The 60948-nt window shown below is 53.8% G+C and overlaps 1 protein-coding gene across 2 annotated transcripts; it reads right to left on the reverse strand.

Annotated features, from left to right (window-relative positions):
* Positions 1-6217: 6217 nt before the first annotated feature.
* GNB1L (G protein subunit beta 1 like) lies at positions 6218-57419 on the reverse strand. Of its 2 annotated transcripts, none has more exons than XM_059677008.1 (8): positions 56718-57419; positions 56373-56470; positions 29683-29796; positions 29090-29215; positions 25590-25752; positions 21446-21544; positions 18518-18733; positions 6218-6785 (listed from the first exon to the last, which is right to left on the reverse strand). In XM_059677008.1, exons 1-8 carry the CDS (start codon positions 57399-57401, stop codon positions 6534-6536), a joined length of 1752 nt encoding a protein of 583 aa, XP_059532991.1. In that variant the 5' UTR covers positions 57402-57419; the 3' UTR covers positions 6218-6533. The 2 variants fall into 2 exon arrangements, with proteins under 2 accessions (XP_059532991.1, XP_059532992.1); XM_059677009.1 differs by having other exon boundaries at positions 29683-29815; positions 56718-56731.
* Positions 57420-60948: the final 3529 nt, after the last annotated feature.

Consider the following 60948-nt stretch of genomic DNA (forward strand, 5'->3'; position numbering starts at 1 on the left):
CCTGGACACGCTGGGGTGAGGGCTGTGCGGCTGCTCTCTGGGCTGGGGAGGCAGCGTCTAGGCAGGGCTGAGCTGGCCCCGACACATATGAAAACCAGAGCACAGGCGGAGCTGAGCAGGAGAGGGGGTGCAGGCTGCATGTGGGGCTGCAGGAGGGGAGGCGGCCTGTCTGCACCGGCGCACAGGTGCACGGCAAGCTCCGAGTCAAGGTCTCTTCCGTGCCAGCTTGTCTTTAACACCAGGCTTTCCCATGAAGTTATAGCTAGTTGAGTATCAAGCGTTTCTAAAGAACCCCCTGAAGGAATGTTTTTTCTTTGTGCAAACAGTCCTTTTGTGCAGAGGGTGTTCTGTGGCTTCTTGGCAGAGACACAGGTGGGAAACACCTGATTGAACATCACTCACTCAGGAGTGTAAAGACACGCACCGCACGTCAGCACAAAGCCAGGCTGCCGAGCCAGCGCAGCGAGGGATCCCGGGCTGCTGCACCCCGCAGGCCCTTCCCGGGGCCGTCCTCAGCACCCAGCTCCCCGGGTCACCCACCACCACACACAGGCTGGTCTGCGTGTCTCCAGAGCACACGGCTTTCTGACATGATCCCATCTGTGAAACTCGGGAAGTGCAGGAAAAGGTGGTGAATGCTGAAGGCCTCGAGCTGTGTCCCTGGTCACTGCCTGCTCCGCCGTCAGCCTCCTGCTTGTCTGAGAAGAACCCAACCAGCTGTGGGATGCTGGTGAGTGCTGTGCACCTGCTGGGGAGGATGGCTGTGGGACCCCCTTGCAGGGCAGCCACGAGGCGGAAGAGGCTGGGCAGCAGCTTCCTCTGATGCACTCTCTCACCAGGCTGGCCACTCACCTGCCTGTGCTGGCCAGGACTGCCGGGCCTTCTCATCTCCCTCCACAGCTGCCTGCCTTCCAGAGGAGGTGGGCTGGACAGGTACCCGCTGCAGCCCTGGCATCCTGTGACCAGAAGGGCCCTTGCCCTGACTTCGGGGTAGAACACTGGATCCCATACTGGGCCATGAAAGGTCACTCCTATGGCCATGAAGAGTCTGGGCAGCCTCCAGGAGCCAAGGCCTCAGTCCTACAACACAGGGCCCTGGATTCTGCCAGTGACCAGGAGGGCTAAAGAGGCGCCTACCCCGCCGCCGCCTGACTGCAGCCTGTGAGGCCCTTGCAGAGACCCGGCAGCACTGTGCCCACACTGCAGTAAGGACAGGACAGGACAGCAGGACACGCTGCCCAGAGCTGGAACCGCCGGGAGAGGCATCTATCGCTATCCCCAATTCAAGTTTTCTCTGGTTACGAGCAGCCTCACACAACCTAAAAGGATGTTAATGACGAAAACTGGGAGGCAGGTGAGCAAACTGCATCTCTCAGCTGTGGGGGTTGCACTGGAAAACGTCTCGCTGAGGGTGCAAGGGCACCCAGGGCCATGCGATGAGCGACGCCCGCCCGACGTGTCCCCTCGTGCTTGTCCTGGGAAACTGGGCCTCTGCGCAGCTGTTTTCTTCACTTGGTGCCTTTGGGCAGCCCTCTTCCAGGTCCTGCCAGCTCACAGGACGTGGCTGACCTCGGGGAAAACAGCGTCCATGTCTGTGGCACAGAATCGTCATGGTTAGCCGCTGCGGACGGTGTAAAGTTCAAATGACTCCTGAATGAAACAGGGCTTAAATTTAAGTCCCAAAGAAGGTTGCTCAGTTAACAGCTAACGTAGCCAGAAAAAGCACTTGGGAACCAGGGAGAAAATCATGGGGCTGGTTTTGCAAAGCCCCCGAGATGCCGCAGGCAGACGTGGCTGGGTGTGCTGGGCCCAGCGAGGGTCCTGCTGGAAACGCCTGACACTAAGGCACGTGGGTGCTGCAGGCCAGAGGGGGCTGGATGCCACTGCCCTCCGGCCCTCCGCCCCGCCCCAGCCGCCACTGGGGTCAGGCAGACACCAGCCTCCAGGTGCTGCCAGCCCCCAGGCCTGTGACCAGGAGTGGGCTTCCCACACGGCCTGGGGTGGAGGCCGGAGGGCCCAGAACAGCCTCTGTGAGGGCGTGCCCAGAGGCGCCTCAGGTAACCCCTCCTGGGCAGACACCCTGAAGAGCCTGGGGAGATTGGGCCCCCGATGGCCTCCTCGGACTGTCCACTGCTGCACCTTCCACCCTGATCCATGGGGCCCAGCCGGTGCCTCTCTATGGCTGGCGGGACTCCATGGTATGGGCAGGCCTCAGTCTGCATCTCCACTCATGTGCGCAGTTTCTAGTTTTGAAAGCTGCTATGATCTCACTCATTCATGGATAATAAAGACGATTATAAACTTATGAACAATAATGGATACAGAGGCAGAGCTGCCTCAAACAGATTGTCAAACTGCAGCGGGAAGGCTGGGGAGGGTTGGGGGGCAGAAGGGAGGGGGGTAAGAGATCAACTGAAGGACTTGTATGCATGCATATAAGCATAACCAATGGACATAACACACTGGGGGGTAGGGGAGGCCAGGGGATTGTCAAGGGCGGGGGAAAAAAGGGACACATACGTAATACCCTTTGTAATACTTTAAGCAATAAAAAAAAAGAATAAAAGATATAAAATATGGAACAACAAAAAAAAGAGAAAGCTGCTATGAACATTCATGTAAAGGAAAAAAAGAAGCCATTCCAGACGTAGAGGGCCCAAAGTCAACACTGAAGGGACTGACTGAGAGCCCTGGGGGGGCTCCTCCTGCAGAGCCCCTGCCTGTCCCACGTGAGACGCAGGGACAGCCTGTGCCCACTCCGCAGCGCACCCTGGACGGTCAGGGAAACTGGCCAAAGCCCTTCCACTGGGGCCACACAGCCGCGGGCAGATGGCAGGGCCCCTGCACCCCTGGCCCCGGAGCTCAGCTGGCTCCCGGCGCCAGGTCAGGTTTGAGGAAAGCCTCGGGCCTGGGGACTCGACCAGGATAATCTGAAGCTTTGCAAACGTGAAGCATCCTCCCGCGGCTGGGTGTCTGGAACAGGGTCCGTGCCTCACGGTGTGGGAGCTCCGTGGCGACTTGCTGAAGCCCCAGGTCCTGTTGATGCAGAGGCCGGGCTGCGCAGAGCCGGGGGTCCCATCGGGGGTGCAGAGGAGGAACCCCGAGGACCACCGGAGGGCCCCGCTGCTGCGGACATCCATGTTTCCAGTAAGTTGGTGTCACTGCTGTTCCAGGCAGCTCAGCTGAGTAAACAAACTTCTCAGCCATCCATTAAGCCTCGGAGGCTGGGAACCTGCTCCCTTATCCACCCAGGCCCGGCGCAGGTCCCGCTCTGCACGGCCGAGGCCGCATCAGGCAGGGAGCTCGCGGCGGCCGTCACAGCCTGGCTTGGTCCCCATACCCTGAGCTTGGCCACAAGATGTCCCCGGGACGCTGCTCACCAGCTGCCTGGGATGCTCTGTGCCTCTGCTTATGTCTTCAGCATGAAGGCAAGGGCCAGGTACGGACATGGGGTCTGCGTCACCAACACTCACCCTTCACCACCTCTGGGCGTGGGGTGCTGGCAGTCGACACGCACAGCTCCCCCAGCACGCTGACCTGCAGTCCGTCCCTTGTCCGTGACATACCCCCATGGTACCTCTGTGATCCTGACGAAGCGTCGAGATTCTTGAGGAGCTGGCGGCATGGACTTCCACCGGGGCTGGGCACAGTCCCTCCGCCGGGACCAGTCTCACAGCCTCCTGAGTGCCCAGCTCAGTGCCCGGCGCCTCGGAGACCAAGCTGAGGCGGGACGGCCACAGGGGTGCCCAGCACAGCAGTGGGTTCGAGCAGGGCTGTGGAGGGGCGCAGGATACTGACGAGGTGCCCCTCCCTTGTGGCATCTCCCCAGCTCCCTAGGAGGGACGTTGCCGCTTGCCCCTTGCCTGTGTTCACGGCTTTGCTTCCGCGAGGCCAGGTGGGTTTGGAGCCCCGTCTGACAGTTCTGTGCTATCTGGCAGTCTACCATGGCGGCCAGTGCCTCTGGAAATGGCGTGGAAGCTCTGCTGGAGGTCAGGGAGGTGTACGAGACTCGCGAGCCCGGCCATGGGCAGGACCAGCAGAGGTTCATGCTGAAATGAACCCACAACCTGGCTCCCTGCTGCCTTCGGTCGCGTGGCCGGCGGTGCCTCCAGAGATGAGACAAATGATGGAAGTTCTGAGGTGGCTCACAGACTCCAACTGCTGCCCCAGCGCGTGGCCTCCTGCGGAGCCGTGGCCAGGCTGCGGCTTGGTGAGGTCACCCTCCGTCTCTGACCTGGCAGCTCCCTGGAGGAGCCCCGAGAGCACAGCTCACCCAGCAGCTTCCCTCTCATCTCATGGGGCTCACGTTGCAGCCCAAACAGCTACTCCTCACTGACATTCCTGCTGTGGAAATCCCTCTGGAAGTGTCCCCAACATCCCAGTGGCCTGGCTACAGGACACTCGGGGCCTGTGTGGTCCCTCCCTACAGTGCCAGAGGTCTCCCGCAGCGACTGGCCAACAGGGCCAGCGTGGGAGGCCAGTCCCTGCACTGGGCAATCCATAGCTCAGGACCAGGCTGCCTCCCGGGACGGTGCTCAGCTCCTGGGCGGTGGCCAGAGGCCCTGGGAGAGGCTGGGCAGAGATGGCAGTACCTGCTGTCGGCAGTGCAGGGGGGTCTTTCCTCAAGGGGCCTGGGTCTGTGATCGAGGGGCCCGGCCTCTGTTTTGGTAGCCCAGGTCCGATGTCGTTTCCTAGAAACAACCCTTCTGCTCACATGGACCAAGTCGGACTTTAGCAAGCTGGCCCTCCATTCACTTGCAGGGACCACGATCACCAGTGCGTGCCTGTGCCTCTGCATGTCAGATTGCTGACTGGGGCTGCGCCCCCACCAGGCACCCTGCCTTTAGCGAGGCCCACCCTGCCTTTAGCACCTGAGCGCCACCAATAGCCCTGCCACCCCGGGAACCCCCGCATTTAGAGATCCCTGCTCTGTGGCAGCAGCTCCCACTGTAGTTTCTGACCCGTGGAGAAGGGCATGCAGTTCTTCCAGGGGGCCAGGCCCTCACTGCTGTGGACCCCACGGTCGCAGGACAGGCGCGCCCTCTGGACCCTCCGGCAGTGGGTGAGTTGGCAAGTCGCCTAAACACCCTCCTCTCCCTAAGCCCTCAGATCCCCCCTCTGTGTCCCCCAGGGCGGTCTGGCCTTTCAGTCCTACCTATGTGCCTGCCTGTGGTCCATGTTTCAAATGACCCACAAGACCTCAGGCCTTTCCGATTCCCGGCGCTGCGGCATCGAGCGCAGATCCTGTCAGTGGACCTGTTCAGTGGACTCGCCTGATGCATCTCATCTTCCTGCCACCTGGGCCCACACGTGTGCTCCAGACCTCCGCCTGCAGAGCCGGGAGGACCGCGCAGCTCTCCTGGAGCAGAGCCACCGCACGGGTCACACTTGGCTCCTCACCCTTGGGGCCAGCGGGGCCTGCGTCTGGTTATAAGCAAAGTGGGGGGGGCGCTGAGGATGCTGAGCGTCCCACGAGGCCCCTGCCTATGGGAGGCCATGCTAGGTGCTTCAGGTAAAGGAGGGCTGACCTCCTCAGGGAGGGCCCAGAGGGGGCTCTTCTGGCAAAGAAGCCGGCAGAACAAAGGGGCCTGAGACCGCCGCTTCCCCGGGATCTGCCGTAGCTCCTGCCCCCTTTGAAGGATCCTACTTCTTCCCTATCAGTGATTCGGCTTTAAGAGAAGACCCCCTGACGTGGGGCCCGGTCACATGTGAGGAGGCTCTGGGTGTAACGCCTGATTGGGCTGCTAGCTCCCAGCTGCCCTGGGTGTGCGGTGCAGGCTGTGACGGTGCCTTGGCTGCCGGGGCCTGGCCTGTCACATATGTTCCTGTGCTTCCCGCCCCAAAACCGCCCCGGACATGGCCTGAGCCACCCTTGGTCTCACTCTCTTTGGGCGGCCCTTCCTGCCACTAATCCTGCGTTGGCCTGCCCCAGCTGGGCTCTCTCTGCCCAGTTGCCTTCGCCGCCCCCCTCAGCGCCCTTTCTGCCTGGCCTCCTTAGTCAGTCACTTCCTTCTACTGCCCTGGCCTCGGACTGTGCGTCAGAGCTCCCGGCTGTCCTTGGGGTGAGGCTCCCCGTGGAGTCGGCAGGTCCTGGGGACCACACTCAGTGTCCCCTGCTGGATGGATACAGGCTGCCCAGCCAGCCAGGTGGAGGGTCTTCGCTATGACCCTGAGAGGGGAAGGGGGGTTGCCTTGGAGAATTCGTACCTCGAGCCTGCAGGTTCGCAACTTTCAGTTTACTGTAAAGCACCCGCATGGCCTCTTACCCAGGTGACGCGTGCCCAGGTGTCTGCCCAGTTACCCTGTAAACTGCAGAGTCACGGCTGCACAGATGCCCTATTTCACAGGAGGAAACAAGCCGCGTGCAAAAAGCGAGGACTCCACGGACCAAGCTCTTCTCGAGACTGGAGGAGGAGAAGCGGTGACTTGCTGTCCACAGGGGCCCTGAGCATGGCTTCCACATGCCTGGGTCAGGCCTAAGTGTGGGCGCCACCTCTCTGTCCTCCGTGTGTCCAGAACAGGGAGTGGGCAAGTCACGAGCGTGGGTAGAGCGACCAGATGCTGATGCGATGATCCCTGGACCCCGCGGCCAGCAGGCCGTCTGCGGCGAAGGCCACGCAGTGGACCACAGCGCTGTGGAAGGCCAGCACGGCCAGTGGCTTCATCGTCCGCCAGTGAAACACGCGAACCCGATGGTCCCAGCCCGCAGTGGCCAGGAGCTTTCGGTCAGGCCGGATCTTGACGTCAGAGATCCCAGGATTGGTGAGTTCATGAGTCCTGCGTACCTACAGGATCGAGAGAGGCAGAGAGTCATTAGGGGGCTTCTGAGACCCGTCACAGAGGCTCCCATCGCCAACATACCGCCCACCCCGTCCAGCAGCCGGAACAGGACGGAAATGTGGGCTGCTACACAAATTCACCCCTTCCTCCTGGGAGCAGGCCGGCCGAGGGAAGCGGCCTGACCCCTGTCCTTAGCCAAACCCTGGGGTTATGATGGAGGACTTCGGACCTTCCCTCAGAGAGTCCTGAGGCCCCACAGAGCTGCCCCCTGCACAAGCTCCTGCACGAGGTCTGCTGGGAATTGGGGGCTCTGATCCCCCCCATCAGGCCCTCAGGAAAAAGCTCAGTGGGCGGGATGGTGGGGCCCCTCACACTGCATCCAGCGTCCAGGTGAGCGGCAACATTTCCAGCTCGACGGCAACACGAAGCCGGCATGCCTCCCTCCGGAGAAACCTCACACCCGCCCAGAGCATCCGGAGTACAGCCAACGCAAAGCCCACCTTCAGCAAAACTGAGATGAAGTGAAACCTCAAAAGGCGAGAGGGGTTGAAGGCCGCCAAGAGTGGGAACGAGCAGCACGTGGGCGAGACGAGCGGAGGACAACACTGACCACAGGCCGCAGGGCACGGCTAAGGCCGCGGGAAAGCCTTCGTCCCCAGCCTGGGTCCCAGGAGGAAGCGATGCTGGCACAAAACAAGGAGCTGCACAGGCACATCCATTGGTGTGGAGCAACCATCGGGGCTGGCATCTCTGGCGCTGACACCCCCACACTCCTCAGTGCCAGGCGATGACCCCTCAGTGCCAGGTGTCTCCTGCAACCAGAGCTGCCTGTGGTCACGCAGCTCTCGGTTACACAGGACTGTGCCTTGCTCCGCAGGGCACCTGGCACCTCTGTCCCCCCAACACTAAATGACAGAGGCACTTGGCCGTCATTGTGACAACCCCACTGGCCATCCCCTTCCACTGCTCCTGTGTTCGGCCCGGCTCTGTGTATCACGGGATCACGCTGCCCAGAACTCACCTGGCCACCCCGCACCAGCACCCCGTTCTCCTGATTCACCTCCCAATGGGGCCACAGTGCCCTAGATGAGAATCACTCATTTCTTCAAAGATAACTCAAGGGAAATGAAGGAAAGAAATGGCCACATTCCTTGGAAGCCAATGGCAAATGTCAGCAAGCATTTCGGCCTTAAATTCACAAACAAAACTTCACGAAGCAGTTACCTCTACAAAACAAAAACCCAACGCAGCACAAGAGCGGAGGGACGCACTGGCAGAGCACAGGACGAGGGGGAAGGAAAACGCAGAGACACGAAGGGGAACAGAAACAGCAGACGGAGCCTCGGCGCCTCGTAACACGACAGTGAAGGCGGGAATGGTGCAAAGTGAGCAAAATGAAAGGGGAACAAAGAGGACAGTCAGTGTTGAGATAGGTCTAGTCAAATCATTGGACATAATAGCGAAAAAGCCCCTTTGGTAGTCAGGCCAACGGAGCAAGTCGGTTTATGAGGGTAAGGTTTAGGCTGTCTTCAGAATGTTCCAGGCCACATCTGTGCCAGCAGACGGCAGAGTGATGCCTGCAGAGGCTGTGGAGGAGGCAGGGCCCCAAGAATTTTATATCCAGCCAAACTGCCGCTCAAGTATAAAAACAATAGACAAGCATTTTTGAACATGTAAGAACTCAAAGTTATGGGCTCCCATAAGCTCTTCCTGAAGGACTAGGAGATTAACCCGTCTCCTAAGAGAACTGGAGAACTGCAGCAAATGGCCTGGCAGAGAACCCGGCATCGACTTACCTGTAGGATTAGGTCTAAAACAATATGGGGATTATGGCTATAGAACCGGTTATGTAAGTAACAGGAATATGGGAGGGTAGCAAGAGGGATGGGATGCTGAGTTACCGATTTGCCCATCTTTTGTCATTTGGGGAAAAGATACAATCAATAGTCAACCTCCTATTTGAGAGATTATCGACACTCTGTCAATAATGACAAAACGTTATTTCCTCTGCCCCACCACCCCAGACTTTAGGTACCTTTGTTTCCTAGCATTTTCCCTTGTATTTCTCCACCAAGGATTAAACAACAGATTTATGATTGGAATCCAAAGTTAATCCAAATCTGTGCTACGTATGAGGGAGATGCCTTTGCAGAATGACTGGCAAAGATATACTAGGAGACTGCAGACAAGAGAAAGAGAGGTCCAATCTTACGAAGAAAGGCTGAATTCAGAGCCCAAAGCATTGTGTCAGACTATATACCATACTTAACAATGATAAAGGCTACAAGTCATAATAAAGAGCTATGAATATCCATCAACAAATAAACATCTTATCGTTCGTGAAGCAGGAATAATCGGAAAGTGGCTGTGACGGAGTAACTGGTACCAGGCCAGTCCTCTTGCTGTAAACAACCATCAAACGGGACAAAATATACTACACAACTGTGAACAGGTACCGGACAAGAGGAGGCAAGGGCAGCTGATGAGATAAATCTCCCAAATGCCCCAGCAGCTCTCTGCCCAGGGAATGTCCCAGCCACGGGTCCAGGTGCAGCCCAGCAGCTATGTGAGGTGGAAAGGCAGGGATCAGAGTGTGGGGCAGCGAGAGCAGCTGAAATCTGGGGCATGGCAGCGGCATAGAGGGGGCCGGTGGAGGGACTGAAGGCCGTGTGTGGTCCCATGACTTCTGTGGGAGGCTGCATGCTCAGGGCACCACACCAGGTTCACCAGACAGTGGCTGCTACAGGGTTAAACATTACAGATACAAGAGACCAACAGCGATCTCGGGCCCAGCCGGGACCCGAGTGCAAAGACAGCCTGACAATCTAATACTCACTGAGATGCCACATGGCCTGGCTTCAAGAATGAGGATTACACCTTTGGGCAGGGCCCACTCCAGACTTACTGTGACGAAGCGGGAAACCAGGCCCTACGAGTTGGGAAGTTGGTCCCACCACATTAGAGGAACCTGGGAATGACCCTGGGCTGCCCACAGACCTGCCCTAACAGAGCACAAAACCAAACCCACACAAGTTCAAGGTGAACACCAGTGACTGCACTGCCTGCGAGAACAAAAGTGAACACTCTTCAAAGCAAAAGAATAGAATTCAGAGTCTCTATCCCATATTCTTTACAACGTCCAGCAAACAAACAAAAAATTATTAGACACGCAAAGAAGCAGAAATGTATTATGAGGCATAGTCAAGGGGAGAAAAGCAGTTAATAGGAACTGACCCAGAATGGCACAGATGTTGAACATATCAGACAGATTTTAAAGCAACTATTTAAATATGTTTTTAAAGAAAACATGAAAGGAAATGCACTAAATAATTACCAAGAAAAAAAAAAAACTGCCTTAGTAAGTGAACAGATAGGAACTATTACCAGAGAAATAAAAGTTATATATATATATATAAAAAAACACCAACACAGTATTAAAGGAGAAAATAAAGTTGGAAAACTGATACTACCTGACTCTCACGGCTCGGCAGCACCAGCCTCTGACGGGACTCACATTTCAGATGAGTCTGTCACTGCACCAAGTCTTCCACCTCAAGGGCAGGGTCAGGCCAGAATGAAGAAGTGCCCCCTTACTCATCAGGTTTGTTTAAAGAGAGCCGACAGCCCTAGCTGGTTTGGCTCAGTGGATGGAGCGTCGTCCTGCTGACTGAGGGGTCCCGGGTTCGATTCTGGTCAAGGGCACATGCCCGGGTTGTGGGCTCGATCCCCAAGAGGGGGCGGGGCGTGCAGGAGGCAGCCAATTGATGATTCTTTCTCATCATTGATGTTTCTCTCTCTCCCTCTCCCTTCCTTTCTGAAATCAATAAAAATGTATTTAAGAAATTAAAAATAAATAAATAAATACAAAGAGCCTCTGCTGTCTCCGTTGTGAAAGATGGGGGTTAGGGCTGGGAATGGCACAGGGGTATAAAATGTGCCGGGGTAATAGGGTAGCTTATTTAGAGAGCAAATATTCACCAGGACCCAACCATGTTTTCAAATGATCATAAAATCAGTGCATTTGCAAAGGTTTATAAAAACATCCATAATATATTTTTTTCCCTTAGATTCTAGAGTTACCAGTGTGACAACTAATGCAATAATGATTTGTTTCAAATGTCAGTGTTTAAGCTGCATAAAGCTGATTTCATTCATTTTTCTGGTTGGCTGCATTCTCGTTAATGAAATTAACACACCCATCACATTTGTCCCCAGGGGGCAAGGATCTGATTTATTTTTCTATTAAAATCAGTTGCAGACAACCACATTTGGATGGCCCTAAATGGGGTTCACCCAGGAGCCAAGGGGCTCTCTGGGCTTCCGGGCGCAGTTCATTAGCACCAGGGCTGGGTGAGGCGCCAGCATACAAGAGATTATGACATCTGAAACCTACAATGTTAAAAAATGAAATTTTTGTAATAATATATTTTTATTTCCTGTGATTTTTAAGAAATAACAACTGATTTTTTTAAAAAAAATATTTTTTTTATTGTTTTCAGAGAGGAAGGGGGAGGAGAGAGATAGAAACATAAATGATGAGAGAGAATCATGGCTCGGCCGCCTCCTGCACACCTGCTGCTGGGGATCGAGTCCTCAACCTGGGCATGTGCCCTTGACTAGAGTTGAACCCTGGAACCCTCAGTCCGCAGGCCGACGTTCTATCCACTGAGCCAAACCGGCTAGGGCACAACCGATGTTTTAACACAAAACCAGTAACATTGTAAGGTGGGGTTTACAGAGAGTGTGAAAGGAAAATATACAACAGCACAGCAGAAAGCACGGGAGGGTGGGCACTGCAATCCTGCTCGTGCAGGGCTATGACACATGACAGGCAGGGTGACAACACCAAGCAGACAAGAGCCGCACAGTGAAGGAGCCAGGAGAGGAAATCAAATGGAATACTGAAAAACAAATATTTGATTAATACACAAGAAGGGGGAAAGGAGTAAAAGCGGGTCAAAAAGAGAGGTGGCAAGTGGAAAACATACCAAGATGGTAGACTGACGGCCAGACACATCACTAATTATAATAAGTGCAAACAGACTAAATGCTCCAATTAAAAGACGGAGATTGTCACAAAGGGTCCAAAAGCAAGACTACAAAAGATGCTTTTAAATACAAAGAGATTAAGACAGGTCAAAAGTAAGAGGGTGTTGGTGAAGGCCTCGGGTTGGAGGCGGAGACGGGCCAGAAGACGTCAATGGGGGGAAAGGTGGAACTACGTAATACTTTCAGCAATAAAGATTTTTTTTTAATGTAAGAGATATATCGTGCTAAGAGGAAACAGAAGAAAGCTCATGCCACAGTTCTAGAATCAAACAAAGCCGACTTCAGGACAAAGGATGTTACAAGAGACACGGAGGACATTTCATAAAGTGACCATCCAGCAGCGCAGTAACCATCTGAAATGCTTACAGTCCTAACGACAGAGCTTTAAATTCATGAAGCAAACCTGACAGAACTGAAGGGAGAGACAGGCGCGTGCACAACCTCACCCAGACACGGCGAGACCTCACTCGGGACCTGGTAGAAAACTAGACAAAAAGATGGGTAAGGACCCTGAAGACCTGAACAGCACTACCGAGCACCCCGACCTACGTCGGGCTGACAGAACACTCCGCCCAACAACTGCAGAACACATGCGCTTTCACCAAGATACACCATGTGCTGGGCCAAAACACAAGCCTCAATAAATATCTGCATCCTGACATTGCACAGGGCACCTTCACTGACAGCAGAATTAACCGAGATTAAAGATAGCCACAAATTCAACAAATATTTGGAAATTAAATAATATACTTCTAAGGAACCACTGGATCAAAGCAGAAATCACAAGGGAAAATAGAAAGAATTTTCAACTGAATATAAAAATGAAGACACAATAAATCAAAATGCGTGGGACAGACCCGCAAAGGCTGGTGACTGGACTGGAAGCCGCGTCCTCCGTGGCCCAGAGGAGGGGCAAGGCGAACCCGGAGGAGCGCCTACAACCGTGGGCACCCCCAACGTGCGGCTCGCACTGAGGTCCCCACTGAAGGACTCCTGAGGACAGGCCCCTCCATTACTAGAAAGGAGGGCTTGAGATGCAACAATGTGGGCAACACTCATGGCTCAACATGGTAACGAGGAGATGCGATCTGTGTGAGACAGGACATCTGGAGGAAGGGGGAAGGCGAAAGGATTAAAAAGGTAAAAGCTGTAAAAGGATGTATAATCAGAAGAAACTTGGCCTGAGCCATGTTAACAGTTGGCAAAATTGGCCTTTAGGTAAAAATCCTTTCCAGAGATAACAGGGTGACTAAAGAGAAGGCTCAGCCCGGCCGGCGTGGCTCAGTGGTTGAGGGTCAACCTATGAACCAGGAGGTGACGGTTCGATTCCCGGTCAGGGCACTTGCATGGGTTGAGGGCTCGATCCCCAATATGGGGCATGCAGGAGGCAGCTGATCCATGATTCTCTCTCATCATTGATGTTTCTATCTCTCTCTCCCCACTCCCTCTCTCTGAAATTAATAAAAACATTTAAAAAAAGAAAAGGTTCAATTCCCCATGAAGGTTAGCATTCTGAACTTGTATGTCTGTACGCCAGCTTCGAAATGCAGAAAGAGGACGCAGGAAAGGTTAGCAAGATGGGCAGCATCTGGAGGCTCCACCTGACCCTTCCAGGTCCGCGGGTCACAGGCACAGGGGATGCCGCGCTGACCCAGTGCGCACAGGTACAGCCGTGCATCTCGCAGGGAGAAGCACTTCCCTTCCCAGCACATGTGGAGCACTCGTGAGACTGGACTGGCCTCCGCATTTCAAAGAGCTGATATCATTCAGACCTTCTTCTCCGACCACAATGGAATTAAACTAGAAAATGAAAAATAAAAAATAAGTGGGGGGGAAAAAAAATCAAACATTTGGAAACATAAAAACACTCTAATCAGCTCAGCAGTCAGAGAACAAATAAAAATCAGGTCCGCCCAGAGTGAGTGGTGATGAAGACGGCGACATCGTACAATGTGGGACGCAGACTTCAGCTGCTTTGAGAAAAGGCCGGGAACGAATGCGTCATGCAGCCAGCTCAAGTCAGCCACAGCGCGTGCCCAGAGAGCATGGGAGGGAGGCAGGGGAAGAGCCGAGCAGAAATACTGGAACAGAAAAAGAAAGATCAACAAAGACAAGGCTGATCAGGAATAATAAAGGGACATTCCTGCAAATACAGCAGAAATGTACACGGTCCTTACCAATGCCCAAGAAAAAGTCAATACAGAAATACCTTGAGGATTGTTATGCCTATAGGAAAAGAAAACTAACCCCAAAAGTCAAGACACCTAAGTTAGTCCAAGAAGAAAATCAGACCTTCCCTACAGAGAACACGCCTGCCCCCGGAACAGGCAAGGACTGACCCACAGCCACTCCGAAACAGGCCCCCTGTCGACGTGTCCAGAGATCAGTAGAGGAGGGGATGCCTGCCTCCCGGTTCTGGGCTCCTGACACCCGGATACAATAAGCAGTGTGAGGAGAAAGAAGAGGGGGCACAGCTCCAACCGAGCCCCCCAGAGGACATGCTAAGTAGCGGGTTATTTAGCACTGTGCAATTGTTGCAATGTTACCAGAAATCGAACAACAGAATTCACTAAATCATCAGATTTGAGAAGAAAAGCCATGAGTCTGATGGCCCAATAAGGCTTCATGATCAGATCCCCTCCCCACCAGGAGTGGAGGAGGACCGAACCCGATAATGAAAAGTTGCAACCCACACAGCCAAAGCGGCTCTCCCGTCCCACCAGTGGCTCGGCCAGGACGCCTTCGGTGGTTCCTGCTTCCACTCAGCATGTCCTGCACTCCCGGCTCCACACACAGGCTGCCAAGATGGGCACACACTGGAGCAGGGCCATGGAGGTGGGTGCCACTGCGCAGGTGAGAAGACAATTCCACATGTGCGCCTGCGTGTGGAGACGTATCTGCCCGAGCCCCTCCTGAGTCGCCTGGACAGAGAGCTGGCAGCTGGAACAGGCTCGAGGGGCTGACCGCCACTGTCCCCCACCCTTCTCTCCTGTGAACTTCGCCCCCGAGCCACCAGCATTCTCACACCCCCACGGCAGCATCGCCACCTGGCAGGGGCTGAGGTACCCAGTGCTGCCCAGGGGTCAGCTATGAGACTCCCCACCTGCCACCCTCGCAGCTCCTCCTGGAAGTGCAGCAGCAGCAGCAGCAGCAGCAGCAGCAGCAGCGAGGCCAAGGCTGGCGGCTCACAGCTCTCCGTGGCGTGAGAAGAGGCAATGAAGTTTCATGGGGACCTACACGGGGAGAGGCTGTCCCCGGGCTGCGTGTGTTCTCAGGAAGAGGAGTCCTGTCGGGTGTTCACGGTGAACATGGCCAGAGCCCCCTCCCACCGTGCTCCTGAGACACGTACAACCGGCCGGGTGGTGCCACAGCTCTTTTCTCCAGTTATAAAGTCAGGAGGAACATGCTCCGTCAGGGTCCTGTGGGCGCCCCGAACCTGCCCCAGATGCCCTGCTGCCAACCCTTTGGAGGGAAGCCCCCACAGGGCCGCGGAGAGGGAGGGCAGTGGCCACGCAGCAGGGACACCTGGCCAGCCTCAGGCACAGTGAGGGGGAGCGCGGTTAGTCTGCCTCCCAGTCCTGGCTGGCTGGGGTGGGGGGGCCTCATTATTATTTAAAGGCCTAAAAATATTGCTGGCCGTAAATCAGCCCCTGCTTCAAGGCCGTGGGCCCTGCCCCAAGTGTGGGAAGAAGGAGCAGGTCTGTGCACCACCTGTGTCTGACGACAGAGGCCCGAGCTCCTGGTGGCGCCCTGGAAAGCCACCTTGGGAAGGCAGGTGAGCAGCCTGGCGTCACAGCGCGTCCTCAAGGCTGCAGCATCCTGATGCAGGTGACTGAGGACTCCTGGCCACTACCCCAGCCCTGGCCAAACCTGTCCTGGACCAGGCCCCTCCAGGGAGGATCCCTGGCCACCAGTGGCTCTCGCAGCGCATGACCTCAGGTGCCAGGAATGTGCACGCCGCGCGGCCGCCATCTGGTTCCCATTACCCACGCTCTGCTGCGGGAAACCTCATCTGCGTCTCCGCGCCCAGCGCCCGCCTGGGAGAGATTGATTTGGGCTCATTAGAGACTTCAGCAGCAGGCCGAAAGGTGAGGCACATCTGTGCCCACGTGGCAGGGCCGGGCACAGCGCACCAAGGGCCCTGGGGCAAGGACGCCTGTGGACGACGAGGGCCTGGGGGCCCCCAGATGCTTCCTCCTCAGAGGCCTGCGCTGCCCAGCCCCAAAGTCTCCAGGGCCTCTGGGCCGAACCAACTTTGAAGGTGATGCCCAGCTGTCCTTGGTGAGGTGGCGTGCTCAGCGGGAGGAGCCCTCTCCGGCTGGGCGAGGCCCCGGCCCAGGCACCACCATCACGCCAACGACAGCCATCCTGCAGAGCCTGCTCACCGTCTGCTAGAACTTTCCAATTCATTAATAATGCCCTCTGCTTTAACTTTTCAATTCATCAGTACAGTAAAAGTTCATCTCTGGACTGCAACATGCCCCATAAATTTAAGTCTTAAGTTCCAGCAGCTGTTTCTCGAGGGAGCCAGGAGAGACCAGGCAGATCTGAGCCAGGAGGGACCATTTCCGGGACCCGGGACCCGGGACCCGGGAGCGCTGCAGCCTGGGCAGGGTCCTCAGGGAAGCTGCCTGAGTGGTCAGCTCTGGGAGAAGTCAGGCTGATGAAGTTCAAGGCGCAGTGGGGTGGGAACACTGGACTCCACAGTGAGTGGGTCTCTACAGGCTTGAGGAGCCGGAGGGGAGGGTGTGAGGGAGAACCGTGCTGCCCATGGAGGTGGGGAGGGCTCAGTCCTCAGCAAGGCTGACTCAACTGCTGAGGACCCAGAGCGTGGAGATGGAGCACCGGAGTGGTCCCGCTTCCTTCCGAAGATGGCCGCCATTGTTATGACCTTCACTCCCACCCCCGGCAGGTCCACAAGGGCCCTTCTCCAGGATGAAGGCACTCGAAGCTCAGCCCCCACTGCCTGGCCTGGCCCCACTGGCAGGCCTGTCTGACCCCCTTCCTTCAGGGCCTTGTGGCTCCCTGGGATGACAGAAGGATGGAGGCATGGTTGGACATTGGGAAGGGTGATGCCAAGGAAGTGTGAACATGTGCCCTGTCCCCAAACATGACATGTGACCCCTCCTTCTCCTGTCTTGCTGGGCTCCGACCGCTGCTCCGCATGACTCACAGGGCTCGAGACAGACCCTCAGACCCCACCTGCAGAGTCACGGGGCGGCCTCACACCTGGGCAGTTGGCATGGTCCTACCTCTGCCGCCACCCACCACCTGCTCTGGCTCTAACCTTGGCTCTCCAGCAGGACTATTCTTTCTGGGATGCCAGTGGCCCCTTCAGCTGTGGCATGGGAGGGCACCTCCCAGTCTCTCTACCTGACCTCAGTGTCTATCCTCAGACTTTCGCATCACTGCTCTCTTGGACACCCCCTCCTGTCCTGGCTGTCCTCGCTCTGTCCTCTTGGGGTGGCCGGGTGACAATGTCACACCCCCAGGTTACAGCCAGGGCGTGGTGATGCCTGCTGGGTGTCACAGTGTGCTCTGATTTTCACCTGGGGCCCATCCCTCCCCCACCCACCCATGTGTCTGAGGGGCCCAAGGGCGCCTCTTCCCCTCGCTGTGGGGTCTGGTTTGGGCAACTATAAGGCAGGCTTGGTAGGCTGCTGGGCAAGGCTCCCCACCTGGAGAGGGGCTCCAAGAGACACCTCTACTCTGCCCTCCCATCTCTGGTGGGAAGCTGGACCACAGCCTTGCCGAGACAGCCCAGGACCTGCCCTGCAGCAACCAGTGATGAAAGCCAGTGAGGTCAGGAGCTGGGCTGCTGCTGCTACTGGCACCACCTGGAGTCCTGCTCCCCCGAGACCTGGGTTCAGACTCCCTGGCTAATGGGGGCTCCTCGCCCACCCCCAGAAGCCAGTGTGCACCTAGGTGACCCTCTGGGGGCCAGGAGGTATAGGACACACCCAGCAGCATTTCCTCCCCCATGGCCTGTAGCTCCTGGGACCTGCACCAGAGTGAGGCCTGGGTAAGAGGACTCCCACCCCCAAACTCCATCCCTCCCATCCCAAACAGGGCTGAGAAGTACGCTAGGCCAACCCATGCGAGCACCAGGCACAGACCAGACAGGGCCCCCAGGTGCTCCGCCAGGCCGGCTGGATGGAAAAGTCCACTGGGACGTTGTGAGGGTCACTGGGACATTAGGGGGAGGCTTTCAGCAACGCCCCAGTCCACCCTGAGGCCTCACATTCCCTCCCCGCTGCCCGTGAGGAACGGCCTCCCTGGGGCCGGCTTGCAGACCGCCACCCGGGCGTGACTCCGTGGATTTCTCCACATTGGGCTATTTTTGTTTTTTGATTAATCAGTTCCTTACTGACCAAATTCCTCTGAGTTTTTGCAAATGGGCTGGCGTACTTACTCCTGGACTCTACATGCCTTTTCTCTAGATGGACAAGACGTGACTGCTATTAACCCAGGGTCTGAGAGAAACCCAAACCATGTGAACGGTTCACAAACGCCCACGCCCCCTTCTTCCTGCGCTGGCCCCACAGACAGGCCCGCCTGCACCCCGCCTCGGAGTGATTAATTAGCCAGCGATCTGCAACAACTCCTCTTCATGCCTAAATATTGTTTCAGCCTATCAGACTGTTAGTGCAGAGCAGGATAAATGACACCTCGGGTCTGGCGCACTGACCTGCAGGGCCTGCTGCTCATCCAGGCTCCAGACAGCCAGCGCCTTCTCCGCGGAGCCCGAGACGCCCCTGGCCTTCTGGGAGTCAAAGTCAAGGCCCATGACGGGCTCTGTGTGGCAGGCGATTCGGCTGCACACCTTCCGCTCGGAGACATCCCACAGGGCCACCGATCCATCCTCATAGCCAGCCAGGAGGCACGGGCGGGGGCTGGAGTCAGTCTGCGGGGAACAGAACAGCCGTCAGCTCCTGAGGGGTCCTGGTGCATCTTTGGGGACAAGGGACTCTAGAAATGGGCTGTCTCTCCTGCTGGCCTGGGGGTGGCCCAGCCAGGAGCTGTTTTCGTGGTCTTCACACGCAGTGGCAGTGTGGAGGTTCCACACACCCTGATGGCTGATACCACCGGTACTGGACCTGCGCGGGCTGGTGTTGGGGCACCCCAGGGACCGGGACTGGAGGGCACAGAGCTTGGCACGCCCCCACCTAACACTGTCGTGCCGCTGTTCGCCAGCCAGGTCCTGCTAGGATCACAGGGTCCTTTCCGCAGGCCTGAGACTCCCAACAACCCCTTGGCGGAGCCAGTCACCTGTCTACAACCACCAACCAAAGAAAATTGTGAGCTCTTTGTCAATGAAAAATGAACTTTCTGTGCTTTGTCAACGTCGCTGCGGAAGCCCCCCCAGTCCCGAGGCTGGGTGAGCCGCGGCGGCGCTGAGCTATTGTGATAAATGAGGGCACAGGTCAGAGGGCCCGCGCCCTGGGCAGACGCCTCGTTTATCTCGCCTCTGCATCGGCTCCAGAGAGCACTGCAGAACTCCAAGTCACCCTGGCACCGCGAGTGGCACACCAGGCTTGGTGCCCAGTCCCCAGACACTACCAACAGGAAATGCCTCTAGGACAGGTGCCCAGGTGGCTTCCGGGACAGAGGACACTCTGGCCGATGCCTTGTCTCTTCACTTGTCTCAGCGGCCCCCACCGAATGGCCTGGGCTTGGCCCCACTTGAGTGTGAGAAATCACTGAGCACATCCCCTCCAGCTCTGACCCGGCCTGGCCTTCAGCCCTGATGGTCAACGGTGAGAAAGGGGGGCGGTCAGAGAGGCTGCCTCCTGGGTCACCTGTGCCTCTGGGTTCTGAGCACCTCAACTAGTTGAGGGGCTACAGACCACTGACAGGGCAGCCAGAGCAGGCAGACTGGCCTGCAGGGGTTCACCCAGCAGTTGCCAAGGGGGCCAAATGCTGAGCTCCAGCCTATACTCCCCACCTGCCCTGCAGGCCTCTCCAGCTTCTTTCCCATCATGCAGGGCTCCTCTGGGCCCCCCAGTGACAGGCTGCCGGGAGGACACGCCCACAGTGCCAAGCTGGTCTCCCCGGGCTGAGGACCTGAAGTTACTGTGAGGATCTGCTCCATGACCCTGGCCCGGAGGGACCCCAGCAGGCAGACCCTGTCCACAGCACCTCGAGGTCCTGTGGGGAGCCCCCAGCCCGGGGGGGGGGGGCATTGCTCTGAAGGCTGGAGTGAATAACTCTGCATGAGGCTTGATTCTGATTCTGACATTTTACGTGATAATCACCATAGCAACGCAGGTCAGCCTCCTTGAGGAACAAATCGAGACTACGTCTGAAAACTTCAGAGAAAAATGCCACTTCAGGCCATGCTGCCACACTCAGACAATAAACCGGAGCCTGGGCCTTCAGGCTTGGAGAGAAAAAGGGACGTTTAAGATGAACATAAAGTTTTCTTTTGTGTTGGATCCATATCAACTAACAAAAACGTGATTTGTCCTTCTGTCAACTATATTAATTACCTTAACAAGTTTGTACATCCCATTTCTACACATTTTTCTGCTGGAATTTTTACATGATTACGCAATGGCAGCATTTCCAGGGAGTGGAGTGTGAGCGGATGTAGCCCCTGACGCCCTGCCCGGGGCCTGTGAGCGCCACACCACGCCCCGCAGCATCATGGCCTCGGGGTATTTCCCACCAAGCGTCCGCCTCGAACCTGCTGGCGCCAGGAGCTTTGTCACCCAGACGAGAGAGCGAGCCTTGGAGCCTCACCTCCTCACCCGGGATCCGGAATTCCAACTGGAAAGCCATGGGTTAAGAAACTACAGGAGGAAACCAACTGCTAGAAAGGCCAGGGAATCTTTCTGATCCTGAGAGGGGCAAATGGCTTGGGCAAGGTCTCTGGGGACGCTTGTCCCATGAATCCTATTGGCCACGCAGTCATCTCCAAGCTGCCTGAGCCCATCGGTCTAACCCTCAGGAAGAGTCCAAACAGGCACTGAGGCACACGGGTGGCCCTCAGGAGGTGCTGGTGAACTGAAAACAGCTGAGAAAATGGCCTGAGCAGCACCCTGAGATGGACCTGCTCAGTGACCTGCTTCCCACAGTCTCTGCAACGACCAGGATGCTACCCGGGATTCCTCCTAGGTGAACACACCAACCATTTGCTTTGCTGGGCCAAACACGGGTGACCCAAGGCATGGGTATGCCTACTGGGAGCCAGTGTTGACCTCTGACCTTTGGGGGACTGGGCCTCAAGGAAAGCCAGGGCCTCTGGTGAAGGTGGGCAGGCCCTGGGGAGGGGAGGGGAGGGTGGGGAGAGAAAAGGAGACCCACCCTGGGAGGGGGCCAGCTCAGCTGACCCAGCTGTCCCCGCTCACTACACTGGCCGGGGTGCCCCCTACCCGCAGCCCAGCCTGCAGAGGAGAGCAGGGCCCTGTGGCAGTTGGCAGGGGCATCCCTCGAAGCAGCAGGAGGGCGGCAGGGGCTGTCGGGGACGGAGGCTGGGGTGGAAGCCGCGTGCACAGGTTTTCCCGAGGGGCTATTGCCCTGTCGGTTTGACGACAAACCGAATCCTGAATGGGGCATGATTCACGGCCCGGCGGGCGTGGCTGACAGGGCGTGGCTGGCGTGCACTGGGCCTTACCTGCCACAGCTCCAGGCACATGGGCATGCCTGGCTTGGCATCTGCCTCTGGCTTCAGGGTGCACACTGACGTCTTGGATGGCATCTCCAGAATCTGAATCTGACAGTAAGAAAACAAGTTGATTTGGGCCGGCGCCAAGTCGAGTCTGTTCTATACAAACAAGAGACTTTTAAGGCGATTAGCTAAGACTGCTGCGAGTTTCTGTCTGCTCCCAGTAGGAACCTGGGAGCCCGGCCTAATTAGGCCGCACAGGCCCGTGGGCTTGAGTGCTACGTATGAGCCTGGTGAAACAACATGCGTGGCACCATTCCTGAGCGACCGTGGGCACGTCCCTCGAGTAGCATTCTACCCAGGGCAGCCTCCGGCCTCTCCCCAGTTTTACCGCCTTGCCGAGCAGGAGGCCTGGCGCACCCAGCACCGCTCGGGGCGGCCACTCTCCTGGCCTCTGCCTGCTTCCCTTTCCTGCTGTGGGTTTTACGGGAATGACTCTGCACTCTCAGCATATCAAATGGTACAGACTTGTGCAGGGACCACTTGGGGACCCGCTGCCCAGCCTAGGAAAGAACCACCACGTGCACCAGGGGAAGCTCTGTGTAGAGCCTGGCTCAGTGCCCGTGCCTCGACCCTGGGTGTCGTGGCTGCTGTATTTTGTGTCACCTAGACAGCTCAGGCTCGGGCTTGTCCACTGAGTTGGGCCAGGCTCTGTCCCGCATTGTCGGCAGGGGACAGCCAAAGCCAAAGGAGCAGGCTCAGGAGCTGGAGCCCCGTAGACCATAACTGGGCTCCCAGACATCTGCACCCCTCATGCCTCAGCTCCCTCATCTGCCAAGCAGGGATTAGGGTGCCACTCCTGCAGGTCCACTGCTCCATGTTTGGGGGGTTCAGCCAGCCCTTAGCTCCCCATGCACTGGTGAGAGCAGCTCCACCAACACCACAGCAACAATGGGCAGCCACTGTGGAGCCGCACGTCACGCCTCACCCACACGGAGGCATGCTCTGGTTTGCAGACAGGAGTGTGAGTTCCGAGGAGTCGAGGACGCTGAAGGGACAGCTGGCCTACTGTCTGATGCCCAGAACACAGAACCGCTAGCGGGGAGAACCAGGGTGAACTCGAGTTGTGCAAGCATGGCTGAGCTCTCGCTAACACGCACAGGAGAAGGGCCCAGGCCCCAGAGTTAAGTCCCGAGTCTGAGTTCCAGTTCTGACACACGTGTGCTGGTGCCATGCCTGAGGGTGCCGTGGCCTGGTCCTCTCAGCTTCGAGGACCTGCAATGCGCCCCACGCCTGCCTCTATGCTCGGGGGCACGTCCACAAGCTGGGGCTGTGGGTGTGCTCTGGGCAGGGCTCTCAACGGAAGCCTGCAAAGCGTCCTCGCCCCAGCACTGGTAGGAAGGGTGAGTCCTGGGGCCCCTGCCGGGTGTGAACACGTGTGCGCACGCGCACACACACACACCCACACACTCACACACGCAGGCACACAGGCTCTACACCAGGTGGATCAGCCCTCACTGCCCATGAAGGAGACAGAAAAGAACAGAAGTGACATGAACTGTGTTACGGTCATGAAATAAAGGGTGGCCAGAAAGAGGACCCTGGATGCCTGAGGAGGAGCTCTAGCAAAATGAAAAGAAATATAAGAAAGATGATGTGTGACAACCAAGACCCAGTGTGTGAGCCCGAAGTAAAAAGAAAACCGCGGAGAAAGGAGAGAGGGCTCTTGCAGTGATACCAACTCAGGGACAGGCTCATCCCCGGCAACAGAGCACCCGGCCAGGATGGCTCACCCAGGGCGGCGAGAGATGCTCTGCTCCGTCCCCACGCCTTGCGCACACCAACACCGCACAGTGCAAAGCCGCAGGCTGTGGCCGAATGGCAAGGCCCCCTTGGCTGCTTCAGCGTCCCGGTGAGCCGGCCCACACTGCGCGGTGAGGCGTGGCCTGGGGAGACACTGACCACACTGCTGGGGGCAGGGCGCGTGATTTCCTACTCTGTGCGCTGTTCTATTTCCTGAATTATTCAGATTTATTAAAATGAGATTTGTTCCTCTTGTCACCACATCAGGAGGACAGGCTGGTTTCAAGATGCTGAGTGGCTGGAGGGGGAGGAGCAGCCATAGGGAGAGGGATGTCGGAGGGAGCAGATGTCGCTGGACATGGTCTGCACAGGTCCACAGCTTGCATGGCCGGGCACACAGGTCCACGCTCAGTGAGGGATGGCCCATCCTGGTTTTGGGGCTCGGGAGTCACCCAGAAGTCTGCTCTGGTCAGGAGGGGAGGGGCTCAGGGGGAAACATGGCAGCCCCGAGGCCTGAGCTGGGCGCCGTGGGAGGGAGCGCGGGGAAGGGAGAGCAAGGAGCCGTGGCCCAAGGACCAGGGCAGCCCCGTGGCCTGTGCCCAGAGCCTCCTGCAGACACTGGAGTGTTTTCCATCTGGCACTCAACCGCACCTTTTATTTCCAGAAGGAAAAATGTTGGTTTGAGCAAGTGTGGCCACCCAGACGGCCAAGTGGGGCAGGAGCACGGCCTCCCCCGGCATTGTCTGGGCACAGGCCAGCGATGCTTTTCCAGGGCCTCGTCCAGGCAGATTCCAGGTGGGAACATGGAAAATAACTATTTTCCCAGGATGTGCCAGGTCCCTGGACGGGCTGCTCCTGAAAAACACAGATGCTGCCAGAGCTGGGAGCCAGGAGGTGGGTTCAAACAGCCTCAAGCAGAAGGCACGAGTGGTCTTAGGGACCAGGCCCAGGAGAGGAGGGTGGGGGTGGAGGGTGAGGGCAGGAAGAGGGACGAGAGCAGCCAGAAGTCCCGGGGTGGCCGAGGTGGAAGCCAGCACACAGCACCCTGGCCCCGGCGGGAGCTGGCTCGGCCCTGGGCCGTCTCTGCGCGCAGGGGGAAGGCTGGCTGCCTGGCTCCTGCCCTCCCGAAGGAAACACACCTCTCTCCTTTCACATTAATAAAACTTTTAACAGGTTTTTGGCAAATTGGCAAGAAAAGTGTATGTAGCTCTAATTGGTGATTTAAATGCCATCATGAACAAATAAATGCCTGTTCCTATCTCATTATTTATGAACTGAACCTGCTTGAAGACAAACGGCTCTTCTTGGGCGGGGGCCAAGCCTCCGGTGTGCACCGGCCGCAGGTCCCGGCCCAGCGCTGCCAGCCGAGCAGACTCCCTGGGAGAACATGGGAGTGGGCGGCAGGCAGAGGCTCCCACTCCCTCCCCACCACCCCCTCCACCCCAGGCGGGACCCCACCTCTCCCCCATCCAATCACCACTTGTGGTTTCTTCCCCACTTCCCTTCAGCTCCCTCACAGCCACACCCTCCTCCTCTCCCAGGCTTCCCGATATGATATCTGCCCCACGTGCTGGGCGCTGCTTCCCGTGGGGGATTCTGCCTCTTCTGTCCCCGGGCTGTCGACACCACTGTGCAGCCCAAGCAGTCCTTGCCACCACCAACCGCTGCTGGCCGCTCTGGCATGAGCGCCATCTGACAGTGACCTCTGAGGCTCTGTCACGCCCACCCCACCCTCCAGCCCCAGCCTCTGACGCTCCCCTAATCACCTGTGCCCCTCCACACTGCAATCACCACCCAGTGCCAGCCCTTACCCCCAGACCCAACCCTACCCGAGGCCTCTCACGCCAGGGTCCGGTTCTGCTCCCCAAAAGGCTGCCCCTCCCCTGCTGCCCTGGCTGCCAGGCCCACTGCAACTTCACCAGGGCCTTGGTCTGCCTTCCACCACCTCCTGCTGGTCTGCTGGGGACTTCCCTGCACACATGCCTGCTCCTAAGTCCGTTGAGGACCTGTCTGGGTGTCTCCCCAGAACTCCTGATGGCCTCAGGCCTTGCCACTCGTCCATCTGCAGCGTGCTGGGTGCCTGGTCCTCCCAGAGACACCAGTCACCCCTGTGGGCCTCCTTCCTGACTTTCACCACCAGGAACACCTCACAGGTGACCAGACGAAGGCCCATCCCGAGGCCCCTGGAGCTGCACCCAGCAGACAGACCCAGACTTGCCACAGCTCCCCGGGTCCTGTGGAGAGCAGTGTTCCTGCAACCCAATGCTAAGGATGCCCATGCCCATGCCCACGTAGGGAAACTGAGTCTCCAGTGACTCGTAGACAAGGGGCTGGGCAGGCTGGTGCTCACCTCGTCGCTGCCTCCCCCGGGCACAGCCAGCATCCAGCGCTGCTGACCCCGGGCCAGGATGGAGCCCCTGCAGAAGCCCACGCTCTCCAGGCCCACGGAGTCCACGACGGCGTTTCTGCCCTCCGCCAGGTCCCACAGGCACAGCTTCAGGTCTCGGCCCTGACTGCCAAAACCAAGGAGAGACAGGCCGTGAGCCTCCCAGGTGAGCGGTTTGCACGTCCCACCTGGACAAATGCCGGCGTGCTGTGGCCAACCTGAGGCCGAAGGAAGGCAGGGGCCTAGCCAGAGGGGACCTCGGCTACCGCCAGATCATCGGCTGGGGAGCCCTGGCGTTCACAGGAGTCTGTGTCCAGACTGATGTTCAAACGCCTGGGCATCTGGAGGACTAAGGATCACGCGGCACTCTTAAGGACGGGCTGACACTGAGGGAGACAGACGTGGCAGTGTCCTTAACACAAGGACGAGCCAGAGCCTAATGCAAGACAGACATGCTCACACACGGAGGGCATCTGACTCACGGTCAAGATGGCAGCCATGCCGTAAGCAAGGACTGGCCTGTTTTTAAGTAGCTTTTTATTCTGAATTTGTTTCGAACTCACAGATCAGTTGTGAGAACAGCAGGAAGACCTCCCACACCTCCTTCACCCGACACCTAATTGCTAACGCTGCACACATTCTGTCCTGGCCTGACGCCCATCACCCCAGATAATCCTCACACAGGGACAGCCACACCCCGAGCTCCTTGGCCCAGGTGGCAGTGGGGGTGGGGCACTCACTGCACTGGGACGAGTGCAGCCTGTGCTCCCAAGCAGCCCAATGTGCTCGAACGTTCCATCTGTAGGTGCGGGATCCCCAGGAGGCCTGGCCGAGAGCCTTCGTCCATTTTATCTGCGGCAGGCCCCGGTGGACAACTCAGACCTCCATCCACAGTAGGACAGAAGTCACCTGGGAGCACACATCCAGGCGGCACCACCGGAGAAGCCGCCCAGTGCACTGCAGCCACGCGCGCCTTGGGGGATCCCACAAAGACAGAGCTGAGTGAAAAAGGTCAGATGCACAGGAAGCTGCTCTGGGTGACTCCACTTCTTAAAGTTAAGAACAACAAAAACAGACAAAATGGCCCTGACCGGTTTGGCTCAGTGGATAGAGCGCCGGCCTGCGGACTGAAGGGTCCCGGGTTCGATTGCGGTCAAGGGCATGTACCTTGGTTGCGGGCACATCCCCAGGAGGGGGCATGCAGGAGGCGGCTGATCGATGTTTCTCTCTCATCGATGTTTCTAACTCTCTATCCCTCTCCCTTCCTCTCTGTAAAAAAACAAACAAAAAAAAAATAACCAATAAAATATATTTAAAAAAAAAACACAACAGACAAAATGAGTCTTCGCCTTTTGGAGATGCACGTCCCGGTGGTAAACACAAGGGAGGCATGAGGGCTGCCTCCCGGGGACAGGCAGGGAGCAGGGCTGCAGAGCTCCGCGTCCTGCTGGGGCGCTTACACAGGTGTCCACTCTGTGATAGCACAACAGTCTGCAAACTCGCTCTCTGCACTCTTCTGTGAATACGCTACAGCTCACAATGGAAGAGGCAGGAAACATACCCGCACAGGTGTGTCCTCGAGCATGTAGATGGGGCTGGGGGTGTCTGTGGAACTGCCCCTGGGCTCCCCAGAGCCCCTTGCACAGCCTGGTGAGGGCTGGGGCCTCTGGCTCCTCACTTTCTGTCCTCCAGACTCTCCTCGACATGAAAGCTCACTTTCCTCCCTCAAGAGCCACTTTGGAGAGACTTGACTTCCAAACACAGCTGGGTGCACAGCCTGTAGTGCAACATAAACGCACCTGCGCATTCCGAGCACCTGCACGGTCTGCGCTGTAGACCTCCCCACCCGCAGGCCCCTGCCTGGAGGGGGGCTGCCGCAGGGCCATCACGACCGGAAGAAGAGGTGCCATCCTTACAGGTTACACAGCAGCTGTCCACCCCGCACCCCGTTGGCCCAGATCTCCGTGGCCTGAAGCCTCAGAGCAAGGTGTCAGGTGCCGGAGCACTCACGGCCAGGGGTTCCCAGAAGACAGCCCAAGGTGCCTGGGCCCTAGAGAGCAGGAGGCCCAGAGGGCCTACACCTCGGCTGGAAATTCTGCACGAACATTTGTAAATGGCAGCTCCTGGTACAAGTGACTTAGTGGGGTATTCAGACATGACACCTACTCTACTAGTATTGTCAGGGAAAGGCAGAGACTGAGGGCCCTGTGTACCAAGTGCGGGCGGTGGCATCTGGGCCAGCCTGGCCAGGGAGACGAGGCCCTGTGAGGACTCTACAAGCACACACGTCCAGGGCCACAGCCTCCAGGACACCTCTGGGTCACCTTCAGGGTGGTGGGAGCCACAGGAGTCTGGCATAACAGTGCTTTGCAGACTAGTAGAGGCCAGCAGGCCTCATCCTCTGGGGACTGGCTCCACAGCGCACAGACAGATGTCCAGGCTGAAGCCCAGAGCAGGAGAACAGACCAGTCCTGGAGCGTAGGGGCAGAGCGTCCAGGAGGCTGGCACTTTGATTTGGTAAATTCCTGGGCTGGGGCAGCAACGCCTGAGCAGGGGCAGACGTCAGTGCAGCCCAAGACAGTGGCCAGCTCTGGCAGCCAAGTAGGTACCCGGCTCCCTGCACATCTCCTGGTCTGTGCCCTGCCCCTCCCGCTCCCCATGGGAAGCAGGGAAGCCCCTTCCAACTTGCTGTCTCACCCACTTGCTCCTTCCTGTTGCCTCCTGGCCCAGCCCTCACCTGCAGTCCCCAGCCTGTCACCTCCACATGGCCACGGTGGCAGTGCCAAAACAGAACCACTCCCCCCTCCGCTGCCCAGCCTCCAGCCCCTTGTGGCCCCCGTGACACTCCCAGCTGGGCCTGCCACAGCCTAGGCAAACCCACTCTCCTCCACTAGGAGCTGCCCTCACTCCTGCCACTTCCTGCTGAGCTCTCGCTAGCCAGCCCTGAAGTGCCCGGACATGGGCACGTGTGTGGTGCTCCCAGTGACCCTGGAGGTAGCCACAACGGGCTGTGGAGCGTCTCTCTGACCAGCCTGGTGAGCTTAGGCTCAAGCTCTGAGGGCTGCCCTGGTGACCCGTCTTCGCCACCTTGCGGGAAGGTGGCTGCATGGCCAGGGATACGGCCACCCAGGGCCTACAGGAGGGAAGCGAAGCTCCTCCAATGAGGGGCCTCGAGTTCAGCCTCGGGACCCCAGCTCCCACCACTGGGGAGCTGCAGCAGGCCCGGCAGGCTCTGCTCAGCCACTGGCGGCTGGGGCTATGGACAGAGCCGTCCTATACGGTCATGAGGCCCTTCTTAGTGAGCACCAGCTGGGACAGCACCCAGCACACCCCAGACGCACTGCCTCAGGATGGGCGGAGAGCAGGGGTCACACCCTATTCTGCTGTTGGGGGTGGGGCAGCCTGAGCGGCTAGGGGAGGCTGCACACCTGGCTCCTTCGGGACTGCCACTGAGACATACATACCTGAGGAGCTGCTGTCCCTGGGGCAGCGTCTGCAGCCAGATCACACACTGACCCCCGTGCCCGTCCAGGGTGGCGATCGCCCTCCGTGTCTGCAGGCTCCAGATGTGCACCAGCCCACTCAGGGACCTGTTCAGACAAGTGCAGGGCAGGGTCGGGAGGAGGTGGCGGAGGAGGTGGCCATGCCCAGCACGCTCCCCAGGGCCCGTCTGGTGGGCCAGGGTTCCAGCTGCCTGAGCCTTCAGTTTAGGCGACCGCTCTGAACAGGAACTAAGGGTAAAAGGGGCACATGCTCTTCTTCCAAGGGGGCCTCGAGGGCCCCTTAGGCAGAGCCTGCCTCTCAGCAGAGGGAGGGTGGGCTGCCGTTGACAGTGCAAACTGGATGGCACCTGTAACAGGATGGGCGTGTGTCCCTGCCTCCCCCAAGGGGGTGAGGCCCAAGGGGACAGTATGTAGAGTGCCTCTAAAAGTGTGCCCGGGTGACAGGCAGCCTGAGCGGCTCAGCAGGACCCCCAAGCAAGCGCCAGGCTCATTGCTGACCCCGCAAACTTCACCCTGGGCTCGCCCCCGGGGGCGGCCCAGCAGCAGCTACTCACCCTGAGAGGAGAAGCTGGTGCCCCTGCTCCTGGGCTCCTCCCCAGAAATGCAGCGCATGCACCGCCGACTGGGTGCCCCGGAGGACAAACTGGGGGTCTGGTGGGGCCGCCATGCTGGGGGGGCTGCAGCCACCTGGGGACCGAGGGAGGGCCAGTGAGTGACCCACCTGTCCCCACCTCAGAAAGGCAGCGGGAGGCCTCCCTGGATGCTGCCCATCCGTCTCCATCTGCTATGGCCTCTGCACCCAAGTGGAACCACCCTAGTCCCAACATGGGCACAGCAGTGGCCACAGCCTCCTTCAGCCACACTTGCCCGGCACAGGGCCCTCCGCTGGTCTCCAGGAACTCCAGTCCACACCAGCTACACCTCCTGGCTCCCTGGCCCCCATGGCCACCGTAGCGCCGTCCCACTCGGGCCAGGCAGGTCCTCCTCGCCCAGGCTGCGCAGGGGCTGCCCGGACTCCAGGCCTGGCTGAGTCCTGCTTCTGACCAGGCCTCACTCCAGTTCCTCCCTCAGGGAGCCCCCCCGAACCGGCCCTCCCAGAGAATTCAGCGAGCGCGAGGGCCCTGGGTGCCAAACGGTGAGCAGGACCAGAAGATGGGGAGGAACCACGTCCCCCTCTGCGTCTGCGCTGCAAGTGCTGCCCGCTGGGTCCCGGGCCTGAACACCCACAGCTGCTCATTGCCGCTGCCATCCTTCAAGCAGGCAGCACCCTTTACTGCCGGGGGAGGATCAGCTTCGTGAGTGGCCCCAGGAGCCTGAGGTTCAGGCCTGCCCGCAGCCGGAAGGCGCAGAGGGGCTGGCGCAGCAGCGTGCGGGCGGGCGGTGTGTGAACCGCCTTGCCCCCACCCAGGAGGCTGCTATCACCGATGAGAGGCCCTTCCTCATGTCACTGGTCCTGAGTTTAAGGCCTGTGGGGCCCACTCACCCCAAGGAGAATCCGCCCAGTGTCCCCACTGAGCCCCCCCCAGTCACTCAATCCTGCAGAGGCCCTGGGAGCCTGTGTCCTCTCACGCCAGCTCAGCCCCACAGGCAGCAAGCGACTCAACAGTGCAGGGGTGGCTGCTCTCAATAGGTGTGTGTGGGGGGGGAACAGAACCAGAAGTGACGTGCTCCAACCGTCAGGGGGCACATCTGTCTGCCCGCAGGCCCGGCTGGGCTGAGGGTGCGAGGCTCTGGGACAGTTCCCAGCCCACCCCCTCCAGCCTGCACACAGGGCAGGAAGCGGCCACGTGCCCAACCACTATGGCAGCCACGGTCACCCGAGGAACCAGACTGGAAGGCTCCCTCCGGGAAGAAGCCTTGGCCAGGAGGTTGATGCCAGGGCTTGGAGGGGTTCCAGGCCTAGGACAGAGGCCTAGGAGGGGCTGCAGGCTGAAGCTGGGCACATGCACGGGCAGCAGAGGCAGGAGAGGCGTGGGCCACTTCAGCCGTGCCCTCAACCACCAAGCCCTGCGCTTCCTCTCCTTAAAAGCATCCCAGGCCCTTTCCTTCTGGTCTAGCTTCAGAAGAGAGCAGGAGCAGTGTGACTGGAAAACACCTAGGAAATGCCACTGCTGAAGCAGCTGGGGACCCCAGGGGACTCTAGGTCACCCGAGAGCAGAGGGTGAGCAGCAACCAGAGCCTGGAGACCACAGGGACTGTGCAGGAGAGCGGGGAGCACCAGGACACAGAGACCGGTGGTGGGCCGCTGCCGGCGCCCAGGCCCCCTGAGGTCTGGCTACCATGAAGCAAGTGCAAGTAGGGTTGGGTCCTAGATCCTAAAGGACCAGAGCGATACTACAGAGCCAGGCCCAGGAAGGGGTGGCCCCAGCCTCTGGCCCCAGGGCAGATAGTCACCCTGACTGGCCACTCCACCACTAGATCACGGGGTTTCAAAGAGAAGGAGGGGTTCCCTGGGAACATGCTTTACAAATGGCCAAGTGTGTATCTCTTTCTCTCCCTCTGAATTCCCCCCCTTTGGCTAAAGGCCAACCGACCCTTCCCAAACACAAGAACAGCCTCCAGCCGGGAGCAAAGGGACCCAATCCCACAGCCCCATCTGCTCCCAACCCATGGCCTCTGCTCTGGACGGGACAGGTAAGCCACCTAGAGAAGCTGCCAGGCCAGGGCTGCAACCCCTGCAGGGCTACCTGGGCTGGCTGACTGGGTGGACAGGTTCCGAGGAAAGCTGTTGGGCCCTCAGAAAGCACTGCTTGTCCGGGCTGTGCCTACCTCGTAAGAACAGCTGGTCAGCAGCCGGCACAGGGTTGCTGGGCCCCAGGTTTGGAGAAACCCAAGAATGCAGAGCCTGCTCAAGCACCTCAACCCAGCAGAAAAGCCCCAATTCAGGTTGGGGAGGCACCCCACCACTTAGTCCAAGCCAGAGAGTCCCACAGGCCACCTTTGCAGGCTCCCATTGTGCAGTCCTGACATGTACACTCCCACCTTGTTCATGCTCACATATACACGCACAGGTGCTCACACACGCACGCCTACACATATACATGCACATGCTTATGGACATACACAGGCATGTGCTTACATGCATGCGCACACGCATACACATGCTGTGCCAGCTGAAGCCCAGCCCACACTTGCCACCTGCCTGGGGCCAGAAAGGAGTTTCCAGAACCTCACCAGCACAAGGCTCGCTCTGAGGTGATGAAATCAAGTTCTCCTCTATTGTTTCCCCAGAAGTTCAGGGAACAAACCCGTCACGTTGTTACAACAACCAATTGCTCAGGCCAAAATGATGCATCGGCAATTAAGGGCTCCATCATTTCAAGCAATTAAAATAAATGCTTTATTTGAAAACTAATTAATTCTAGCTACATATTTTTCCCATGACAATATCCTATGATTACTTGATTTATGACATCTAATTATTCTTTATTAATCTAATTGAGAATAATCGCATTATCCTATCTCCCCTGGCACCAGCGGCCTGGAGCGGAGGCCGCAGCCCTTGCGCAAGGCTGATGTGCGATACGGCCACCGCCGCTGCCTCCGTTCCCTGTTCTATCAGTTGTCTCTCCCTCCCGGAGGGCAAAGGAACATGAAACTTAATCCACCGAGCGCAACGTCGGATTCTGCCTGCTCTTCAAGATGTCAAAGCGAGACACACATTCTTTTAAAAATTAAAAAGAAAGACAATCTGACACAATTTGCACAACTCTGACAGCCTTTCCAACTGATGCTACAAATGCCCCCAAAAGCCCTGCAGGCCCTCAGCCCACAGACGAACAATGACAGCGTCCCCTTCTGTCCCCTCAGTGGCAACAGCCTGGCAGGCTTATCTCCAGGACAGGGGAAGGGAGCCTGTCCCCAGGCGTGGGGAGCAGTGGGTGGCTGAGCCAAACCCAGCACTCCCCCTCTCACTGAGGTCACATGCCTTGGGCAGGCCCAGCAGCCACAGGGGTTCACGGACGCCCCTCATGGTGGAGGCAGGAGCATGTACCCCACCAACCGGGTGCTGCTGAAAAGCTGCCCCAGCCCCGGGGGCTGCATCAGCAGGCAGAACCCATGCAACTCAAGAGGCAGAGGAAGAGGGGCTAGAGGAGGGGCTGGTGCCCAGAGACCACAGGTCCCACCTGACGTTCTTGGGCTACTGGAGGTTCATAACTCTGTGTACCCCGTGGTCTGATCCACCAATAGATTGCAGGACTTCCTTGGGCACCTGCCCTACACTCAGTCATGGGGCCCTTTCCTTTTATTGCAATAGAACCACTGTTCCGTGAAGAAGCCTGGAAATCAAGAAAGAGCAGCAGAAGTGAGCCAACGTGGAGGAGCCACCACCCAGAGATGCTGGGCACTGCCCCAGCCCACTGGGTCCTGCCTCACTGCCTGTGTGTGCGTGAGAGGGCAAGGGCAGGCAGAATGGGATCTGGAAGTAGCTCAAACAGGAACCCCATGCCCGCATGAGTGGCAGACAAGGGCACAGAACCTTCAGCAGGCCCTAAGACCCTGAGCGTTCCATAGCCAGCTCGGACTAGGGAGGCACCGCTTTCTAGCAGTATGATGGTCCCGACTGGCCCTCTCTGCAATAAAGCAAATTAAAATGCTGATAACATTAAAAAACAAAATTGTCAATACATCACTAAGTTGTTTTCCAAAAAGTCTGGAACCTTCAGAGGCCAAACACTAAGTAAAAGTCAAATCTAATGAGGTCTGTGGAGCCTGCAGCTGGCTCCTGCCCTGGGGGCATTTGCTGTACCAGTGACCTAGAGTTTGAGCTCTCAAGGCCTCCTGGCCCACGAAAGACAAAACTCCCAAGGTTAGTAATGTCAAAGGAGCATCCGCATAAAGATGAGACCCCACAGGGCAATATTCTTAGTGTGAGACTGAAACAGAACTAAAGCTGCACCCAGAGGTGCCAGGACAAAGCCAGCCCTCAGGGTTCAACCCTAATTCACACCACCCTGGGAGGTCCTCAAAACTTCAGTCTGCAAAGTTTCTCAGAAGGAGCCCACCTTCAACTCAGACCTCAATGAACTCACAGACACAGCCCTACAAAATGGAGGCTTATAGTCAAAACTCATAAAAATAGCCCTAGCCCGTTTGGCTCAGTGGATAGAGCATCAGCAATGGGGACTGAATCGTCCCGGGTTCGATTCCAGTCAAGAACACATGCCCGGGTTGTGGCTTGATCCCCAGTAGGGGGAGTGCAGGAGGCAGCCAATCAATGATTCTCTCTCATCATTGATGTTTCTAATCTCTCTCTCCCTGTCCCTTCCTCTCTGAAATTAATAAATGCATATTTTTTTTAAAAAAACAACAACTAATAAAAATAAATAAGGAAACATGGCACCATGAGTGAGAGCCAACAGAAACAACAGGAAGCAGAACCAGACCCCCCAGAGCAAAGCATTCAGGTATATTTAAAATAAGACTGCTTAATGGTTTAAAACAAAAAAAGGGAGCTAAAACTACAAGTAGAGAGCAAGACTATAAGAACCACCAATCAGATTTGAAAAAGGACCCAACTGGGTAAAAAGGTAGTTGGGGAACAGGTGATTTGCATAGTGCCAAGGTATTACTCTTCTGGTTATTAACTAATCACAAAAGGAAAAGATTCCTTTACAATGGAGACATCTGGCTCTCACCACCTTCACCATCTGATCAAAACTGGCACCGCCAACAGTAAACAAACTGACATCACTGATCGCCTGAGGTGATGCAAGAAGACATGGCGCCATCCTCGCACGTCCATGCCAACAACATGCAGGAAACAAGCAGACACATCCAGATTATGGGACTAGACAGCTAGCTTGGACTTATCAAAAGGTCACGGTCAAGAGAAACAACAATAGCAAAAAGCCGGGCAACTCTTCTAAGTTAAGCGACTTCGGAGCCATCACAATCAGAGGCAGCATGGGCATCATGATTAGATCCTGGATCAAAAAGGGGGGACTACACGCCGGTTCGATTCCCGGTCAGGGCACATGCCCAGGTTGCAGGCTCGATCCCCAGTAGGGGGCGTGTAGCAGGCAGCCAATTGATGATGTTCCTCTCTCACAGAGGTTTCTATCTCTCTAACCCACTCCCTTCCTCTCTCTCAAAAAAAAAAAAAATTAAATAGGGGGGAACCCACAGAGAAACTGCTTGGGACAATTGAGGAAATCTGACTATGGACTGCAGATAATATGGAATTTTGTTAATTTTCTTGGGAAGGATAATGGTGTTTTATGTAGAAGAATGTCCTTATTCCTATGCTACAGTATTTTTGAGGTGAGATGTCATGATGTCTGCAATCTGTTGCAAATGTTTCAGAAAAAAATTTCTTTATTTCTATGTACATATAAGTACATGGGCAGAGCGGTAAAGCAAATATGGGAAAATGCTAACAATTGGTGATCACAGGTGAAGGATACATAGGTATTCATTATATACTATACTTGTAACATTTCTGCAGGTTTAACAATATAAAAGCACACGAGTGGAGGGGGAGGGATAAACATCACACACATCAATACCATAAAAAAGCCCTGGGTAGTGTTTCCCAGTAGTTAGAGCACCAGCCTGCACACCACAGGGTCATGGGTTCGATTCCCAATCAAGGGCACATACCTGGGTTGCAGATTCAATCCCTGGCCCTGGTTGGGGCTCATGCAGGAAGCAACCAATCAATGTGTCTCTCTCACTTCAATGTTTCTCTCCCTCCCCCCTCTTCTATGTCTCTTTCTCCCCCCTCCATCCCACCCTTTTTCCCTTCCACTCTCTAAAAAAACCAACGGGGGGAAAAAGAAAAAATTTTAAATACCATAAAAAAAGAAAACACCAAAAAGAAAAATGATCAAACGACTTGAACAGATATTTCACAAGAAACATAAGTGGCTGATAAACATATGAAAAGATGTTTAACCTAATTAATAATCTTAGAAATGCCTGTCAAAACTGCCATGTGACATAACTACACTTCCAGCAAATTAGTAAAAAATTAAACAGTCTGTCAAATGTTGACCAAGATGTGGGACAACTGGAACCCCCTACCAAGCTAGAGGGAGCATAAACTGATACAATCTGTTTCAAAAACAATCTGGGACTATTTTGCATACTATATGACTCAGCAACCCCACTCTTAGATAAACATCCTAAAGAAATTCTCACACATGTACACAAAGAGATTTGTACAAGAGTGTTTATAGCAGTATTGTGTATAGTAAAAAAAAACCAAAAAACTAGAAACAATCCAAATGGCCATCGTCTGCAGAATGCGATAAGTGTGGTACATTCATACAATAGAATACGCCACAAAACTGAAAATGGATAAACTCAATATCACATAAATGAAGCTCAATATCACAATTCTCATCAAGAGACAGTAAAGAAGTAAACACCAGGCTACAAAATGCTAATAACAAAAATAAGGCTTCAGGCAGGGAGAAAATATTCACAAAAATATATTTGATAAAGAACTCATACTCAGAATGTAAAAGCCAATAAGAAACAAAATGTTCAAGTTATTCCAAAAGGCTAAAATTACTAGTAGATAGTTATATCAGGCAAATGGAAACAGTAAGAAAGCAGAGATTGAAATACTGATATCAACAAAGCTGCATTCTAGCCAAAAAGCATTAAATTTGACAAAGCCAGACACTTTCCAATACTAAAAGCTGGAATTCACAATGGATATATGACACTTATAAATATCTATGTACTAAACAGAGGTACCACCTATATAATGCAAAACTACAGGAGGTGCAAGGAGTCAGAAAAACTCACTAATGGCTCTTAGGACAAGCCAGGTCCAGTAGATAATAGTGAGGAGAGAGAAGACTCAACAGGAAAGATATTGTGGATCTATATGGAACTTTACACAGATGAGCGACTAAAGCTTCTTCTCAAATGCACATGAACATGTGTAAAAACTGCCTGTAGCCCTAGCCGATTTGGCTCAAATAGAGCATCGGCCTGCAGACTGAAGGGTCCCAGGTTCAATTCCGGTCAAGGGCACACACCTAGGTGGCAAGCTCGATCTCTGGCCCTGGTCAGGGTGCAAGTAGGAGGCAACCAATCAATTTGTCTCTCTCATCAATGATGTTTCTATCTCTCGCCCTCTTCCTTCCTCTCTGAAATCAATAAAAATACATATTTTTTTAAAAACCACTGATTGTATATTGGGTGTCACAAAGCAAACATTGGCTCAGTAAATAAAGTGTCAGCCTGTGGGTTGGAGGGTTCCAGGTTTGATTCCGGTCAAGGGCATGTACCTTGGTTGCAGGCTCCTCCCCGGCCCAGGCCCTGGTCAGGGGTCCACGCAGGAGGCAACCAAACGATGTGTTTCTCTCACATCGATACTTCTCTCTGTCTTTCTCTCTCTCTTCCACTCTCTCTAAAATCAATGGAAAAACATCCTCGAGTGAGGATTAAAAAACAAAAAGAAACATTGGTAAGCTCCATAAATATGAACTATAATAAACAATATCCTATAACTATAGTGCAATTAAACCAGAGATTAACAAAATAAAACCCAAAAGATCCTTGCAACTAAAAATTTCAAACCATATTTATTAAATGAATTTTAGGTGAAAGGGGAAAAAATATACCACAAATTTTAAAAACAATGCAAAACACCTAATTTCTGTACAAAGAAAAAGCCTAAAGGATGTGAGAGGAAATCCCTGATGGTTTGTTTGTCTCTTCCCTCTTGGTGCTGTCGCAGCGATGGGCCCTAGACAGGGAGCTGCATGGAAGAGGTGACTCTGTGAGGAACCCCTGTCTTTCTGGCCTAAGTAATCAAGGGGACCCGGGATGAACTGTGGGTGGAAGGTGTGTGTGTCAGGGGCGGGGGGGGGGGGTGCAGGGGGAGGGGAACTGAAGAGAGGGCAGAGATAAAGAAAAGGTCCCTTAATTTTGTGAAGGAAGCCACAAAAGTCCCAGGCTCATTCCTGAGTTGCACATGCCTGGGACAGGCCCAAAGCAGGACCAGCTTTAAGATGTGGACTAAGATTTAAACCACCCCCCAAATCTCAGGCAGACCCCCAGGTGGCTGGATGTGTGGGACAGACCCAAAGCAGCATCTCAAAAGCTTTGAAAATGGAAATGAGATGAACACCATAGTCCATGGAGGGCAAGACAGAACTTGTGATACAAAGCTAACTGGGTTGACTACCTGCTAACCCAAAACCCAACATTCTCCGAAGGGCCCAACATAATACTCAATCCAGGATATGTCTAGGATACTATACAAAATTATTCAACATTCCAAGAACCAGAAAATGACGCCAACTCTCAAGGGAAAAAAACAACTTACAGATGCCAGCCTTGATGATTCAATTGCTGGAAATATCAGATAAGGATTTTAAAACAGCTTTCATAATCATGCTCTACGAAGCAAAGTAAATACACTTGAACTTAATGGAAGAAAAGTTTTCAGCAGAGATATAAGAATTATTTTTTAAAGGAAATTTCAGAACTGAATAATAAAATATCTGAAACCAAAAAAATTAATAATTGAATGGAAGATGACAAAGGAAAAAGTCAATGAACATGAAGACTGATCAATAGAAATTATCTAATATAAGGTCAAAAAGATTACAATAAATATAGCATCCAGGATTTGTGGAAATAATAGTAAAAGGTCTGACATTCATGTTATTGGAGTGTGAGAAGAAGAGAAAGAGATTGAAGTACAAAAATTACTTTAATAGTGCCTGAAATTTCACAAAATTGGGAAAAGAAAAATGTACAGATTCAAGAACTCAAATGAATAAGAAGCAAGATAAAGCCACACTCAAACACAAATGATAAAAAAAATATCTTGACAATAACAACAAATTATACATAAGGAAATAATAATTTAAATGAGTGTGGATTTCTCATCAGAAAATGTGGAAGCCAGAAGACAGCAGAACACCTTTAAAGTAATGAAAGAAAAGAACTTTATATCCAGCATATGGTCCTTTGTGAATGAAGGCAAAATAAAAATATTCTCAGATGAGAAAAACCGACTAGAATTTGCCAGATGTGCTCCAAAAGATATACTAAAGGAAGTTCTACAGCTCAAAAGAAATAATAATCAGAAAGAAATGTGGAATTTCAAAACAGTAGAGTAAAAGAAATGGTAAATATCTGGGCAAACATAAAATACAAGTTTTCACCTCTTAAGTGAACATGTATATTGTTAAAATTATAACACTGGTGGGTTTTTCAATATAACAGCTATAACATGAAGGTGGAAGAGTAAGGGACCCATATGGTTGTAAGGCTACTATATTTTACTTGAAATAAATAAAAAAATTAACCCTAGGAAGACTGTCAATGGTTAAGTATGTACACTGTAATCCCTAGAGCAAACATTAAAAACATATTATGTAACAGAAAAAGGCATATCCACAAGACCAATAGAAAAATTTAAACAGACTATTTGAAAATATCCAAGTAATCCAAAAGGCAGAAGAGGGGATAGCGCTGGTCGGCATGGCTCAGTGGTAACCGTTAGAGTGTCTGCCTGAGCACCAAAGGGTCTCAGGTTCTATTCCCAGTCAAGGTCACATACCTGGTTTGCAGGTTATATCCCGGGCCCCAGTCAGGGTGCATGTGAGAGACAATCAATCGATGTGTCTCTCTCTCACATCGATATTTCTCTCTTTCCCTTCCCCCTCCCTTCTACTCTCTCTAAAAATCAAACAAAAAAGCCCTAGCCAGCCCTAACCGGTTTGGCTCAGTGGATAGAGCGTCAGCCTGAGGATTAAAGGGTCCCAGGTTCAATTCCAGTCAAGGGCATGTGCCTTGGTTGTGGGCACATCCCCAGTGGGGAGTGTGCAGGAGGCAGCTGATTGATGTTTCTAACTCTATTCCTCTCCCTTCCTCTCTATAAAAAATCAATAAAATATATGTTTAAAAAAATCAAAAAAATAATCATTCTCCCCTTGAAAGAAAGAAAGAAAGAAAGAAAGAAAGAAAGAAAGAAAGAAAGCCAAATCTTTGAACAGCTGTCTCTTGTTCATATTCTTAAAAAAAAAAAAAAAAAAAAAAGCCCTAGCCAGTTTGGCTCAGTGGATAGAGCATCAACCTGCAGACCAAAGGGTCCCCGGTTTGATTCCGGTCAAGGGCACATGGTTGCAGGCTCTTCCCTGGCCCGGGTCTTGTGTGCAGGAAGCAACCAATCGATGTATTTCTCTCACATCGATATTTCTCTTTGTTTTTCCTTCTCTCTTACATTCTCCTCAAGTGAAAAATATCCTCAAGTGAGGATTAACAAAACAAACAAACAAACAAAAATCAATGGGAAAAAAATCCTCACTCCTCGGGTAAGGATTGAAAAAAGAAAAGAGGGGAGAGAAGAACAAAAAATCAGAGGAAATAGAGAAGAAAAAATGGTAAACCAGAATAGGACTATATCAATGATTATCTAAAATGTAAATGCTCTCAGCATGTAAATTATAAGACCCCACAATTATAAGCTATTGTAAAAAAAAACAAAACTATAAGTTATCTACGAGAAACCCATTTTAGTTTAAAAACATAGATAAAAGTAAAAAGATGAAAGAGATATACAAACAATAAAAGAAAGTTGGAGTGGATATATTAAAATCAGAAAAAACAGATCTCAGAGCAAGGAGTATCATCAGGGATAAGAAGGAGATATAAAAACATAAGGCATCAATTCATCAAGAAAACATACAAGTCCTAAATATGTATTCATTTAACAACAAAACTCCAAAATGCATGAAGGAAAAGCTGGTGGAACTGAAAGCAGAAATAAACAAATACATAATTATAGCTGGACACTTAAACCACTCCTTAGTAATCCATTGAGCAAGTGGCCAGAAAGTCACACAGGAGCCTTGACTAATACTATCTACGCACTTGACCTAGGTGACATTAAGAAAACACTCCACCCAACAGAAAAACATTCTTCTCAATGCACGTGGAACATTCATCAAGATAGGCCATATTCTGGGCCATAAAACAAACCTTTAAAAATGAAGAAGAACCCAAAGAAGCATACAAAATATGTTCTCTAGGTTATGGAATTAACCTGGAAATTAATAACAGAAAGATAACTGAAAAATATCCAAATATTTGGAAAATAAGTGACACACTTCAAATAACCAATGAGTCCAAGAAGTCCTAAGAGAAATTAGAAAATATGTTACTTGAATAAAAAATAAAAAGCCAAAACTTGTAGGATTTAGAGAAAAATTTATATCATTAGTGCCTACATTAGAAGAGAAGAAAACTATGACCTAGTTTGCACCTTAAGAAACTAGAAGAAGAGCAAAATAAGCCCAATGCAAGCCAAAGAAAGGAAATAAGGTTAGAGTAGAAATGAAAGAGAGAACGGCAATACAATAGAGAAAATCAACAAAACCAGAGATTGGTTCTTTTAAAAGATCAATAAAATGGATAAATGTAGCTAGACTGACAACCAAAGAAAGAGAGAAGAAACAAAGTATAATAATGAAAGAAGGGTTATCACGAGACACCACAAACACTAAAAGGATGATAAGGAAATACTATAAACAATTCAATGCACACACACTCAACAACTTAGATGAAATGGAACTGAAGACCATAGACTATTAGAATGGCTAAAAAAAAAGGGAAAAGAAACTGACAAAACCAAATGCTGGCTGGAATTCTCAGCAACTGGACTTCTCGTACATTGTTGGTGAGAATGCAAAATGGTACAAGCATTCTGGAAAACAGTGGGGTAGTTTCTTATTAAATGAACTATACGTGTATCATATTGCCCAACAATCCTACCCTATATATTTATTCTGGAGAAGTGAAAACTTATGAGCAGACAAAAGTCTACTGTATCAATAGCAGTTCTACTGTATTAATATTGTCCAAAATGGGAGATAACCCAAATGCTATCCATGGGTGAATGGCACAGTCTTGAGCAATAAAAAGGAACAAATTACTAATAAATGCAACATCGTTGATGAATCTCCAGAGAATTATGACAAGTTAAAGGCTATAGACTATGTGAGCCTAATTATATGGCATTTTGGAAAAGGCAAAACTAGGCAGACAGCACAAATGGCCCATTGTCAGGGGTCAGGGGGAGGGGCAGGGGCAGCAGGGGGAGGGTTCTGAGTTAATGAGTCAGTTTCTGTATCCGGATTGTGGGATGCTGGTGTGGGCAGGTGTTAAGACTCACTGTAAGTACATTTCACAATAATCATAGCATTAATAAGAGATATTCATGAGTTCATACTTATGCAAAGACAGGAAAGTAGACAAATTTCCCCACACAGAATTCCGAGTAATGTATGTAGCTGCTCCGCCCTGAGGGAGATGAGCAGAACACCCACCCCTGATGAGTGGCTTGCAAAGTGACATCCTTCCTAAGGGCACAGTCTGGAAATGGGGGAAAACCAGCAACTTTACAGTGAAGAAGCCTGACAACCTCTACCTCGGGGGACCAAGGTCAACATCCATAGTGAGGTCACGGTGACAGCATGTGCCAGTGACATGATGTAATGAGGTGGCACTTATCTTCGAGGTCTGGCTCCTGAAAAACCCACAACTCCTGTCTGATCATGAGAAAAACATACAGCAAAACCCAGCTGAGAGGCAGTCTACAGAAGACCTGACCAGTACTCCTCAAAACTGTGAAGGCCACGAAAACAAGGACAGTCCAGAAGAAACTAAGGAGACAGGACGACTAAATACAACCTGGGATCCTGGATGGGATCCTGGAATAGGAAGAGGACATTAGGTAAAAACTCAGGAAATCTGAATAAAGTATAGACTCGAGTCAATAACAATGCATCTGTGTTGTTTCATCACCATGACAACGGTACCATGCTAACAGAAGATGTTAATAAAAGGGAACAGGGCCCTAACCGGTTTGGCTCAGTGGAGAGAGCGTCGGCCTGTGGACTGAAGGGTCCCAGGTTCGATTCCGGTCAAGGGCATGTGCCTTGGTTGCGGGCACATCCCCAGTGGGGGGTGTGCAGGAGGCAGCTGATCAATGTTTCTCATCGATGTTTCTAACTCTCTATCCCTCTCCGTACCTCTCTGTAGAGAGTCAATAAAATATATTAAAAAAAAAAAAAAAAGGGAACAGGGCTCAGGCACGCTTCTGTGTCCAAGGTAACACAGCCTTGGTCATTTTCGGGGGGGGGGGGGGCTTTTTTTCAAATAAAATTTGAAAAATATTGTACAATATTTTTGTGCTACTTTTTCTCACGCTATACTAGTAAGTAATGGCATTTAGTTTACCACTAACATATTATAAAAACCCAGTTTCCTGTTTAGATTCTTTCAGATTTAGAGCTAATTTCTAATTCTACTCAAGGTGACTTTAAGCAGATTTCATGCCAGTTTTTAAGTGCTTCTCCCATTTAAAATACCATTCTGTTTTTTGCCCTAATATCAATAGATTTAAATTCATCAATAATGTCCCCAATACAAGGTAGTCAGTATTCAGTTAAGCAAATTAGTGGGTGACCTTTACCGTCGTCGTCATCGTTACTTCTAGAAACAGAGCAGCACGCCCAGGAAAGGAGGAAGTCCTCTAACCATAGTGCTCTCCACCAGCGCGACCTACTCCTTCTCTCTTTGAAGTAGCACAAATTTTGAATTGGCTGGTCCCTAGGCCGGCAGAACAGCGGCCCACTCCCTCTGCACCTCCCAGGCCACAAGTGGAACCTAAAAGACATTCTCTGTACAGGGTGGTCCCGAGTGAGGCCTCGCCGCCCTCCCACCTTCCTGATCAGGACAGACCATAGCAAAGCCCAGAATCCCAGAACGGATCCCTGCATTCAGCCACGACGGCCTTAGCCGGCCACCTCACCCTCCCCGCTGGCCCCTCAAAGCTGCACCACAGATGCAGTGGCCTGCGGGCCAGGCCAAGATAGTGGGAAACTTCCCAGGGCTGCTGCTTCCCAGCAGGAAGTGGAGGTCTGACCACAGCCCCCACACCGTCTTTGAGATCCAGGGGGACCCATGGCAGTTAACAGGTTCACATACAATACGTCTGTGACTTAGGACAGCCCTTCACCTCTCAGTCATGGAGACCCCTGGGGGTCAGTGTCCTGTCCACAACGTTGGCTCCATGCTCAAGATGGGGGTGGGGCAGCCCCATGAGTGACACCTGGGCCCCAAGGGGTGGTCCTACCATAAAGCAGGCCCTCCTGCAATGAGGCCAGACCTGCCCTTGAAGGCTACAGAAGTCTGTGTCCAGCTAAAGGCAAGGGAAAGGAACAGCCTGCTGGGATAACGAGATCCGACCCCCTTACCTGCAGCTCACAGCCATACAAAGAACTGGACCCACTCCCAAACCAAGGAAACACCACACGGAAGGAAGGACCTGGGCAGGTGGGCGGGCCAGCCACGGCCCCAGCCCGCCTGAGCTGGGAGGCAGGTTGGCCCAGGGTAACTCAAACTTCACAAAGAAACCATTTCTGGAATGGGGCTCCGTTGGTGAGTTGAAGTCAAAGGCGCACTTCATAGCTCCTTTCCAAACCCCGCGCATTGTCAGGGCCCTTGCCCCTTTGAAGCCGTGGTGAGTGATTGAAGCGTCTACTTTCTGAGGGGCAGATAGTACGGGCCCGGTAATCTGACTCTAAGCCCCGGGATAAAGGTAGTTTGTTTCCTCTCAGCCCTTCTGTCAACACCTCCTCAGTAATTAGCCCTAATTATTACCAAGGGCCAGCCTCCCATTCGGTTATTAAATCAGAAATAGTATCATGGCCGGGCATCTGTCAACACCCGGCTGGCGACCTTGGATTCATTGAATCCTCTGTCAGTATCCATGGCTTCAAAGATGCAGATCCTGGGGAGGGTTCCGGGATGCAGCCTGGCCAACCCTGCCCCAGAGGGAGGGAGGGAGCCAGGGAGGGAGGGGGAGAGGAGGGAGGGGGAGAGGAGGGAGGAGGGAGGAGGGAGGTTGGTGCCACAAGCAGCCCAGCCCTGCACACCTCGGGCCTCACAGCCCAGTGGGGAGGTGGGAGCCCAGCACCACCCCTGCATCCGCCTCCCTCACGGCAGCAAGTGCACACTATCCAACCACAGCCATTCCCAACTCCCCAGGGGACTGATATAACTGCGTGAGAGAGAGTGTGTGTGTGTGTGTGTGTGTGTGTGTGTGTGTGTAGGCGGGTGATAGGCACACCCCCAACAGCCCTTTCCCTAGAGGATCTGAAACTGGTCCCAGGCCTGCCTGCCTCTGGCACATCTGTCTCCCAGGAGCAGCAGGCAGTGGCCTTGGCCTTGACTGATGGAGCTGGGCCTAAGACTGGGCAAGGCCCTGTCCTGTGCGTGCACAGGGAAAACAGCCGAGCCCTGCTGCCAGGAGCCCCCTCTGAGCTTCCTGTACAGCCTGGGCACCCTTGCAGGTAGGGCACCTCCCCATGAGCCAGTGAGTCCCCAAAGCAGAACTCAGGGGACAGCCGCAGACACAGGTTTTTGTGGTGGAGCCACGTGTCACGCTCCTGAGGGACCTGGTTAGAAAAGCCCCCACCTCCGTCTTTGGCTTGAAGCCTCCCCTTCCATCCCAGAAGGGACCCGTGCTCCATAACTTAGACCGTCTGCTCTGGCAAAGCTCAGCAGCCTCCGGCAGGAGCAGACACTGACCTCACCTCCCTGGGGGCGTATCCCAGGCCTCTGGATTCCTGTGAAGGCCTACGGGGGCTCCTGGCCTGCAGTGACTTAGGCTTTGCCTCAGTGCCTGGACACTCACCCCACCAGGACTAAAAGCACCCCTTTCCAGACGAGCCCCACTGTGCTTGGGGAAGAGGGTAACAGGACGCACCAGTCATAGCCGAGCCTCCCAGGACCGGATCCTCTGCTGGAGTCAAGGCCCGCCTGGTGTGGTCGGTGCCCAGGCAGCGGTGAGCCCCCAGCCCACCCCGGCCTGTTCTCCTCCCCTGCCACGTCACAGCCAGTGCACTGGCACGGCCAGGCTGGGAGGGGGCAGCAGGAGGGAGCCTTCGGGAGAGAAAGGCATGTGATGTGATGTCTTACAGCCTGGAGGCTGGAGGTATGTGGTATGAATGACCAGTCTGCTCACAGGCAGCAAGGACCTCCCACAGCTGTGGGTGCTGAGGCCGAGAGTCTCACAGACTTCTCGGGACTGGGCTGAAAGAAAGGAAATGCCAGGGTGAGGGGCGGCTGGGCTGCAGGGGCAGGCAGGATGGGCGGGCAGGGCCTCTCCGTGAACAGGCGTCTCAAGCTGCAGCTGAGGACATCCGTTACCCCCAGGAGCGGGTCCAAGGAGTCCTGAGATGGCAGGAAGGAAGCCCGACTGAGGGGCGTTTTCAGCCAAACTGCCCCCAAGCACTTACGGGCAGGGGTGGGAACCGGGCCAGGGGCAGGCCACCAGTCCTTTTGTCACGGGTGAACACATGGAAAAGCTTGTTTTTCAAGTGTGACCATCCCCTTGTGCCAGTGCCAGCCTCTGGGGCGCACTTCTGCCAGGAGGTCCATAGGAGCCAGCTGCCCAGTGCTGATGGTGGCGCCCAGACAACACTCACCTATGGCATGGAAAGGGGGCTGATCCCAGCAGGCTCGTGCCCGGGCAGCTCCTAGAAACCCAATCCCACTTGAAGAGGGACCCTAACCATGGTGATGCACTTCCTGACAGGGATCCACATGGCTGCTCCTGTGGCAGCGAATGGGGGGCTCCCTCCAGCGATCTGCCTACCAGATCCACAAATAACGTGCGTGCAAATGCACTGCATGTTCACCATGGGCTGCAGGTGTAGGGGCACACACCCACACGTGGGCACTCACATGAATGGCTGCCAGCAGTGCTTGGTGGACGTCTCGGGGGGGGAGGGGGGTCAGGGACAGTGATTGCAGCCCTGAGGGGCCTGCTACTTTCCAGCCACACGGGAGGCAGAAGTTCTAATCTACAGGCCGAGGAGTTCAACAACTTGCTGGGAGTGGGGACAATAACAAGGGCCAGGAGGCTGCAGTGGGCATTATGAAGTGTGCACCTGGAGTGGACAGGTGGACAGGGACAGAAGTGCACTGGCCCTGGATCACCTCCTGGCTGCCATCACCCCAAGGCTCCAATTTGTACCGATTTTCGGGGGAGGAACACAGGGTCTTAGTGGTGGGAGGCTGTGGTGCCCCAGGGGACAGTGCATTGGTTCAGGTGCCTGACCAAACGCCTCCTGGATCCTCCATCCTGCAGGCCCTCCCAGGCCCGCCTACAGTGTTTAGAAAGCCTGGCTATGGTGGAAGTCAAGGTGAATGACGACGCTATGCACTTGAACTATGGGGAGCACAAGATGCGGCATTCCCAGCAGCCAGCAGGTGTCCCTGTGCTGACCACAGGTGGAAAGCAGCCCAGGGACAGCCCTCTACCATCTGGTCTTGCCAGTGGGGAGACAGAAGCACCTGGCAAGTGGATGAACACTCATGACCCACAGGTCCCCGCCCTGGCTATGTACTCCTGAGGCCAGGAGAGAAGGAGCGGGCTGCCAAGGGCATCCTGCAGCCCAGGGGCTCCTCCCAGGCCCATCGACACCCCTAACAGGGGTCATGTCACCCATCTGCAAATGAGGACACCACTGCCCAAAGACACATAAAGTGAGCTCAGGACTCCTGCTGCCCAGAGAGCACGCCCAGCCCAGCAGTCTCCCAACACAGAACCCCAGGGTGAGGACTGACCACTGCTGGAGCCAGATGGGCACAATGCCGTCCACTGTGCCATCCTCTCCACTTGTGTTGTGTTGAAATGTGTTTTAAAAGCTAGCCACGACAATCTGAGAACAAGGGAGGGGAGTATGTTTCTCTACCAGATAAAGAAGACGTACCATAAAGCTAGATCATTAGTGAGGGATAGAACAGGCGTGTATGAGATGGCATCATGGACAGGTGTGGGCAGCATGGCATCCCGCACGGGAGGCTGACAGTCACCTCCCTGTGGGAAAGGTGGAACGGGGTCCTCTATCGGTTAGGATAGAATAGGTCATGCTGTGGAAAACACAAGTCCCCAGACTCAGTAGCGTCACACATTCAATGTTTATTTCCATTCCTATTACATGCTCAGCGCCGGTGGGTGGAGAAACCACTCTCCTCAGGCCCTCTGATGCTGGCAGCAGACGCCTCCGCACACCACGCCATTACAGAGTCCACAGTCAATGCAAAAGGCAAAGCATTAAAACTTGGGAATACAGTGTGATGTCCTTGACCCTCAGGTAGGGAGATATTTCTTAAGAAGAGTCCTGCCTAGCTGGGTGGCTCAGTTGGTTGCAGTGCTGTCCCATGCACCAAAAAAAGGTTGCAGGTTCGATCCTTGATCAGGGCACGTACAGGAGGCAACCGATTGTTGTTTATCTCTCACATGGATGTTTTTCTCTCCCTTCCTCTCTCTCTAAAATCAATAAAAACATATACTCAGGTGAGGCGTTAAGAAAAAACAAAGAAGGCCTAGCCAGTGTGGCTCAGTGGTTGAGCCTGGGTTGTGGGCTCAATCCCCAGTGGGGGGCATGCAGGAGGCAGCAGATTGATGATTCTCATCATTGATGCTTCTCTCTCTCCCTCTCCCTTCCTCTCTCTGAAATCAATAAAAACATACATTAAAAATATTAATTAAAAAAAGGAAGTGAGAGTTCGGCATACAAAACAACTGGTCACTTACTTCCTGCTCCAGGGGCCTAGAGGGGCTCTACACAGGGCATTCAGGGACACTCAGAAGGGTTCTCATGACAGTACTGCCCAAAATTGCAAATAAATTAATTTTAAAAAGAAATCCATCTTGGGCAGTATAACTGTGTCCCCCCCAAGTTCAGAGTTCTAACCCCAGCACCTCAGAATGTGATTATTTGGAGACATGACCTTTAAAGAGGTAATTAAGGTTAAATTAAGTCATATGGGTGGGCCCTAATAATATGACTGGTGTCCTCTAAGAGATAGGACACAGGCACAGAGGGACCGCCATGTGACAGGAAGACAGCCATCACAAGCTAGGGAAAGGGGCCTCAGGAGGAACCACCCCTGTAGAGACCTCGATATTAGACTTCTAGCCTCCAGAACTGTGGAAAACACACACACACACACACACACACACACACACACACACACACATTTTTGGTGTAAGCCATGCAGCCCTAGCAAACGCACGCAGGCATCTTTCCAGGGTGACGATGCAGCTCGCCAACCACGGCCTCGATGGCTGCACTCTTGAGTCATGCTGAGTGAATGCTTGTTCTTCTCAAGGCTGAGAGCCCACCCTTCCCCACAGGAGGATGAGATCCTCTCATCCATGCAAACTCAGGTGTGGCTTCTCTGGCCAGGGAATCGGTAACAGAAGGGGAGAGACATGTATCACTTGTGGTTCACGGGGGTCTTTCCACTCTGTGTTCACAGAAAAACACATCCAGTGGGGCTCCTGTTGCCATGGGTCCCTAGGGCACTATAAAGGGCAGAGGCTGTCCCAGTGGATCTGTGACTGAGATGCAAAGTTTGTTACTGCAGCACAATCTGGCACATCCTGACTGATACAATGGAAACAGCTCTACCTCCCTCCTGACTGCTGGGCCTTTGGGCTGTTTCGTTTTGCTGCAGTGAGGCTCATTTGGCAGTCACTAGGGCTCAGGCCACTGCACGGGGGTTTATCTCATTCTACCCATCCTCACTCTGTGTGGATAAACTACAGTTCACAGAGGTCAAGATGACACCAAGGACTGTCAGCTTCCAAGTGTAATCGGAAAGATATGACCAAGCTCAAGTCCATGCTTGAAGCCCCACACCAAGGAATGAGCAATGACCAAATATACGCAGGCGAGTGGTCAGCGTCTACTAGTAATGTCACGTGGGCAAATCATAGTATTTGACACTTCACCCAATAGCATTAAAAAAGTCTGTTTCTTCATGCCTTCAGCAATTCTGGGTATCTAAGACTTTTAAAGTAAGTTCTGGAATCACAGACTGGATTAATACTACTTTAATGATTTTTAAAATGTTGAAATCTTTAATTCATCTGGAGTATAGGCTAGTAGGAAGAGGAAAGTATGCAGTTTTACTATTTTCCAGATGGCTAATCAGTTGTTCCAACTCCTTTTACTGAATAATACATTTTACTCCCATTAATTTGAAACACCTCTAGTATGAACTAAATTCCCATTTGGCTTTATTCCAAAGTTCTCTATTCTCCTCTGTTCATCTGTCCACACCAATTTCCAAGCACCTTCATTATTGCAGCTTTATAAAATGTTCACTATCTCATAAGACCTTTCCCTCAATTCTTCCGGTGTTAGAATTTTCTTGGAGATAGATACGTTAAAAAAAAAACAAAAACACCCATAGTGCCCGCTGTGTCCTATCTTTAAGAAATTAAGTCTGCAGGCTATTTCCAAGGACGTGAGGGACAGGTATGATGATCTAGAAGGGCCCTCATTTGAGTTGGCAAGACAGCTCTGGCAGTAGAATCAAAGCTGCTTTCTGGGGGGATGGCCCAGTTGACACACTACTATGTTGCTGGCCTCTGCGCCGGCTGCCTTTCCTGTCTCCATGTAGTGGACCTGGAGTGAATTCCTTCAGCTCAAGATTGGCATTTTCCCTTCCGACCCCCTGGGTTTTTTACTCCCTCAGGCTCCAGGCAGCTCCTGTCCAGGACTTGGGTTACCATCTCACATCCCTCTCCTGAGGGCCAGCTCTGCCAAGGCAGGCCCCAGAGGATTGGGGGAGAGGCCAGATGACCTGATTAATCTGGAGAAAGCAAAGAAGAGGAAGGACCTCATTGGTGATGGCAAGGTGCCTGTTTCTGGGTGGCATCAGGAGAGGATGGGAGGTCTCTGGCCTGGCCTGTCGCATAGGCCGTGTACAGTGCTGCAAAGTGATGGCTTCCTCTGGCGCTGTCCCTGCCTTTGGGCAGATGCAGGGACCTAGCTGCTTTCCCGCGCTGTGGGGAACAGGAACACAGCGTCAGGAGAGGAGGCTTATCATGCATGGTGGGAGGAGGGCCCTTTGAGCATTCGCCACTCCCAGCTCTCCACACACAGGCGGGCACCCCAAGGAGGGTGCTCCTGAAAGCTGCATGGTCTGGCGGGCCTGCGGAGGTGTTAGGGACAGGCTGGCTGGAGTGGGTGGGAGCAGTCAGACTGTGCCTACAGAAGGAGGGTCCGGACCTGAGCAACAGCAGGGAGGGGCAGTAGTGTTATCCCACACAGAGGGACTGGGACTGCCTAGAACATTCTGGGATTTTCCACATCTGATCAGAAAGGCTGCGTATGATTTCTTTTGTCAGCTTGCTTGCTTTGCTTTTCGGGTTATATTAGCTTCCCACCTATTTCCAAGATTTGCAACTGTTTTACCTGCACATTATCTGTGCCTTAAAATAACTCACACATAAAACCATCTGAACCCAGAGCCTTTTGAAGTTATTAAATAAAATAATCCCAACAATGTGCTTAAAAAATTTTATCAGATGTTTTGCTTAGTACAATTTTTCCTAAAATAACTAGTTTTAGTTGCAGTTCCCATTTCCACTTATTTCTTCTTTCTACTTATTTCTTCTTTCCAGGAAGGTGTTCTTTTGTTTACACAATTGTAAAACTGAAAGGGGCTTGAAATTCTTGCCTAACCACTGCTCTGATTGGTGCACTGTACCAATCCTATGTTCAGTTTAGCTTGAGGGAGCTTCCCAGCTCAGCTCATTATTAGAAAAACCCATCCTTGTGCAGAACAGGTCTTTCTTCATTCCAATCCTCTGGCCCCCTGGGGCCTCCCAACTCAGCTCTGCTGCCTGCTCCTCACTTCACCTCTACTCGCAGAAAAGTCCGTTTTCAAGGCCACACTTCACCTGTGAGGCCTCCCACTCCCACCCATTCAGCCCTTCCAACTCCTCAACCAGACCCTTCCAATCCTCAGAGCTCCCAACCATACATGCAACACTGACCTGGGGTGGGTGCTTGGGACTGGGGCCTGGCCTCTCTGTTCCTGACAGAATGGGCACAGTGCTCCTGCCAACGGAACAGACTCTGCTTGTGGGCAGCCACCACGCCCCAGGCCCAGCCATGGATCCGTCGCACATTTAACGAGCACTGGCTGTGTGTCAGGGGCACGAGCTAAGATGGACTCCTGCCCTAGAGGCTCAGTCTGCGCAGACACACAAGTCAGCAGTGCTGGGCTCGGTGATGAATCGGCCATGTGCAAGAGCGGGCAAAGGCAATGACTGCGGAAGAGCAGAAAGTGGAAGGGCATCAGGGCAAAGGCACTGAGATAGGAAGATGGAAGAAAACAGGTGACTAGAACGTTAACACAGAAGGAAATGCCTGGAACAGAGTTGAGACTGAAAGGCAGCTTGCATTCTACCTTCCTGTACTGGAGCCTTCCCAGCTGACCAGGGCTGCTGCTAAACACACAGAAAAGCATCTTTCTCTACCAAGACACCATCTGACTCACACTCAACAATGAAAGTGGCCACCTCCTCCTTAAATTCCAGCCAAGAGGACAGGTCACGGGAAACAGAGATAGGGGTGGGGGGGGCAAAGCAAAGACCATACAGGGACCAAATCCCGAAAAGGCTGGCATGGCAAACCCAGTCCAGTTGCGGCCAGCACTGAAGGGGGTTGTGTGTGTGGGGGGGGGGGGGGGGGGTTTACAAAGACAGTGCAAATATATGATGAGGACTGATCTATAGAGCTCTGTCCAACTAGGGAGAACAAACCCAGGTGAGATGGCACGCCAAGGGCAGGTGTGGGGATGCAGGAAGCAGCCTCTGTGCCATCAGGGAAGTCAGAGAATGAGGAGCAAGGGCAGAGGCCAGCGGTCTGCTGTGGTGGGGGAGGGGGAGGACGAAGGCAGAGTCCAAACAAGTACCCCTCCTGCCCAGCAATGGGGCAAGTGGACAGCGCCACACCTGGCAGCACTACATCTAGAGTCATCTGGCAATGCCACTTGGTCCTGGGGGGAGAGGGGGGAGGGGCTGCGGGATTCCTGGCTACATAGGCCACTTCATCACGAGGAGCACTGCTGCACCTGCCTGGGACCTGTTCAGAATCCAGGGCTGCAGGATGGAGAGCAGGAGAAAAAGGTGGCTCTTGCTGGGGTCTCCACCGCCCCTTGTGGGCCACCTACCTCCCCTGTCTTCTGGGGTTCCGGCCCCCCTGGGTGAGCTGGATCTGGTTGCTGGGCAGGGGGCTTAGGCAGATTCTGTAAACACAAGGACAGGTTTGGGGGCCATCTCTGTTGGCCCCACCAGACCAGGGCTGGTGCTACACGCAGAAGTGGACAAGGCAGGCAGCTCGGTGGGCCCAGGGCTGCTCTCCTTGGCCAGCTGCTGCTCAGGCAGAGCATTTTTAATTCAGAGTCAGAACTAGAAGTAGCAGAACTAGACTGTCTGGGACAGGCCTGAGGGTAGCACCCATGTTGAGTGCTAGGGCCTCCGAGAACCTAGCTAAGTACGGCCTCACCACAGGCAGCTGCGGGGCCACTGGTGGCTGGTTTGAGGTGGGGACAAGGGGCAGGGCTGCAGCATGGTCCTCAGCAAAGCTGTTCAGGTTTTGAATAACCTCTTCAGGATCCCGGCAAAAGAGCTCATCATCATCAGGTGGGGATACCCATCAAGGTAGGGGCTGCCCACACCCAAGCTGGGTCTGTCAGGCGCCCCGAGGACCTTGCAGACTCGGCTGAGGTTGTCCTGGCAGTGCTCAAAGTGGAAAGACATGCAATCGCCCAGCTGAGCCAAAAAGCAGTGCAGCAGCTATGGGGAGCCATCAAAGGTGCCTGGGTCTGAGCCTGGCACCCAGTGGAAGTGCACCCTGAGGGGTTGTGGGTCGGGCGTGTGCACAATGAGGGAACCCTTTTCTGTGGCTTCACAACTCACTGTGCTCTGCTGCTCCGTGGCCATGCACACACACAGGGTGCCACAGCAGGGCTGCTCAATCCAGGCATCCACTAGGGGGGCATATGCAGCCCCCAGGAGAGGCCCAGTCAATCTCTTGCCAAGGGGTGTACGTTGGATAATTGGCTGCAGCTCAGATGGGACTGCAAGGACCCTGCCACCGGCGCCAGCCACAAGGAATGCTGGGAGTGGAGGGAGGCTGCTGCACCAACTACTAGAAAGAAGGGGAAAGGAGAGGAAGAGATGGCACAGGAAGGGCGGGGGGGGGGGGGTTGTGGTCAGAAGAGACACACAGGACACAACAGGACAGAGATGGGCTAGAGAAGGGTGTGGTAAGCCCAGGTGTTCTGGGCAAGTGCTGAGGGTCAGGGAAGCTGAGAAGAGCTCATAGGACTGTCAAACACAGGTCACCATCCAAGGCATTCTGTCCAAAAACAAGGTGGGGAAGAGCAGAAACTAGGCCCAACCATCACCAAGGGGCTGCAGGAGGAGGCAACAAGCAGGCCAACCCGAGGTAACCCACCAGGCGTTTGGAATGGAAGGAGGGCCTGGGATGTCCAAGAAGGCAGGTCAAGGCCACCTGTGACATTTCAAGGGCAAGATGTGATGGCAGATGCTGTCAGTACCAGAAGGAAAAGGGCCAGATCAGAACCCCCTGGGCTTCCTTGAACAGCCTGGCTACCAGGGAATTTCCGGAGAATGACAGTAGCAACCTTTTACTAAGTGCTCTCTCCACCACCCCACACCCTGACCCTCTCGTAAGCTTGGTGCTATTACGGTCCCCGAGGCAGAGTGGTGAGTGAAGTCACTTGTCTGCAGCCACACACCAAGCAGTAAGTGGCAGAGGCGGCTGAACCTGGCTCTAGAGGCCAAACACTTAACCATCAACTTCACCACACCTATTACGAACTACACTTTACCATCTGCTCAGGAGTCTTCTGGCTGCCCCAAGCACTGACACTAACTTGTGGCACAGACGGTCATACGACGGTCTTACGTCACAGCATCAGGAGCATGGTACCTGCGTGTGACAGCAGCCCTGGGCCTTGCTATTCTGTCTCTAGGCCCTAGGCTTTCCAGACTCGCTTCACCACTCAGAGTACAGCCGACGGGCAAAGCCACCCTGACCCTGAAGGCCACCTCCCTGCACTCCTTTCCCTGTCGAAAACCCAGCATCTGATGTTCAAGTTGAATCCCGCTTGCTGCACCTTCTCTCACCTCCCTAAAGTTACTCCTGCGAAGGGCCTGGAGAGCAGTGAGCATCGACCCTGAGTATTCAGGGACAGGAGTCTGTAACCATCAGCAAGCACAGTTCTTTTCCACGGCAAGGAGCCCTCCGCAGGGCTCTCACACTGCCTCGCCTAACATAGCCACCTCCCCAGTCTCTGCAAAGGGAGGTCCGCTCATGGCCTCTGCAGCACTCTCTGCTTCACCCCTCCTTGTGTGGTTTTCCCCACAACCCCTCCACTCACAACCCAGTGCTCCCCACCCAGGGCACCGCAGCCTGCACACCCGTTCGTGTGCAGTTTCCTATGTGTTTACCTGGCCCCCGTCGGAGCGAGTTCCTCCAGGAAGGCACAGCTCTATTGGTCTTTCTGCCCAGAACCTCCCAGGGTGGCCTGCAGCACTCGAAGCTGCCAGGGCCACCAGCACCTACCTCTGCCAGCCAAGCATTACAGAACCTCTTAGGTATATTCCCTACCCCCTGGTGGTGGTCTTCCACCTAAAAGCCCTTCCCATCCTAAAACAAGGAAAGAATATTCGAGGGCCTGCAGTGGCCCAAGGAGCAGCACACTCATCGAGTCCGGTCCCTCACTGAGCTCCAAAACGCAATAACCACATCGCAGCTCCTATCACCCACCTAAAGTCAGGTGCCAGGTCGCCCACTGAGACCACATCCCATGCCCAGGAGCCAATGCGCTCCCTTTCTCCCAGTTCGGACCTCCCATCCCCACTTGGAACCCTAGCTGTCACCCCTCCCAACTCATCATTATTCCCGTGTGCCCTCTGCAACCTCAGGAGGAAAGCACCTCTGCGCCAAGCAGCCAGCCCTGCATGGGCCTGAGCCTTCCTACGCCTGGACCTGACCGGGGCAGGAACCCTGGCTCTCCCACACCTACCAGTCGGATGGTCTCTCTCATTTCTGTCCTCACCGTGCCTGGCAGTGAGGCATCCGGGCCCTTCTCCTGGGCCGGACAGCGCTCTGTCCAGGAGCAGGTGCCGCGGCTCCCGTGCACTCGCCTCCCACAAAGTCAGAGCCAGCACCTGGGACGCTGGAACGTTCTCTACTCCGGGAGACCCCGGGCCCCCAAGAGTAGAATAACATGCCCAAAGCCCCACAGCAAGTGCCTCCGCTTTAGGGCAGACCACTGCCCCACCCCTCCTGCAACCGCCATGCCGGAAAGCACGGGGACCTGAGCTCACAAGCTCCCCCGCAATAGGAATCCGACCCACCTACGGCTACGCCAGGCGCCCACGGAAAGGGTCCACGAATCTGCAGCCAGGGACCTTGCGAACGCGTCTCCCTCCGAGGGCGAGAGTCCCAGTGTCACCTAGAAAGTGGAGAACAAGATCGGCCGCCGTGAGGCGAGGCGCGGGACTACCTCTAGGGACGCAGACGGCGGGAACCACCCGAAAACCATTGCAGACGCCCCCTCGGCCCCGGCGCGGATTGACAAACTGAGGCCCGCCGGCACCCAGTGCGGGGACTCCGAGCGCGTCTCCGAGGACGGGGACTGGGGAAGGGACGGAGGGCGCAATCCCACTGCCGGGCGCCAGGGTTCTCGCCGCCCCACTGACCCTAGAGCCGAAGACAGTGACTCCAACTCGGAGCAGTGAGCGCCTCAGGGCCCCACCGCGCGGTGCAGCCACACCCCCTGCGTGCGCACGGCCTCCCGTACGTCGCCGCACCGGCGCTCGGCCCACCCTACGCCGGCCGCCCCACCGGGCCGCGCCTGCGCCGTGCGCCCTGGGGTCGCGGCCGCGCGGACGCTCCCAGGACCCGCCAGCGCAGCAGCGCGGCAGCGCGGCGCGAGGGCTGATGGGATCGCGCTCAGCCCTGCGCCGCGCCAAGTGCCACGAGAGCACACGGGCCGCGTGCGCAGGCGCGGAGTGGCCGGAGTGGGCGGGGCTACGCGGGTGGTGCCGCCCAGGCGGGCGGGGAACACCGGCGATGAGGACGGAGTAGCTAGCGGGTGGGGCCGCGGCGCCCCCCTGGCTCCCGCAGAGACGCCGTTGTAGGTGCCGCCGGAGCCCGGGTTTACCGCCTCGAGTCAGCGGGGCACTGGGGGCTGCGGGCATCTGGGCGGGTTTGGGCGAAGAGGGGCCGCAGCGCTCCTCTGCAAAGCCTCTCTCGCCATCCAGTGCCCCGAGTTTAAAGGGCCTGGTCCTGCAAACCTCCGGCCGCAGAGCGAGAGGACGGGCAGCTCGGCCCCAAGGACCCTCCACCTGCGCGCTGGCAGGCGGGGCCTGTGGGTTTCTCATGGTTAGTGGGTTTATGCTGCTCTTCCCCAGCCGAGGCCGGCCCCACAGAGGACAATGAGGGCAGGCTGCCAAGGCAGCCCCGGAGTGGCGTGCCCGTCAGCACCCAGGGACATGGGAAAAGCCGGTGGAGGACGGGCTTTGGGGGCTCCTCGCGGGCGCAGCCCCTGCCTCGCCCCCTCCCCCCCACGGTGCCTAGACCAGAGGTGGGAGAAGGTGCCCGCCCCCAGCGCAAGGACCTAAGGTCCCGTGGGCCAAGGACCTGGATGCAGGCCAGGGGTTCCTGGGGCCACGGGCCGCCGAATGCACTGGAAAATGATTTTTCTCAAGGCGAACACACGCAACACATCAGCTCCCTTTCTGCCCTGGTCTAGTGACTCCTTTCATGAAAGGATCTCTGAAACGTTATCTGCATCGACACCCAAACTCACTCTCTTTGATCTTTGAAACGCAAATCAAAGATCACATTGTACCTTCACCCGGTCTGTGGGGCTTTCAGCAGCCTCCGCCAAAAATAATAAAAGTGGCACCCGGCCAGGAAACGCCTCCTTGAAGCGTGAATGAAACTTGTATTTTTCGGTTGTATCTTTCCTAATTGACCTGATAATTTAAACTTCCTGCCTCCAAGGAGAGGGGGAGGTTCCGACAATGTGGCTTACCTCTGGCACCAGGCAGCTAAGGCCAACTCGGCCCATCCGCAGGCTTGTGTAAAAGACTAATTCAGCCGGGCCAGGCCATCAGAAAACAACTGTTTAGGTCCAAATTGCGTTTTTCTTCACTTAGGCCATCTAAATATATATATATTTTAATTGTGGCAAAATATATAACACATGGTATTTAACATTGTAACCATTTGTAGGCTCAGTGGCACTAATTACATTCACATTGTTGTGCAGCCCTTCACCACTATCCAGCTCTAGAACTTCAACACCCCAAACAGAAAATCTGCCCCCATTAAACACGTAACTCAACATAACATCACCTCTTTCCACTGCCCCTAGTAACCGCTATTCTACTTGTCTATATTAACTTGCCTATTCTAGGTACCTTGAATATGTGGAATCACACATTATTTCACTTAGAATAGTGTTGCTTTTAATCCTCACCCGAGAGAATTTGTTTATTGACTTGCGAGAGAGATTGGTTGCCTCACATACTGGTACACTCCCCAACCAGGGATTGAACCTGCAACCTAGGTATGTGCTCTGATGGGGAATTGAACCCACGATCTTTCAGTGTATGGGACGATGCTTCAACCAACTGAACCACTCTGGCCAGGGCTAGAATAGTTTTAAAGGTTCATCCATGTTGTAGCATCTCTCAGAATTTTGTGTCTTTTTAAGGCTGAATAATATTCCATTATGTGTACACTAGAGGCTCGGTGCACAAATTCATGCACAGGTGAGGTCCCTCAGCCTGGCTTCAGATCAGGGCTGATGGGGGTGGGCGGGGTGGACGGCCGGCTGAGGGAGGGACCATGGGAGGTTGGCCAGCCATAGGAGGTTGGTTATGGGAGCGCGCTGACTACCAGGGGGCAGCTCTTGCATTGAGTGTCTGCCCCCTGGTGATCAGTGCGTGTCATAGTGACCGGTTGACCAGTCAATTGGTCGCTTGAGCTTTTATATATATATAGATACATTTTGTTTATCCACTTATCTGTTAATGGACACTTGGTTCCATTGAGGACTTGCTTCCATCTTTTGGCTACTGTGACTAATGATGTTATGAACATGGATGTACAAATATCTGAGTACCTGCTTTCACTTTTCTTAGGTATATACGCAGAAGTGGAACTGCTGAATCATATGGTAACCCTACATTTAACTTTTTGAGGAACTACCAAACTTTCCATAGCAGCTGCATCCCACCAGCAATGCAGTTTCTAATTTCTCCAAACCCTCACAATCATTTGTTCTCTTCTGCTTTTTTTATTAAGATTTTTAAAAATTAACTTTGTTAAATTTATCTCTAAACATTTTAAGGGTTTAGATCAGGGGTGGGCAAACTTTTTGACTCGAGGGCCACAATGGGTTCTTAAACTGGACCCGAGGGCCGGAACAAAAGCATGGATGGAGTGTTTGTGTGAACTAATATAAATTCAATGTTATAAACATCATTACATAAAAGGGTACGGTCTTTTTTTTTTTTTTTTTAGTTTTATTCATTTCAAACGGGCCGAATCCAGCCCGCGGGCCGTAGTTTGCCCACGGCTGGTTTAGATACTATTGTAAATAGTATTTAAAATATTTTTACTTTCCAGTTGTTCTTTGCTTGTATATAAAAATAGAATTGACATCTTATGCTCTTGCTAAGTTCACTTAATATTTCTAGTAGTTGTTTTATAGATTCCTTAAGCTTTTCTATATACACAACCATCTACAAATAAAGACAATTGCCCTTCCTTTTATATATATAACATTTGTATATCTATATAGAATATGTATACATACATATATATGTATATACTAGAGGCCCAATGCACAAAATTCGTGCAAGAGTAGGCCTTCCTTCCCTCGGCTGCCGACACCGGCTTCCTTCTGGCACCTGGGACCTGGGCTTCCCTCACAGCCCTAGCTTTGACGTCCCAGAAGGACGTCCGGTCTAATTAGCATATTATGCTTTTATTATTATAAATATGTATACACACACACATAACTAGTATGTCTCTTTTTTTTTGGCCTGTTGCAGTGGCCAAAACTTTCAGAAAAGTGGTAGGAGTAGGCATCCTTGACCTATTCCAAATGTTAGAAGGGGAGTGTTTGATCTTTCACTATGAAGTTTGGTGTTAGCTGTCAATGGTTTTCATAGATGCCTTTTATTCGGTTAAGGGAGTTTCCTTTGAGTCCTAGTTTGCACAGTTTTGTTTTTTTATAAATGGGCGTTGAATTTGGTCAAATGCTTTTACTCCATCTCTGCCATGATCACAATATTTTTGTTCACTCTGTTAATGTGACAAATTACAAGGATTGAATGTTGAACGTAAAACCACTTGCATTCCTGGGATAAACCCCACTTGGCCATAATGAATTCTTTGCGTGTATGGCTAGGTTCGAGCACTCACATTTTGTTAAGGACCTTGGTCTACCTACTTAAGGGATATTGGTTTGTTATTTTCTTTTCCTGTAATATCTTTGTCTTGTTTTGATATCCAGGTAATACTGGCCTGATAAACTGATTTGGAAGTGTTTTTCTCCTCTACTGTCTGAAATAACTGGTGTAGGATGACATTATTTATTCCTTAAGTGTTTGCTAAAATTCATCAGTGAAAACAACTAGGCTTGGAGTCTTCTTTATGGGATACTTTTAATAAAGAACTTAATTCCTTTAAGAGATGTAAAGCTGTTCGTGTTTTCTACTTCTTCTTGTAAAAGTAAAGGAATCTGCCAAATGTATTGAATTAAATTTGTTCATAATATTGCTTTACAGTGGGGCCTTGACTTACGAGTGTCCCGACTAACGAGTTTTTTTTAGATACGAGCCGTCTCTCAGCCGATGTTTTGCTTTGAGTTGCAAGCTCAAAAAATTCGGGTTACTAGCCAGCTTCAGATAC

This window comes from Myotis daubentonii, chromosome 19, assembly GCF_963259705.1.
Source record: "Myotis daubentonii chromosome 19, mMyoDau2.1, whole genome shotgun sequence".
NCBI lineage: Eukaryota > Metazoa > Chordata > Mammalia > Chiroptera > Vespertilionidae > Myotis > Myotis daubentonii.

Coding starts and splice junctions, on each gene's coding strand:
- GNB1L (XM_059677008.1), bottom strand. CDS start 57,401: ATGAGAAACCCACAGGCCCCGCCTGCCAGCGCGCAGGTGGAGGGTCCT. Junction 29,216..29,682: donor CACCAGCTTCTCCTCTCAGG/GTGAGTAGCTGC, acceptor TTGTCTGAACAG/GTCCCTGAGTGGGCTGGTGC. Junction 6,786..18,517: donor ATGAGCAGCAGGCCCTGCAG/GTCAGTGCGCCA, acceptor TCGATCCTGTAG/GTACGCAGGACTCATGAACT.